Genomic DNA, 66,839 nt, shown 5'->3' with positions numbered 1-66,839 from the left:
AGTCTCCTGTGAATGAAAGTATATTCTTCAGCACAGTCCCTCTAGAGGGGGGGGGGGTATATCTTCGTCATTCGGACCAAGAAAAAAAGTTATGTTTCACGATGTCCCCAAATACCATACCACTAAAAAAGCCAGAGTTGACTGTTGTATTATGGTAACGTTTAATTGGTTTAAATGCGATAGTGTTCACGCGCCGAGAGTTTTATCTTGAACATTTCGACCGTGATGTGCGCCCTCAAGTATATCATGTACTGCATTTTTAGTAATCTTTTTATCTGGTTGGTTCTGATTGGTTCCAAATAAATACTACAGTTATATTGTTTTCTATTTAATAAATATTTATATTTAATAGTCAGTGAGTTTTTAATATATATATAAAAAAAACGAAACAACAAATTCTGGATAATCGTGTACACCTCGATTTCAAATGGATAGCCCTAATTTGTTGGTCACCAACAATTTGCTAACCACTCTAAGTTCTTATATGTGACCCATTCAAAAATAAGAAAATTGTTATTTTCATTACAAAACAATAATCTCTTCAACATGTATACAATGTGGATTAAAGCAGACTGTCACCTACGTGCAAGGTTATGGTTATATCGGATTGAGTCAGCATGTCATTGACCGAAATATCGTACCAGAGGCGGCGACACGAAATAGTTAATGAAGAGGGGGGGGGGGTCCGGGGCATGCCCCCTTAAAAAAATGAAATATAGACCCTCTGAAACGCTATTTCCTGCATTTTGAAGGAAAATTGTGCTGACACAAAGGGTTTCAGCTTGACACTTTTTTTCTGCCCTCCCTGTGCCGCCACTGCGTACTGATCTTTAGTTGCTATCTAACGGTCGCCTATATATTTACGCTGTTTCGTGTCTTTCCATTCCGCAGTTGCAAGAATACACTTTTAAAATATATACTTCGATTTGTCGCTTTTTTTAAGTGGCCATGTAAGCTTTAAAATGTGACCTTGAACCTGACACGCACCACAAAAGCGGCTTTATAAATATGCACAATAAAAATACAATTGTGAATTCCAGAGCACTTTTATATTCAGTCTTTCGGGAGAGCGCCCTCTATGTGTGGTGTCATGAAATGGTCTGTTTGTTTATGGATACTTTTCAAATCTGAGAACAAAGGCGGATTGAGCCAACACGTGTGCTCAGATGGTGCTCCCTTTTCTACTCGTATGGTAATATACTATAATTAAATATTGGCATCAGAAGCAACACCAACTTACGAAACATTAGCAGTAAGGTGTCAACGGCTTTCCCGTAAAGTAGCAGTGATGGAAATATTTATCAGACACACAACCAAACTTAGTATCCTATGTCTATTACATCTGCAAGAAGTCGGTTACAATCACTGTACTGTAAAATCATTTATTTTCACTAGAATTTCACTATTTTTATCTTTGAGCCTTTTCACTGGGTTTTAATTTCACGAATTTTGCAAACAATGAGTTATTGCTATTGTTATTTTACATGTCGCACATGGATTTAATTTAGCGATTTTTTCTCATCAGCGAAAATAATGAATTTCGAACCTAGTGATTAATTAATGCCTACATAGTACACAGCGTCACGGCCGTCATGCCCTGTAAAAAATGAAACAAAATATGAGGAATTAGATGACAATATACAAATCCACCCCCATGGAAACATACATGACATTGCCTAACTCCATTCAATGGTATTTAACAGTATGATCTTATCACCTGTCAAACTGCCAACTTTTATCTCCACAAAAGCTATGGGTGAATACATCTGGACACACTGAGACCGTGACCATGCTAACGAAGACGGTGCTATAAACGGTCGTTGTGTTTGTTTTACCGTAACAATACCACATGATTGCACATGAATATAATAAAACGGTATCAACTTTCCTTAAAAACATGGCATTTTCGTGTTCTGAAACTGACCCATTATTGTCTATATATCGCTACATGTATAATCCTTCGTACATTTCTTTAATTACTTATAGATGCCTCCCCCCCTTTAAGAAGGAAATAAACACGTTTTCCGATTGCGTGTTTTATTCTGTTCGTGAAACATGCGTTTAGTATAACAGATAGGCACGCCAATTGTTCAACTATATGAGGTCAGTGTAGATTGCTAACGCTTCACCGGATCCCTCATGTTTGCAGTACACAATCGAAGCACAATAACCGTATAGAATTCCTTTAATAAAAGAGCTTTCAAATCAATGGCCATTGTAATATTATTCACATTTTTAGCTTGAACACACCTCATTGCTTTGAACTACGTTATATAATGGGTGGTTCCAGTCCCACGCTCATTGGGCACTAACAGCAAAGTTGATTATCACAGGATTTCATCCCGCGTGTCTGAAGCCGTAACAGCTTGTATCGGAACTGAGTAGCGGAAAGAAAGGATAAACCAAGCAATCAGGGTTGGATAGCGTATTCATTGTTTAGCAACATGGATGAACGTACATGTCTTGTGCATAAGGCGAGGATCGCCGAGCAAGGCGAACGTTATGATGACATGTCGAAAGCGATGAAGGCAGCGACTGAAAAAAACGCTAATCTCACGGAAGAGGAGCGCAACTTACTGTCAGTGGCGTACAAAAATGTGGTCGGCGCAAGGCGATCTTCTTTTCGGGTGATTTCCAGTATATATTCGAAGAGCAGTCAGACGAGCAACGATAGGCACCTGAAACTGTGTTGTAAATATCGTGAAAAAATACAGAAGGAACTGAACGAATTGTGCAATACTGTGTTGGTAAGTACACCCTGTCACAACCAAATTACGCATCTTCCGTATGTACATGTATATATTACAGCTTGACACCTGATAGATTGTCTTGGTTTATTTCGCGCATGTATCTGTGATCGTTTCAGTTTACTCATTGATGTAATCGACCCATGTTACGACAATCGTCGTCGTTGTTGGCTGACTTGGAAACCAATTAACTGCATTCCACGTATCATCTGTAGCGATTTCAGGGTCAAATTTATTCACGGCGGCTGATCTGTGTCACGGTGAGTGGCAAGCGAACGCAATCATCAACTCAAAATACAATGTCGCCTGGGAGTTCCCATCCAACCATTCAATCACTGACCACTGTGGGCGCAGTACATAAATACCATGACATCTCCACGGACGAAACCGTTAGCGCTTGGTAGAACGTTATTAATGCAAACAATGAGACGCCCATTATGGTGGTCTTGTTGTAGATACTGTTCTACAGCCCACGTAAAAGCGGGAGGATCGTCACTTGCACACGCGCGGGAATTAAGTCCTAAACGACGATAACAACACACGCTAACAACGCAAAGACTCATGGGTAGACGCTTGTTTGTAAACAATAACACGCTATGGCCATCTGACGACTCCCCTGCATTAATAAATTAGTATATTTTCACAAGATATAGACCCAGTCGCCATGCAGCGAGAATTTACACGCATTCTATGTGTCGCATGGGACCCACATCGATCATGACGCATTACGACGGCTGGAGCGATTTACATACATAAACACTATATGAAAGATCATCGAGCTGATCAGGGTCTCAAATGGTCCGGCTAAGCGTCTGATTTCTCAATTAAATGATTCGACTAAACCCATTATTGAAATAATTTCAATCTGGTCCGTCTAGATTTCAAATACTTCAACACAATAATGAATTGTGATTTTAGTGATCAATAATTTTATTGACACAAAACATGGCTCGGAAGAAATGAAACGAGTTACAAAAAAACGTCCAAGGAAATGTAAAAACACCGAATTTCTCTTAAAGCGGGAGAGTCGTCACCTGCGCATGTGTCAGATGACCATAGCGGGTCACTGTTTACAAACAAGCGTCTTCCCATCAACCTGTGCGTTTTAATGTGTGCTGTTTTCATCGTTTGGGACTCAATTCCCGCGCGTGCGCAGGTGACTACCCGCCCACTTTAAGCATAATCGAAAGAATAAGCTTTACATTTAAATCGATAATTACCCAATAGTATCTGCGTACTCTTATGATGGGCCACAAGCCACACTGGCGATTGAGAATACGGGTGGTTGTTTTCACCTGTCATTTGAAATTTATAAAAAAAAGTTTATATAAAATAATTTTCATGCGTAAGTTAAAGCAGAAACCGATAATGCCACCGTATGGGGCGAAAAACTCTACGGCCACCGTTGCCACAAAACGAACAACTATATTCGATAATTTTAATAAAAAAATAGGTACATATAATATAATTACATAATTTACTGTTGAAATGAACATCAATATTGATGATTTCAGTAAACATTTCCTCGTCGCTAGAGGGCGGAAATTGTTGGATCGGTCAACTGTTCAAACATTTCTATCCTCGGGGGCGGAAATCCGGGCATTTTCTACCGCCTGGCAACCCTCGCGGTGAAAACAAAGACCAAAAACTCGCAGAAAACGGTACTTTGCGATGATTGTTGAGAGTCCCCTGAACAGTGTAACAAGATTAGCCCTACGTGTGTAACATATATGAATTTGGTTGTTCAGGATTACTTCAAAGTTGAGTTTGTGTTGTTTTTCTCGAGTTTTCACCGGCTCCACCGGCGTCCCACAGCAGCGCGCACAAAGCTCATAGAAATACGTGGTACAGTGGTGCGCGTCTTAGCAACGTAGAATGTCCGTGACGGAGCTCCGCCCCCGAGGATATCTAACTTTAAAATGCGGTGGTCGTTGCGCTGCGCGTGTTCGAATTTCTTGTAAATGAACAATGTATTTTACACGCATTGTATACGTCGCTGTGAGTCCCGTATCGAACAGAACGCGGCACGACGACCACCGCCCTTTAACCTTGCATTAATGTGTGTAATTTGATAGGATTTACTTGACAAATATCTTATACCAAGAGCCACGGCTTCCGATGATTCAACCGTGTTTTATTTGAAGATGAAAGGGGATTATTATCGATATCTAGCCGAAGTAGCTGATTCTGATGACAGACAAGGTACGTCACGTGGCAATGTATGACTCAAGCCTCAGAGATAACACCATGACATCATGGGTCTTTATTCTTCACAGTGTTGGAAATTTGCTCCGATACTTAAACCAATCTCTCGTCACAGTGCGGAAACATTAGCCAAACTGTCGCAACAGTACCGAGATATTGGCCAACCCCGCGCAGCAGTGAGGCAGCCCTGGGCAATCCTTCGCCACAGTGCGAAGACATTAGTTAATCTCTCGCCACAGAACAGAAACATTAGCCAATCTTTCACAACAGCGCGGAGACATTAGCCAACCACACGGCACTGTGGGGACATTAGCCAATCTATCGCCATAGTGCAGAGAATGTAACCATTCCATCATCACAGTGCAGAGACTTTCGCCAATAACTCTCCGCCGTGCGGAGCTTTTTAGACAGTCCATTATTGCAAAGCGGGAAATTCTCCATTACTTCACCGTCGTGAGGAATTATTTTAGTCATTCCCTCACAACAGTGCAAATTAGCCATATTTTCGTTACAACATAGAGAATATAGATAATTCCTCGTCGCAATGCGAATCCTTTAGTTATTCCCTTGCTGTATTGTGAAGACTTTGAACATTACTCAAGTATCACAGTTATGTACCCAACCCCCTCAGACCCATGAACCACAGGCCCTTACTCAAGAGCGTGCCATAACAGTCCCTCTTATTGTTTAAAATGGCAATCGTATTTTTTTGCGGTTGTGTGCGTAGTATGAAGCTGAACAAGCCACACCTGAACGTTATAGTCTCCGTTTGCCAACCCCGTTTGTATGCTCAATTACCATATAGGAACACACAACTGAGAGGGTACGATGTCAAGGAAATATACTATACTATAATGTTTAATACAAAATTGTCCCAGGCATGTTAAAACAATTACGTCGGACAAACGCACGCACATGCGCCATTACAAACGTCCCCGTTTCGTACTACGTCATAATATTTCCTTGCACAAGCTCGCCAGAAACACATTTATCTGCTACTAACTGTAACATTCTATTGTACACAGAGCACGTAACCAACGCAACAAAAGCTTATAACAAGGCATATGACATCAGTGCCACTAAAATGGTTCCATCTCACCCAATACGGCTTGGATTGGCGCTTAATTTCTCAGTATTTCATTACGAAATTCTGTGTGACCACGAGGCTGCATGTAAACTTGGGAAGGAAGTATGTTCAATTCATAAAGTGTGTTGAGAATTCGTAATATAATGTCATTCGATTAGGAAATATTCTGTTATTCATTCCGTCATAAATGACGTCATAATTTGTCTCAGCGCCCTCAGTGTTATATATTGGGCCATCGTTTTATATCATGACAATATAAGTGACTTACTTTGCTATTACATTGCCATGACTACGTGACTCTTATTTTGACATATACAAAACCAAAGTTATTTGCACCTAAACCACCGTTTTGTTTGTTCTTAGGCATTCGAAGAAGCAGTTAATGACAAGGACGCATCGGAAGATAGTATGTTAATTTTACAATTACTCAGGGATAACTTAACTGTAAGTTCTGTTCTTATTTTTTGACTGATTACATTACACCGACACGTGGCGGTCAGTAAATTGTAATCTAAACCAACTTTACTCGGGCATCACGATGACATGTTTCACAGGGGTAAAGTACCGCAGTCGCCACACCGCCTTCGCATGTGTAACGACGGTATTTGGAACAGCGGTCGCGATGGCTGAAGAGAAAGGGATACTATTTGGGACAAGTCTCGTGACTCTTTCGCCCACAACGAGATATCGGCGGCAATTTTCAAATGATTATAATGTCTATTAATATACACTGCATTTGTGTATGTATTAATAAAACATAAACGTTTTAAAACTTCAAATGAAAATAATTGAAAATCATATGATTAAAATTACAACGCAACTGTCAGTATGACTTTCGATCAATCGCTGCAGAATATGTTTTATCAATTAAAATGCGCCAAACTGTTTGGACGATATTTCTTCGATACATATGTAGAAGTGAGCGATTAATTCGAAGTAGTGTACTGAATAAATGTTATTGGATCATGTGACTCGGTTATGATTGAACCAATTGGTATGAGTGTGACAAGAGAGTAACTGTAACTGTAAGAGTAACTTCCGGCTTGGCTGTATTAAATACAATCGTTTTTATGTACATTTTATGTTATGCAAAATGTTTGGCATGATTCAGGATATTTAATGTCTAAATTGGTTTTGCAACTTTTTATCGAAGCGTTTGACAGCATGAAGCAATACCATTTTTCCCGAGTTGAATACCAAATAGTGGCAAGTTAGAAAGGAATACGGTTATCTAACTCGGGCAAGATAAAAACAAGCACCCAAATGTCTTCAATAAAATATGTTTGTAGTATGGGAACATGGAAAAATATTTTATGATAATTATATGTTATTATAGGTTATACATGTATTTATATCAATAATGTTGACAGCGTGATTTGGTTCGACCTTTTTAAAAATGTCACAATATATCGGTCGTGTCTAAGTGAAAGAACTATTACGGATAAATGATCTATTATACACGTGTTCATTCCAGCTTTATATTCTTATTTCAGTTATGGACATCCGATGCAGATGATTACGACATTGAAGAAGATTATTAGATCCAAATCGTATATAAAAACAGAATTGTTCAAATGACAATAACGACGGGGAAAAAATCGGTTCATTAATAATTCCATTTTATATTCACCACATTGTTCAATTTTATTCAGTATTTGAGGCTTATTGAAATGCTATTTTTACGATAGAAAAATATAATTACTATATATTAATCATGACACTATCATTAATCTTCTTGTGTAAAGTATAACATAAATGGTAGAAATTACCATGGAGAGCTCAATTTGCGTCCAACAATGAAGAAAACGTTATTCTTAAACGGTTATTTATTCAAACGCCCCATTTTCAACTTGGGGTATGTGTATGTTTAGCAAAATGGCTCATTTTGTGTGTGCAGGGGCGGATCTACGATTCTGGAATAGGGGGGGGGGGGCGATAAGTTGGCCGAAGGCTTAATTCGCGAGCGCCGAAGCCTTTGCGGGGATTAAAAATAGGGTGTGTTTTAATAAATGAGTTTATTTCAACTTTTCTTCCTATTTTCCAACCTGCTGACTGAACAGTGTCACCCCGCCCACATGTTGACGCCAACCACAGATGACACTAAATCGGCACGATCCTTCAGCAGTACATCCATTAGTCAAGCACAACCCTTAGTTGTGCAGGTGAGCAACCAGTAGAATTGACACTTTCAACTAAATTGGCAAGATCCTTCAGTAGTACACCCATTAGCAAAGCACAACCCCTAGTTGTACAGGTGAGCAACCAGTAGAATTGACACTTTCAACTAAATTGGCAAGATCCTTCATTAGTACATCCATTAGTCAAGCATATCACCTAGTTGTACAAGTGAGCAACCAGCGGAATGGGCACTTTCAACTAAATTGGCGCGATCCTTCAGTAGTACATCCATTAGTCAAGCACATTCCCTAGTTGTACAGGTGAACAACAAGTGGAATGGACACTTTCAACTAAATTGGTACGATCCTTCAATAGTACACCCATTAGTCAAGCACAACCCCTAGTTGTGCAGGTGAGCAACCAGTGGATTGGACACTTTCAACTAAATTGACACGATCCTTCAATAGTACACCCATTAGTCAAGCACAATCTCTAGTTGTGCAGGTGAGCAACCAGTGGAATGGACACTTTCAACTAAATTGACCCGATTCTTCAATAGTACACCCATTAGTCAAGCACAATCTCTAGTTGTACAGGTGAGCAACCAGTGGAATGGACATTTTAAACTAAATTGACACTATCCTTCAGCAGTACATCCATTAGTCAAGCACAACCCCTTGTTGTGCAAGTGAGCAACCAGTGGAATGGACACTTTCAACTAAATTGACACTATCCGTCAATAGTACACCCATTAGTCTAGCACAATCTCTCGTTGTGCAGGTGAGCAACCAGTAGAATTGACACTTTCAACTAAATTGGCAAGATCCTTCAGTAGTACACCCATTAGCAAAGCACAACCCCTAGTTGTGCAGGTGAGCAACCAGTAGAATTGACACTTTCAACTAAATTGGCAAGATCCTTCAGTAGCACATACATAATTAGTCAAGCACAACCTATAGTTGTGCCGGTGAGCAACCAGTGGAATAGACACTTTCAACTAAATTGACACAAATCATTCAATAGTACACCCATTAGTCAAGCACAATCTCTAGTTGTGCAGGTGAGCAAGCAGTGGAATGAACACTTTCAACTAAATTGGCACGATCCTTCAGTGGTACATCCATTAGTCATGCATATCCCCTAGTTGTTTATTTATTTATTTATTTATTTATTTTATTTAACACTTTATTTAACACTTTATTTAAAGGGGAACTAAATAGAGCCTATTTTGGTGTTTGTATTTATCAAGTTATGTATATAGATTATAAATTTGAAAAACAAAATTTAAAAAAATGATTATCTTCAGAGTTATGATGATTTAAATATGAGAAACCATAAACCTGCGAATGACTTCCGTTTGCGCCATCTTGTCATACAAAACGCCCTCATGAGGTATAAACAGGTAAGGTAACAAAGCATGATGACGAAATAGTATCTGATTAAATATAAGCAACTTAGGGAGCCATAGCTGGCTGGACTGGTGAATTGACTTCTAGTCTAGGTTGTTTCGACTTTTACGTTAACGTTATTTACAAGCTACCAACATACAAACATTATGGATGTGCGATTGATCGAGACAGGCATTTTGTTTTGTTTTTTGTCTAACTGTCTAATAAATGCTATTTCCAGTACTGCACTGTGCGGCGTGCAAATTATTCAAAGTATGGATGCTGGAGTATGCAATCTTGAGTTCGTAGTGTGGTGGTGGAAACATTTTTGTCCATGTATTCACGGGGTTGCACTGGCAAATCATGGGACAAGTGTCACAGGAACACCAAGCAGATTGTTCACAGACTTCCGTGTAATTTGAAATAAAACTTTCATCCGAACAAGGGGCATCGTCGACGATATACTCTCATCACTCACACTGGACTGATCTGAATCGTCACAGTATACCGTACTTCCCTGATCATAAGCCCGGAGGCATGAACACGTAAAGGAAAAGTAAGGGATGAGCTTGTACTCGAGAACCAACTCAGAAAAAATGATTTTGTTTTGGGGTTAAACACTGTAGCCATCTTGCAAACAACGAAAAATTAACCAAAAAAATATTCGTTCACCACGCCGGGCTCGGGAAAATAATACTTATTTTTGAAAAAAAATGCGTCATTGATTTGAACGATACTTACAATGAAGGAACAAACATGTTCATAAAAAACACACACATTTTATTACAATACGATTTACATACCGTCTGAATTTACGGTGAAATAATGGGTAGGGTCTGTGAGGAAACAGTGGACGAAGGCATTTATCATTATCTTCGTTTTGGTATGTTTTCGATCGTACGCAAACTCTCGACGCAAAACAATTTTCCACCATGAGGTTTTTCAGCACGATTTGACCTGGAACAACTTCCTTTGACATAACAGGTCATGTCTTTCATTAACCAATCAAAATGATGTGTCGTAATGATGAAATTTTCCGATTATTGACGATGATTTTTTAGCGCAATGCGGAAGTGAATTACCACAATGTTAAAATGCGATCTGTAGCACTGATTGCAACGAAAAATCGATGATTTTTTCCCCTAAAAACTGGCGATTCGCAATTTCCGAAATATAAACGACGGTTAATAGTAACCGTGGGTAAACTGAGTGTGGAGGAAGAATTTAAACACCTTTCTCGGTCGCCAACATGTCTCATCGTTCAAACCCTAGGCTTTTCATGATAGTCTCAAAGTAAACCATGCCCAATAACCAGGTACACGACTTAACGATCACATTTTTTACTTTTCGAAGGCTACTACTCAAAGAAATATGGATTACTCCAGAATTGCAACATCGATGTTCATCCTGAGTAAATGACAGAATAGAAACGATGCGAATCACGTTGTGTACGTTCGCCATGCACTCTGAACATGAAATTAATGCGAGTTTTCTCATAAAACTAAAAGCATGAACCAAACTAACATGCCAATCACGATTATTATGAAATGAAACACACCTTTTACACGCATATTTTAAAGAATATCGTCGACGCCCAGTAAAAACACTCTGGGCTTATAATCGTGAATGCCCTCAACTCGATAAATACCAAGTAAAAACATAGGGATGGGCTTCATACTCGGGAGGGGCTTACGATCGGGGAAGTACGGTACTTTAACGCAATTGGGCTTTCACTCTCAGAATACTGTGGTTCAAACGCATATTGCTCTATCCCAAGTTTTAAAAAGCACATTGTGCATATAAAAGTTGAGTTTATACTAATAGTACACAATGCTTGGCAGCATGAACGGCTATGTACAATGGCGTATACGAATGCGATCAGATACTAAAACGTCATAGCTTTGAAAAGTACCCGGATTATAAATATGTTCGTTCGTTAATTATTCTCCTCCATGAATGGCCTCCATGGCAAGCACTTTTAATGCCTATCCAAGCTACAGTTATAATTAAAACAAAATTAAACCACTGCAATATTATTTCGAATACAGTTTAGAATATACACAACTATAAATTAAGGCCGCATTTAGGTTCGCTTTAAAGAGGGTAGGCCAATATACAATAAAGTAATTTTCATTGGGCCCTCTGTAGGGACAAAAAACACAATATACATATTATAGGCTTGAGCCATTTACAACAAATTTTTCACTCAGATAAATTTTGTAGGTTTTCTTAAAAATGCCTAAAGAGGCTGAATTTCTGATATGGAATGGCAAGTTATTCCATAGGGTTACCCCTCTATACTGAAACGTCCTCTGACCCATGGATGTTTTCCATTTAGTAATGCGTAAATTATTTTTAAGAGAGGAACGTGTACTATACTTGTGGGTTTGGGAGATAGGACTGAACATTTCACTTATATATAAAGGCGCCAAGCCAAGTTGTACAGGTGAGCAACAAGTGGAATGGACACTTTGAACTAAATTGCTACAATTCTTCAGTAGTACATCCATTAGTGAAGTATATTCCCTAGTTGTTGGGGTGAGCAACCAGTGGAATGGACACTTTCAACTAAATTGGCACGATCCTTTGGTAGTACATTAATCAAGCATATCCCGTAGTTGTACAGGTGAGCAACCAGTGGATTGGACTCTTTGAACTAAGTTTGTATAATACTTCAGTAGTACACCCATTAGTCAAGCACAACCCCTAGTTGTGCAGGTGAGCAACCAGTAGAATGGACACTTTCAACTAAATTGGCAAGATCCTTCAGTAGTACACCCATTAGTCAAGCACAATCTCTAGTTGTGCAGGTGAGCAACCAGTAGAATTGACACTTTCAACTAAATTGGCACGATCCTTCAGTAGTACACCCATTAGTCAAGCACAATCTCTAGTTGTACAGGTGAGCAATCAGTGAAATGAGCACTTTCAACTAAATTGGCACGATCCTTCTGTAGTACACCCATTAGTCAAGCACAATCTCTAGTTGTGCAGGTGAGCAACCAGTAGAATGGACACTTTCAACTAAATTGGCACGATCCTTCAGTAGCGCATACATAATTAGTCAAGCACAACCTATAGTTGTGCCGGTGAGCAACCAGTGGAATAGACACTTTCAACTAAATTGACACAAATCCTTCAATAGTACACCCATTAGTCAAGCACAATCTCTAGTTGTGCAGGTGAGCAACCAGTAGAATGGACACTTTCAACTAAATTAGCACGATCCTTCAGTAGTACACCCATTAGTCAAGCACAATCTCTAGTTGTGCAGGTGAGCAACCAGTAGAATGGACACTTTCAACTAAATTGGCACGATCCTTCAGTAGTACACCCATTAGTCAAGCACAATCTCTAGTTGTGCAGGTGAGCAATCAGTGAAATGAGCACTTTCAACTAAATTGGCACGATCCTTCTGTAGTACACCCATTAGTCAAGCACAATCTCTAGTTGTGCAGGTGAGCAACCAGTAGAATGGACACTTTCAACTAAATTGGCACGATCCTTCAGTAGTACACCCATTAGTCAAGCACAATCTCTAGTTGTGCAGGTGAGCAACCAGTAGAATGGACACTTTCAACTAAATTGGCACGATCCTTCAGTAGTACACCCATTAGTCAAGCACAATCTCTAGTTGTGCAGGTGAGCAACCAGTAGAATGGACACTTTCAACTAAATTGGCACGATCCTTCAATAGTACACCCATTAGTCAAGCACAATCTCTAGTTGTGCAGGTGAGCAAGCAGTGGAATGAACACTTTCAACTAAATTGGCACGATCCTTCAGTGGTACATCCATTAGTCATGCATATCCCCTAGTTGTTTATTTATTTATTTATTTATTTATTTATTTTATTTAACACTTTATTTAACACTTTATTTAAAGGGGAACTAAATAGAGCCTATTTTGGTGTTTGTATTTATCAAGTTATGTATATAGATTATAAATTTGAAAAACAAAATTTAAAAAAATGATTATCTTCAGAGTTATGATGATTTAAATATGAGAAACCATAAACCTGCGAATGACTTCCGTTTGCGCCATCTTGTCATACAAAACGCCCTCATGAGGTATAAACAGGTAAGGTAACAAAGCATGATGACGAAATAGTATCTGATTAAATATAAGCAACTTAGGGAGCCATAGCTGGCTGGACTGGTGAATTGACTTCTAGTCTATGTTGTTTCGACTTTTACGTTAACGTTATTTACAAGCTACCAACATACAAACATTATGGATGTGCGATTGATCGAGACAGGCATTTTGTTTTGTTTTTTGTCTAACTGTCTAATAAATGCTATTTCCAGTACTGCACTGTGCGGCGTGCAAATTATTCAAAGTATGGATGCTGGAGTATGCAATCTTGAGTTCGTAGTGTGGTGGTGGAAACATTTTTGTCCATGTATTCACGGGGTTGCACTGGCAAATCATGGGACAAGTGTCACAGGAACACCAAGCAGATTGTTCACAGACTTCCGTGTAATTTGAAATAAAACTTTCATCCGAACAAGGGGCATCGTCGACGATATACTCTCATCACTCACACTGGACTGATCTGAATCGTCACAGTATACCGTACTTCCCTGATCATAAGCCCGGAGGCATGAACACGTAAAGGAAAAGTAAGGGATGAGCTTGTACTCGAGAACCAACTCAGAAAAAATGATTTTGTTTTGGGGTTAAACACTGTAGCCATCTTGCAAACAACGAAAAATTAACCAAAAAAATATTCGTTCACCACGCCGGGCTCGGGAAAATAATACTTATTTTTGAAAAAAAATGCGTCATTGATTTGAACGATACTTACAATGAAGGAACAAACATGTTCATAAAAAACACACACATTTTATTACAATACGATTTACATACCGTCTGAATTTACGGTGAAATAATGGGTAGGGTCTGTGAGGAAACAGTGGACGAAGGCATTTATCATTATCTTCGTTTTGGTATGTTTTCGATCGTACGCAAACTCTCGACGCAAAACAATTTTCCACCATGAGGTTTTTCAGCACGATTTGACCTGGAACAACTTCCTTTGACATAACAGGTCATGTCTTTCATTAACCAATCAAAATGATGTGTCGTAATGATGAAATTTTCCGATTATTGACGATGATTTTTTAGCGCAATGCGGAAGTGAATTACCACAATGTTAAAATGCGATCTGTAGCACTGATTGCAACGAAAAATCGATGATTTTTTCCCCTAAAAACTGGCGATTCGCAATTTCCGAAATATAAACGACGGTTAATAGTAACCGTGGGTAAACTGAGTGTGGAGGAAGAATTTAAACACCTTTCTCGGTCGCCAACATGTCTCATCGTTCAAACCCTAGGCTTTTCATGATAGTCTCAAAGTAAACCTTGCCCAATAACCAGGTACACGACTTAACGATCACATTTTTTACTTTTTGAAGGCTACTACTCAAAGAAATATGGATTACTCCAGAATTGCAACATCGATGTTCATCCTGAGTAAATGACAGAATAGAAACGATGCGAATCACGTTGTGTACGTTCGCCATGCACTCTGAACATGAAATTAATGCGAGTTTTCTCATAAAACTAAAAGCATGAACCAAACTAACATGCCAATCACGATTATTATGAAATGAAACACACCTTTTACACGCATATTTTAAAGAATATCGTCGACGCCCAGTAAAAACACTCTGGGCTTATAATCGTGAATGCCCTCAACTCGATAAATACCAAGTAAAAACATAGGGATGGGCTTCATACTCAGGAGGGGCTTACGATCGGGGAAGTACGGTACTTTAACGCAATTGGGCTTTCACTCTCAGAATACTGTGGTTCAAACGCATATTGCTCTAACCCAAGTTTTAAAAAGCACATTGTGCATATAAAAGTTGAGTTTATACTAATAGTACACAATGCTTGGCAGCATGAACGGCTATGTACAATGGCGTATACGAATGCGATCAAATACTAAAACGTCATAGCTTTGAAAAGTACCCGGATTATAAATATGTTCGTTCGTTAATTATTCTCCTCCATGAATGGCCTCCATGGCAAGCACTTTTAATGCCTATCCAAGCTACAGTTATAATTAAAACAAAATTAAACCACTGCAATATTATTTCGAATACAGTTTAGAATATACACAACTATAAATTAAGGCCGCATTTAGGTTCGCTTTAAAGAGGGTAGGCCAATATACAATAAAGTAATTTTCATTGGGCCCTCTGTAGGGACAAAAAACACAATATACATATTATAGGCTTGAGCCATTTACAACAAATTTTTCACTCAGATAAATTTTGTAGGTTTTCTTAAAAATGCCTAAAGAGGCTGAATTTCTGATATGGAATGGCAAGTTATTCCATAGGGTTACCCCTCTATACTGAAACGTCCTCTGACCCATGGATGTTTTCCATTTAGTAATGCGTAAATTATTTTTAAGAGAGGAACGTGTACTATACTTGTGGGTTTGGGAGATAGGACTGAACATTTCACTTATATATAAAGGCGCCAAGCCAAGTTGTACAGGTGAGCAACAAGTGGAATGGACACTTTGAACTAAATTGCTACAATTCTTCAGTAGTACATCCATTAGTGAAGTATATTCCCTAGTTGTTGGGGTGAGCAACCAGTGGAATGGACACTTTCAACTAAATTGGCACGATCCTTTGGTAGTACATTAATCAAGCATATCCCGTAGTTGTACAGGTGAGCAACCAGTGGATTGGACTCTTTGAACTAAGTTTGTATAATACTTCAGTAGTACACCCATTAGTCAAGCACAACCCCTAGTTGTGCAGGTGAGCAACCAGTAGAATGGACACTTTCAACTAAATTGGCAAGATCCTTCAGTAGTACACCCATTAGTCAAGCACAATCTCTAGTTGTGCAGGTGAGCAACCAGTAGAATTGACACTTTCAACTAAATTGGCACGATCCTTCAGTAGTACACCCATTAGTCAAGCACAATCTCTAGTTGTACAGGTGAGCAATCAGTGAAATGAGCACTTTCAACTAAATTGGCACGATCCTTCTGTAGTACACCCATTAGTCAAGCACAATCTCTAGTTGTGCAGGTGAGCAACCAGTAGAATGGACACTTTCAACTAAATTGGCACGATCCTTCAGTAGCGCATACATAATTAGTCAAGCACAACCTATAGTTGTGCCGGTGAGCAACCAGTGGAATAGACACTTTCAACTAAATTGACACAAATCCTTCAATAGTACACCCATTAGTCAAGCACAATCTCTAGTTGTGCAGGTGAGCAACCAGTAGAATGGACACTTTCAACTAAATTGGCACGATCCTTCAGTAGTACACCCATTAGTCAAGCACAATCTCTAGTTGTGCAGGTGAGCAACCAGTAGAATGGACACTTTCAACTAAATTGGCACGATCCTTCAGTAGTGCACCCATTAGTCAAGCACAATCTCTAGTTGTGCAGGTGAGCAATCAGTGAAATGAGCACTTTCAACTAAATTGGCACGATCCTTCTGTAGTACACCCATTAGTCAAGCACAATCTCTAGTTGTGCAGGTGAGCAACCAGTAGAATGGACACTTTCAACTAAATTGGCACGATCCTTCAGTAGTACACCCATTAGTCAAGCACAATCTCTAGTTGTGCAGGTGAGCAACCAGTAGAATGGACACTTTCAACTAAATTGGCACGATCCTTCAGTAGTACACCCATTAGTCAAGCACAATCTCTAGTTGTGCAGGTGAGCAACCAGTAGAATGGACACTTTCAACTAAATTGGCACGATCCTTCAGTAGTACACCCATTAGTCAAGCACAATCTCCAGTTGTGCAGGTGAGCAACCAGTAGAATGGACACTTTCAACTAAATTGGCACGATCCTTCAGTAGTACACCCATTAGTCAAGCACAATCTCTAGTTGTGCAGGTGAGCAACCAGTAGAATTGACACTTTCAACTAAATTGGCACGATCCTTCAGTAGTACACCCATTAGTCAAGCACAATCTCTAGTTGTACAGGTGAGCAATCAGTGAAATGAGCACTTTCAACTAAATTGGCACGATCCTTCTGTAATACAACCATTAGTCAAGCACATCCCCTAGTTGTACAGGTGAACAACAAGTGGAATAGACACTTTCAACTAAATTGGTACGATCCTTCAGTAGTACATCCATTAGTCAAGCATATCACGTAGTTGTGCAGGTGAACAACAAGTGGAATGGACACTTTCAACTAAATTGGCACGATCCTTCAATGGTACACCCATTAGTCAAGCATAACCCCTAGTTGCACAGGTGAGCAACAAATGGAATGGACACTTTCAACTAAATTGACACAATCCTTCAGTAGTACATCCATTAGTCAAGCACAACCCCTAGTTGTACAGGTGAGCAACCAGTGGAATCGACACTTTCAACTAAATCGGCATGACCCCTCGGCAACATATATTTTAGTCATACATACCCCCTAGTTGTGTGGATGAACGTCCCTGGATTATAGGGATTATTCATCCCACGCCTTCAGCGAACCAGTCCATTGTGTTAAAACCTATCGTTGATGCAACATTGCAGACTTTCTCATATACTAATTTATAGTTAATGCTTCATAATGTTTCTCCTCAAGAATTTGAACTTGTACAATTTGGAAGAAAAAATGAAGAATCGAGACGCGCTGGTGACTAATGCTCGATGGGCCGAGCAGGCAGAGCGTTATGATGATATGACGCTGTTTATGAAGTTCGTAGCGGAGTGTGATGGTAGTATGACAGAAGATGAACGCAATTTGTTCTCCGTTGCTTTTAAAAACGTGGTTGGAGCGAAACGTTCGTCTTGGAGGTCAATCTCAAGCTTGGAAACTAAAACAGGTAGAGCACGCAATGATATGCCACAAACAAAACCGACTCGTGAAAGACGAATTGCACTTTGTCGAGAATATCGCGAGAAAATAGAGATAGAATTGGGCGAAACATGCGACCAAGTTCTTGTAAGTATAAAGTGCATTTTATGGATTTATTGTTAATGCAGTTTTTAATACTACTCGGCCTCAATGAGCGTTCATATTACTGCGCATGGCACTGATTAACACTACTATACTGGTTTCTTATTTGACGTTATATTAACGTAACAACAATTTAATTAATTAATTAATTAACTGACTGACTGACTGACTGACTGACTACTTAATTGGAAAAGTCCAAAACAAAATGTATAATACATGGATGGCGCAGCATGGAATAAACTCGCGAGCGTCGAGTGAATTCAGCTACCAGTTAATCCGCCGTAAATTTACTGTACCAACCACCATTTTGAGCCACTCTAATAATAGAACACCATTTTGTTTACACGAAATCGAATCGCGTTTTTTACTAAATTATATCGTTGATACAAATGTACTATTATACAGATATTCATTCAGTACTATGACCATCGGCCTCTTGGTACAAAAGAAAAACATCTATTATTACAACGAGAAAGGACCTTTAATTGAAAATCACAATAAAAAGTAAAAACTACATATTGTGTACTTGTTAAAAAATAAACTAAAAATGCATAGAAAATAAACCTTGACACGTTTAATTGAATTAATTGATTGTCACCATGCTCATTATTAAGTTAAATTTCTATCTCAAAGGTGAACAGAAATATAACTCTAGAATGTACAACTCCCTAAGAAATATGTACTTTGGGCAAAATAACGAGAAGTGAAATTTTTCCTGTGCTAAATTTGGAGGGCAACACGCTCTATTTGCCCTAGCAATCCCCTCAATTTGTTCCCATTTCGATTGCCAGACTGTGAAATGAAGACCTGAAATAAGTTATATTTCGAAGTATGATAATGAATATGACATAGTGAGTTATTTGTTGGAGGAGGTATTCTGTGCGGATCCAGTAAAACATCCATCATATTATTGATATTTTGATTCACAGAGATGCTGGTGCAACGCTATTTCTATGTATTAACAGTTTTACTGACCTCCAAATATTTATGAAACAAATTTGCATATAATTATATATATATAGGTTTATTCGCCATGACCTTTCACTCAAAATATCCTCTTAATAGTACGCCCAACAAGAGTTTAATTTGAAACAGTCACATGGCTATGAAAAGTGGTGAAATTAAATAATTTGCAATGCATTGTTAAGTTGTTCGACTAATCAGCGCTTGGTTAATATAAACAGATTATTTGTCTGTGTCAGAGTGTATCGTTTTTTGCATTTTGTTATCTTTGGATGTTATTCATAGCATGGGATGCAGTTGTTCATCTACCTCCCATGTTCATATAGATCAGAAAGTCACGTGGTCATGGGATGTATCAACTTGTCAATGAATGCTAGTTGAATTCTTGAGTATTGGTTAGGATAGTTACACGGCGCGTCCATTGTTGCTATATTCCCTATATTCACTGCTATGGAGGTTTAGGATTTAGCATACGGACTTTGTGTGCAGCAATGCCTAACTTTACAGTACAAGTTTTTATTCAGCATACTCAAATTTTAACCAAAATATGGCAATATACACATCATATTTGTGCAATGTTGTTGTGACGAGTATACGCCCATTATGGAGAAATAATATATCGCCATTAGTCTTAAAGCGGGAGGATCGTCACTTGCGCACGCGCGGGAATTGAGTCCCAAGCGATGATAACACTCGCTAAAAACGCGAAGGCCTGTTTGTAAACATTGACATGCTATGGCCATCTGACGCATGCGCATGTGACGACTCTCCCCGCTTTAACTAAAAAGTGACAATTTGTAAGACCTAAAACAATAGCCGAGTTTCGGGTTATAGCGCCATCAGTCGGTTTTCGTGCGAGAATGGGTGACAGATTTGATTTGTTCACTGAACATTTACGTGGCGAAATCACCCCTTCCCCTACGCAGACGAAATTTATCGTGCTAGTTTCTATGGTAACTACGAAACTGGTCTATTTTTGTCACAGCCTGAGGGTCGTCACGGTGTTACTTCTTTGCGTGCGCAATGTTGAGTTATACAGGTACCCGTATGCAAGGATTATACCCCTGTTATGGCAGCGACGGATTTAGAAGAGGGGTCATGTATCGGAGCAAATATAAACAGTAAATGCGTAACACTTGAAAGAAAGCAGTTTGTTTAATATTGATACTGCTTGATAATGATGACCCATTGGAATTACGATTGATTTCCTTTGTAGCACACATAACAGTTTTCATTGGATGGAGTGGAAATAACACATGTGCTAGTACGTATGTGCAGTGATTATTATTGTACGTACCAAAATAGCCAGTATACTAGTACATACATACTAAAGAGATTTCTGTTGTTTTATTGAACAAAGACCCAGCTGAATGCCGAAAGCACGTTTTCAGTTAATGATACCATAGTTAAAAAAAATAGTTAAAAATATGCCTCAGATGGGGGTTGAACCCATGATCTTCGGTTTACGAGACCGACGCCTTACCACTTGGCCACTGAGGCGACATGTTGCACAAAGACAGAACAAAAGAAATTATCTTTATTCATAGACTATCGTTTGATTGACAGTACTTTATAAATCTGAAATAATTGAAACTGAGCCTCAGATAGGGGTTGAACCCATGATCTTCGGTTTACAAGACCGACGCCTTACCACTTGGCCACTGAGGCGACACGCACTATGTTGGAAAAGGCAACGTTATTCATGGACTGCAACCAAACCATAAAACATAAAAATGTGTTCACCCAAAAATGTCAAATTTGTTTTAAAAGCCGTCTTTCTCAATGTTCATAAAAACCATAGAGTATGAAACAACCATAGTGAAGATTACATGCTGTCGTCTAAGTTGCATCTTTAAAGATTATTTCACAGACGCTTCCAATCAGATGTGCGTATTCTTCGAGCAATCGGTCAGTCTTCAACATTGCATATACTAATATACAGAATTTGACGTGTCGACAACAAGCTGCTCTACGATTGGTGTGACGTCTGGGTGTTAGGTAGTCAATAATCTTGTAATTACTTCGTACTTACTCCAACATTGAATCACGAAATTTGTGGACAACCTTTATGAGTCTAAAATATTTGAATCTGAGCCTCAGATAGGGGTCGAACCTATGATCGTCGGTTTACGTGACCGACACCTTATCACTTACTTAATGGGTTATGACAACACACATAACACTGATAACACTAATGCCTCGGTAGCGCCTAACGAATGGTTATCCTATTTTAATAAATTACTAAATCCATCCTCTGAATATAACATAAATAAAAGTGATTTAGACGATGAAATAAACTCTGAAATATATCGATTGGAACACCATTTGGATAATAACACTGAACTCGACAGACCAATTCTAAAAAGCGAAATTATAAAAGCGATCAAACAGTTAAAACAACAACAAGGCGTCAGCGGAAGATGGGATCTCGAATGAAATAATAAAAAATGGCCAACCTTATCTGTTAAACGCAGTACATAAACTGTTTAATATAATATATAACAAAACATATTTCCAGAATCTTGGAGTTCTGGTTTAATAGTTCCAATTTTTAAATCCGGTGCGAAATCAAACCCTGCAAACTATAGGGGCATAGCAATATCTAGCTGTCTCGGGAAACTTTTCTCAAGTATACTCAACGAAAGAATAACAGGATTTCTGGACAAAAACAACATTCTTTCTAATAACCAGTTTGGATTTGAAAAAGGCTGCCGCACAACCGATAACCTTGTCATTCTTAAAACAATAATCACAAAGTACCTGTACCATAGCGATCACAGCAAAACAACAAAGGAGTGTAACAATAAATCGCAAACTAAGAAACCAAACAAATTATATGCATGTTTTGTCGATCTAAGGAAAGCGTTCGACAGTGTCTGGCATGAAGCCATGTTTCTAAAGGTACTAAAGTCTGGTATTACAGGCAAAATATATAGACTAATACAAGACATGTTCTTAGTGAAGTGAATTACAAAGTCAAAGTTGGGGGGGGGCTGACAACATCTTTTACATCAAAAGTAGGAGTAAAACAAGGTTGTAACCTGAGTCCTACACTATTCAACCTGTTTATTAATGACATTCCAAGAATCTTTGACTCACCGACATGTTACCCTCCCACTTTAAAAGATAGTAAAATTAGCAGTCTTCTATTTGCCGATGATATAGTGATTTTATCAGAAAATAAGACCGGCTTACAAAATTGTTTAGATAACTTATCCACCTACACAAAACAATAGAAACTATTAGTCAACACAGAAAAAACTAAAATTATGGTTTTCAACAAATCGAACAGACTATTAGAAGATAACATATTTTTCAATGAAAGCAAACAAATTGACATTGTTAAAAAAATCAATTATCTTGGTATCACTTGGTATTACCAAATGGGTAATTCAAAGATGCCATAAAAAACTTAAACGTAAAGGTCAAAATGCCATGTTCTCGTTAATAGGGAAACTAGGACAAAATCCTAATATAAATATAAAAACATTGATGTTCCTATTCCATAGATTCGTAAGACCTATTCTGACATATGGCAGTGATAAATGGGGCCATGAAAGTTCTTATAAATCGGAAGTTGAAGATATCCATTTACATTTCTGCAGATTTATTCTCGGTATCAAGAGAAACACTCCCATAATGGCAATGAACAGAGAGTTGGGAGAATATCCGCTACATTTATTTATACAAAAACAAATGATCAAATACTACAACCGCGCAATAAACTCGCCTAACGTACTAATTAAAGAAGCAGCAATACTAAACAAGCGAATGAACAGGAAATGGTATATCGCAATATCGACGCAATTAAACAACATCAATGAAAGTGACACAATTAATTTGGACAGAATAACAACAACTGCTGAAAACAAAAATTTACAAATACAATTGGAAAAACAATTTAAACAGTACTGGAAAGAAGAATTGAATAATGATTGAGAGGGTAATAAATTGAGAACATACAGAAAATTTAAAAATAAATTTGAATTAGAAAACTATTTGATATCACTGAAAAATGTTGAACTAAGACAAACATTATGTAAATTTCGACTAAGCAACCACAATTTAAAAATAGAAACAGGACGACATTCCAAACTAAAAACACCTGTAAAAGAAAGAGCATGTGAACTTTGCACAAAAAACCAAACAGAAAACGAACAACATTTCACCATGACTTGTCCATTTTACAATGACCAAAGAAAATTAATATTTGAGAAATGTAAGAAACAAATTAATAATTTTGATGATTTTACAATTAATGAACAATTTGCACTGACAATGAGTTATAATTTTACCTCATTTCATATCACACTCGGACAATTCATTAAAACTGCCCTCGACTTAAGACAGCAACACCTCCAAGATTTTTTAACCCTTAATGCATTAACGCATTATTAAGGTTATTTCTTTTTAACAATGGTTTCTTTATTATTGCTGTTAGTGGGATATATTATTATTCATGTTTTTTATTTCTCTTTATTTCGATTATTATTATTATTTAATCATTACTTTAGTGTTAATGTTTTGTATTATTAGTCTAGTTTTGTTTAGTGTAAACTGAATGTAACCATTTTAATTCCTCCTGGGGAATTTTATGTGTTTAATAAAGTATAAGTATTTACTACTGTGGGGGTCGTCACATGCGCATGCGCGGGAATTGAGTCCCAGGCGACGATAACGACACACGCTAAAACGCAAAGGCTTATGGGTAGACGCTTGTTTGTAAACAATGACACGCTATGGCCACCTGACGCATGCGTAGGTGACGACGTCCCCGCTTCAACTAAAAAGTGACAATCGATTTTTACCTCATTACCTCATTTCATATCACACTCGGACAATTCATTAAAACTGCCCTCGACTTAAGACAGCAACACCTCCAAGATTTTTTAACCCTTAATGCATTAACGCATTATTAAGGTTATTTCTTTTTAACAATGGTTTCTTTATTATTGCTGTTAGTGGGATATATTATTATTCATGTTTTTTATTTCTCTTTATTTCGATTATTATTATTATTTAATCATTACTTTAGTGTTAATGTTTTGTATTATTAGTCTAGTTTTGTTTAGTGTAAACTGAATGTAACCATTTTAATTCCTCCTGGGGAATTTTATGTGTTTAATAAAGTATAAGTATTTACTACTGTGGGGGTCGTCACATGCGCATGCGCGGGAATTGAGTCCCAGGCGACGATAACGACACACGCTAAAACGCAAAGGCTTATGGGTAGACGCTTGTTTGTAAACAATGACACGCTATGGCCACCTGACGCATGCGTAGGTGACGACGTCCCCGCTTCAACTAAAAAGTGACAATCGATTTATTAGACCACAAACAGCCGAGTTTCCAGTTATAGTGCCATCATTCTGTTTCCATGCGAGAATGGAGGGGAATTTCATGTATTACTGGTTTCTCTGTTTCCCGTTGGTTTGGTGAGCTATCGAACATTTACACGGCGAAATACACCTCCTACCCTACGCAGACGAAATTGATCGCGATAGTTTCTATAGTAACTACGGAACTCGTCATTTTTTGACGCAGTCTGAGGGTCGTCACGGTGTTAGTTCTCTGTGTGCGCAATGTTGAGTTATACAGGTACCCGTATGCAAGGATTATGGCAGTGACGGTGACGGACATGTATAATTAGGGACATGTATAGGAGAAAATATAAACAGTAAATGCGTAACACTTGAAAGAAAGCAGTTTGTTTAATATTGATACTGCTTGATATTGATGACCCATTGGAATTATGATTTGTAGCACACATAACAGTTTTCATTGGATTGAGTGGAAATAACACACGTGCTAGTACGCATGTGCAGTGATTATTATTGTACGTACCAAAATAGCCAGTATACTAGTACATACATACATACTAAAGATATTTCTGTTGTTTTATTGAACAAAGACCCAGGTGAATGCGTATTCAAGCACGTTTTCAGTTCATGATACCATAGTTGAAAAAACAGGTAAAAATATGCCTCAGATGGGGGTTGAACCCATGATCTTCGGTTTACGAGACCGACGCCTTACCACTTGGCCACTGAGGCGAATACTGTATATAATAACAGAAAGTGACGTCATTCATAGGCTATACTTTGAATGATCTACGAATAATTATTGGTCTTCGTGATGAACCATAGAGTATGTAACAACCATAGTGAAGATTACATGCTATCGTCAATGTTGCATCCTTAAACATTGTTTCTTATGCGCTTCCAATCAGACGTGCGTATTCTCCGAGTAATCAGTGCTTCAACATTGCAGTTGGGTCGAAGCATTTACACAAGGCACAATTTGACACGTAATCTGCGCATGCGCGGGAATTGATTCCCACGCGATGGTACTGTCAACGACCAAGTAGCACTGTCATTGGCCTGACTTTTTAGGGTTGGTTGGCCAATCATCTTGCAAATAGCTTTGCACTGACTCCAACATTGAGTCACGAGATTTGTGGACAACTTTAGGAATCTAAAATATTTGAATCTGAGCCTCAGATGGGGGGTCGAACCCATGATCTTCGGTTTACGATCGGGACCGACGCTTTACCACTTGACAACTGAGGCAACGAGAAGAAAATTATACAGTCTGATCACTTCGCCGGAAAGGGCGTTACAAACGGTGCACGGTTACACTCGCAGATTCCAATGTTGGTTGCAGCACAGTCCCTCTATCTATATAGATGGGAGGATCGTGGTTGCAGATGTGATCAGATCCATTTGCTGTTTGGTCAACAAATTGTCCAAACATCGTGAGCGTGGAGTGATATGTTGCTGATGAACGGAGAAGTGCGTAATGTCTAAAGGGACATAATCTGCAACTTTCGACGATTACTACTCCAATCTCACATTTAAAATAATTTTAATACGTTTTGGTGAAGTGCGTAATGTCTAAAGGGACATAATCTGCAACTTTCGACGATTACTACTCCAATCTCACATTTAAAATAATTTTAATACGTTTTGGTAAGACAATATAGTTCTACAAATTAATAATAATGTTTATTTCGCGGTAACCCGGCTTTCCGAGTCGCGGTAGCCTGGATTTCGCCATTTACACACTCCCATGATACATTATTTTATTGGAAAAACAAACAATAAAAACAAACAATAGACTGCATGCAAGCCTATAATGTTCAATGTATGATATTGTATGTTGGTGACCAATGCTTTATAATTTATGATAGAATTCGTTCGATGAAAAACACTTCATTATTATTATTATTATTTTTTTTTTTGACGAATGAATAATAATAATAATGGTGGACTTATAGGCCGTCGCACATGTTTACGGTTTGCGCTCGTTCATGAGCACAATGACTGGTAAGCAGGAATCAGTCGTTCGCACCGAAGATTAAAGAACGGCGTTGTTCGCGCATGCGCGGGAATTGAGTCCCAAGCGATGATGGCAACACACGCTAAAAACGCAAAGACTCACGGATATACGCGTGTTTGTAAACAACGACACGCTATGACCTTTTGCCGCATGCGCAGGTGACGATTCCTCCGCTTTTAAATATACATGTATGTGTTCCTGTTAATAAAACAGCCTGTAGGAAACGTTGTTACAACAGCTCGTCAGCTAGTTACTGATCACTGAGCAACACATAGCGACGTCTCAGTGCGACGGCCTATATTAGGCATAAGAATCAGGCCCCCTTTTTCAAACTTAATGGTCAATATGAAAATGAATGATGATCACCAACATGTTACACTTTTCTATCTAATGAATTCTGATCTGTGCCGGTTTTACTCAAAAATGATTTTTTTTTATTTTTCATTAAAAAAAATAAAAATGTACGTAACAGAAAAAATACAATATTTGTGTTAATATCTCTCAATTCTGCATAACACAGTTCACTGTAATCAATCCGGGACCAAGTGGCGAGATTTGTGGAACACATTCATAAATTAAAAATCAGTTCTGTCTCGGTTTACGAGACCGACGCCTTACCACTTGGCCACTGAGGCGACATACTTAAGCTGATGGAAAAGAAAGCCTGATGTCATTCATAGGATATCGTTAGACTTTGAAAGATCTACGAATATTTATTGGTGTCTATGAAAAACCATAGAGTATGTAACAACCATAGTGAAGATTGCATGCTATCGTCTGTGTTGCATCCTTAAATATTGTTTCTTAGGCGCTTCCAATAAGACGTGCGTACTCTCCGAGGAATCAGTGCTTCAACGACGTCAAAAGATCGATGTCGGATAAAAAACTTATTTGTTTTAATTTGGAGATGGGGGGGGGGACCTAAACAAGTTTGGGCGGGGGACTAAAGGAATTAAGTTTTTTATCATACATTTTTATCCTACATTGAACTTTTGATGTTACACAAGGCAGAATTTGACACGTCACCTGCGCATGCGCTGAAATTGATTCCCACGCGATGATAACAACGCACATTAGAAACGCGAAGGCTCATAGATATACGCTTGTTTGTAAACAACGACACGCTACGACCGTTTGCCGCATGCGCAGGTAACGACTCCCACGCTTTTAAATATACATGTATGTGTTCCTGTTAATAAAAACAATTTGTAGGTAACGTAGAGGTGCGTATTCTCCGAATAATCAACATTGCAGTTGGGTCGAAGCATTTATGCAAAGCCGAATTTAACGTGTCGAAAAAACAGTCAACAAACAAGCGGTACTCTGATTGGTCTAACTGTCAGGTGTTAGGGTTGGTTAGCCAATCATCTTGTAAATAGCTTCGCACTGACTCCAACATTTGTGAATCTAAAACAGTTGTATCTATGCCTCAGATGGGGGTTGAAACCCAATGATCTTCGGTTTACGAGATCGATGCCTTACCACTTGGCCACTGAGGCGACATGTTGCACAAATACAAAACAAAAAAAATGCCCTCATTCATAAACTATCGTTAGATTAACTGTACTTTATGAATCTAAAACAGTTGTATCTATGCCTCAGATGGGGGTTGAACCCATGATCTTCGGTTTACGAGACCGACGCCTTACCACTTGGCCACTGAGGCGACATGTCGAACAAATACAGAACAAAAGAAATTATCTTTATTCATAGACTATCGTTAGATTGACTGTACTTTATGAATCTAAAATAACTGAAACTAAGCCTCAGATAGGGGTTGAACCCATGATCTTCGGTTTACGAGACCGACGCCTTACCACTTGGCCACTGAGGCGACATGTTGCACAAAGACAGAACAAAAGAAAATATTTTCATTCATAGAATATCGTTAGATTGACTGTACTTTATAAATCTAAAATAATTGAAACTGAGCCTCAGATAGGGGTTGAACCCATGATCTTCGGTTTACGAGACCGACGCCTTACCACTTGGCCACTGAGGCGCCATGTTGCACAAAGACAGAACAAAAGAAAATATTTTTATTCATAGAATATCGTTAGACTGACAGTACTTTATAAATCTAAAATAATTGAAACTGAGCCTTAGAAGGGGGTTGTACCATAATATTCAGTTTACGAGACCTACGCCTTACCACTTGGCCACTGAGGCGACATGTCGAACAAATACAGAACAAAAGAAATTATCTTCATTCATAGAATATCGTTAGATTGACTGTACTTTATAAATCTAAAATAATTGAAACTGAGCCTCAGATGGGGGTTGAACCCATGATCTTCGGTTTACGAGACCAACGCCTTACCACTTGGCCACTGAGGCGACATGTTGCACAAATACAAAACAAAAAAAATGCCCTCATTCATAAACTATCGTTAGATTAACTGTACTTTATGAATCTAAAACAGTTGTATCTATTCCTCAGATGGGGGTTGAAGCCATGATCTTCGGTTTACGAGACCGACGCCCTACCACTTGGCCACTGAGGCGACATGTCGAACAAATACAGAACAAAAGAAATTATCTTTATTCATAGACTATCGTTAGATTGACTGTACTTTATGAATCTAAAATAATTGAAACTGAGCCTCAGATGGGGGTTGAACCCATGATCTTCGGTTTACGAGACCGACGCCTTACCACCTGGTCACTGAGGTGACATGTTGCACAAAGACAGAACAAAAGAAAATATTTTCATTCATAGAATATCGTTAGATTGACTGTACTTTATAAATCTAAAATAATTGAAACTGAGCCTCAGATGGGGGTTGAACCAATGATCTTCAGTTTACGAGACCGACGCCGTACCACTTGGCCACTGAGGCAACATGTTGCACAAAGACAGAACAAAAGAAAATATTTTCATTCATAGAATATCGTTAGACTGACTGTACTTTATAAATCTAAAATAATTGAAACTGAGCCTTAGATGGGGGTTGAACCCATGATCTTCGGTTTACGAGACCGACGCCTTACCACTTGGCCACTGAGGCGACATGTTGCACAAAGACAGAACAAAAGAAAATATTTTCATTCATAGAATATCGTTAGACTGACAGTACTTTATAAATCTAAAATAATTGAAACTGAGCCTTAGATGGGGGTTGAACCCATGATCTTCGGTTTACGAGACCGACGCCTTACCACTTGGCCACTGAGGCGACATGTTGCACAAAGACCGAACAAAAGAAAATATTTTCATTCATAGAATATCTTTAGATTGACTGTACTTTATAAATCTAAAATAATTGAAACTGAGCCTTAGATGGGGGTTGTACCCATAATCTTCGGTTTACGAGACCGACGCCTTACCACTTGGCCACTGAGGCGACATGTCGAACAAATACAGAACAAAAGAAATTATCTTCATTCATAGAATAATGTTAGATTGACTGTACTTTATAAATCTAAAATAATTGAAACTGAGCCTCAGATGGGGGTTGAACCAATGATCTTCGGTTTACGAGACCGACGCCTTACCACTTGGCCACTGAGGCGACATGTTGCACAAATACAAAACAAAAAAAATGCCCTCATTCATAAACTATCGTTAGATTAACTGTACTTTATGAATCTAAAACAGTTGTATCTATTCCTCAGATGGGGGTTGAAGCCATGATCTTCGGTTTACGAGACCGACGCCCTACCACTTGGCCACTGAGGCGACATGTCGAACAAATACAGAACAAAAGAAATTATCTTTATTCATAGACTATCGTTAGATTGACTGTACTTTATGAATCTAAAATAATTGAAACTGAGCCTCAGATGGGGGTTGAACCCATGATCTTCGGTTTACGAGACCGACGCCTTACCACCTGGTCACTGAGGTGACATGTTGCACAAAGACAGAACAAAAGAAAATATTTTCATTCATAGAATATCGTTAGATTGACTGTACTTTATAAATCTAAAATAATTGAAACTGAGCCTCAGATGGGGGTTGAACCAATGATCTTCAGTTTACGAGACCGACGCCGTACCACTTGGCCACTGAGGCAACATGTTGCACAAAGACAGAACAAAAGAAAATATTTTCATTCATAGAATATCGTTAGACTGACTGTACTTTATAAATCTAAAATAATTGAAACTGAGCCTTAGATGGGGGTTGAACCCATGATCTTCGGTTTACGAGACCGACACCTTACCACTTGGCCACTGAGGCGACATGTTGCACAAAGACAGAACAAAAGAAAATATTTTCATTCATAGAATATCGTTAGACTGACAGTACTTTATAAATCTAAAATAATTGAAACTGAGCCTTAGATGGGGGTTGAACCCATGATCTTCGGTTTACGAGACCGACGCCTTACCACTTGGCCACTGAGGCGACATGTTGCACAAAGACCGAACAAAAGAAAATATTTTCATTCATAGAATATCTTTAGATTGACTGTACTTTATAAATCTAAAATAATTGAAACTGAGCCTTAGATGGGGGTTGTACCCATAATCTTCGGTTTACGAGACCGACGCCTTACCACTTGGCCACTGAGGCGACATGTCGAACAAATACAGAACAAAAGAAATTATCTTCATTCATAGAATAATGTTAGATTGACCGTACTTTATAAATCTAAAATAATTGAAACTGAGCCTCAGATGGGGGTTGAACCAATGATCTTCGGTTTACGAGACCGACGCCTTACCACTTGGCCACTGAGGCGACATGTTGCACAAATACAAAACAAAAAAAATGCCCTCATTCATAAACTATCGTTAGATTAACTGTATTTTATGAATCTAAAACAGTTGTATCTATTCCTCAGATGGGGGTTGAATCCATGATCTTCGGTTTACGAGACCGACGCCTTACCACTTGGCCACTGAGGCGACATGTCGAACAAATACAGAACAAAAGAAATTATCTTTATTCATAGACTATCGTTAGACTGACAGTACTTTATAAATCTAAAATAATTGAAACTGAGCCTTAGATGGGGGTTGAACCCATGATCTTCGGTTTACGAGACTGACGCCTTACCACTTGGCCACTGAGGCGACATGTTGCACAAAGACCGAACAAAAGAAAATATTTTCATTCATAGAATATCGTTAGACTGACAGTACTTTATAAATCTAAAATAATTGAAACTGAGACTTAGATGTGGGTTGAACCCATGATCTTCGGTTTACGAGACCGACGACTTACCACTTGGCCACTGAGGCGACATGTCGAACAAATACAGAACAAAAGAAATTATCTTCATTCATAGAATATCGTTAGATTGACTGTACTTTATAAATCTAAAATAATTGAAACTGAGCCTCAGATGGGGGTTGAACCAATGATCTTCCGTTTACGAGACCGACGCCTTACCACTTGGCCACTGAGGCAACATGTTGCACAAATACAAAACAAAAAAAATGCCCTCATTCATAAACTATCGTTAGATTAACTGTATTTTATGAATCTAAAACAGTTGTATCTATTCCTCAGATGGGGGTTGAATCCATGATCTTGAGTTTACGAGACCGACGCCTTACCACTTGGCCACTGAGGCGACATGTCGAACAAATACAGAACAAAAGAAATTATCTTTATTCATAGACTATCGTTAGATTGACTGTACTTTATGAATCTAAAATAATTGAAACTGAGCCTCAGATGGGGGTTGAACCCATGATCTTCGGTTTACGAGACCGACGCCTTACCACTTGGCCACTGAGGCGACATGTTGCACAAAGACAGAACCAAAGAAAATATTTTCATTCATAGAATATCGTTAGACTGACTGTACTTTATAAATCTAAAATAATTGAAACTGAGCCTTAGATGGGGGTTGAACCCATGATCTTCGGTTTACGAGACCGACGCCTTACCACTTGGCCACTGAGGCGACATGTTGCACAAAGACAGAACAAAAGAAAATATTTTTATTCATAGAATATCGTTAGACTGACAGTACTTTATGAATCTAAAATAATTGAAACTGAGCCTTAGAGGGGGGTTGTACCATAATAATCGGTTTACGAGACCGACGCCTTACCACTTGGCCACTGAGGCGACATGTCGAACAAATACAGAACAAAAGAAATTATCTTCATTCATAGAATATCGTTAGATTGACTGTACATTATAAATCTAAAATAATTGAAACTGAGCCTCAGATGGGGGTTGAACCCATGATCTTCGGTTTACGAGACCGACACCTTACCACTTGGCCACTGAGGCGACATGTTGCACAAATACAAAACAAAAAAAATGCCCTCATTCATAAACTATCGTTAGATTAACTGTACTTTATGAATCTAAAACAGTTGTATCTATTCCTCAGATGGGGGTTGAATCCATGATCTTCGGTTTACGAGACCGACGCCTTACCACTTGGCCACTGAGGCGACATGTCGAACAAATACAGAATAAAAGAAATGCCCTCATTCATAAACTATCGTTAGATTAACTGTACTTTATGAATCTAAAACAGTTGTATCTCTTCCTCAGATGGGGGTTGAATCCATGATCTTCGGTTTACGAGACCGACGCCTTACCACTTGGCCACTGAGGCGACATGTCGAACAAATACAGAACAAAAGAAATTATCTTTATTCATAGACTATCGTTAGATTGACTGTACTTTATGAATCTAAAATAATTGAAACTGAGCCTCAGATGGGGGTTGAACCCATGATCTTCAGTTTACGAGACCGACGCCTTACCACTTGGCTACTGAGGCGACATGTCGAACAAATACAGAACAAAAGAAATTATCTTTATTCATAGACTATCGTTAGATTGACTGTACTTTATGAATCTAAAATAACTGAAACTGAGCTTCAGATGGGGGTAGAACCCATGATCTTCGGTTTACGAGACCGACGGCTTACCACTTGGCCACTGAGGCGACATGTTGCACAAAGACAGAACAAAAGAAAATATTTTCATTCATAGAATATCGTTAGACTGACTGTACTTTATAAATCTAAAATAATTGAAACTGAACCTTAGATAGGGGTTGAACCCATGATTTTCGGTTTACGAGACCGACGCCTTACACTTGGCCACTGAGGCGACATGTTGCACAAAGACAGAACAAAAGAAAATATTTTTATTCATAGAATATCGTTAGACTGACAGTACTTTATGATTCTAAAATAATTGAAACTGAGCCTTAGAGAGGGGTTGTACCATAATATTCGGTTTACGAGACAGACGCCTTACCACTTGGCCACTGAGGCGACATGTCAAACAAATACAGAACAAAAGAAATTATCTTCATTCATAGAATATCGTTAGATTGACTGTACTTTATGAATCTAAAATAATTGAAACTGAGCCTCAGATGGGGGTTGAACCCATGATCTTCGGTTTACGAGACCGACGCCTTACCACTTGGCCACTGAGGCGACATGTTGCACAAATACAAAACAAAAAAAATGCCCTCATTCATAAACTATCGTTAGATTAACTGTACTTTATGAATCTAAAACAGTTGTATCTATTCCTCAGATGGGGGTTGAATCCATGATCTTCGGTTTTCGAGACCGACGCCTTACCACTTGGCCACTGAGGCGACATGTCGAACAAATACAGAACAAAAGAAATTATCTTTATTCATAGACTATCGTTAGATTGACTGTACTTTATGAATCTAAAATAACTGAAACTAAGCCTCAGATAGGGGTTGAACCCATGATCTTCGGTTTACGAGACCGACGCCTTACCACTTGGCCACTGAGGCGACATGTTGCACAAAGACAGAACAAAAGAAAATATTTTCATTCATAGAATATCGTTAGATTGACTGTACTTTATAAATCTAAAATAATTGAATTTGAGCCTCAGATGGGGGTTGAACCCATGATCTTTGGTTTACGAGACCGACGCCGTACCACTTGGCCACTGAGGCAACATGTTGCACAAAGACAGAACAAAAGAAAATATTTTCATTCATAGAATATCGTTAGACTGACTGTACTTTATAAATCTAAAGTAATTGAAACTGAGCCTTAGATTGGGGTTGAACCCATGATCTTCGGTTTACGATACCGACACCTTACCACTTGGCCACTGAGGCAACATGTTGCACAAAGACAGAACAAAAGAAAATATTTTCATTCATAGAATATCGTTAGACTGACAGTACTTTATAAATCTAAAATAATTGAAACTGAGCCTTAGATGGGGGTTGAACCCATGATCTTCGGTTTACGAGACCGACGCCTTACCACTTGGCCACTGAGGCGACATGTTGCGCAAAGACAGAACAAAAGAAAATATTTTCATTCATAGAATATCTTTAGATTGACTGTACTTTATAAATCTAAAATAATTGAAACTGAGCCTTAGATGGGGGTTGTACCCATAATCTTCGGTTTACGAGACCGACACCTTACCACTTGGCCACTGAGGCGACATGTCGAACAAATACAGAACAAAAGAAATTATCTTCATTCATAGAATAATGTTAGATTGACTGTACTTTATAAATCTAAAATAATTGAAACTGAGCCTCAGATGGGGGTTGAACCAATGATCTTCGGTTTACGAGACCGACGCCTTACCACTTGGCCACTGAGGCGACATGTTGCACAAATACAAAACAAAAGAAATTATCTTTATTCATAGACTATCGTTAGATTGACTGTACTTTATGAATCTAAAATAATTGAAACTGAGCCTCAGATGGGGGTTGAACCCATGATCTTCGGTTTACGAGACCGACGCCTTACCACTTGGCCACTGAGGCGACATGTTGCACAAAGACAGAACCAAAGAAAATATTTTCATTCATAGAATATCGTTAGACTGACTGTACTTTATAAATCTAAAATAATTGAAACTGAGCCTTAGATGGGGGTTGAACCCATGATCTTCGGTTTACGAGACCGACGCCTTACCACTTGGCCACTGAGGCGACATGTTGCACAAATACAAAACAAAAAAAATGCCCTCATTCATAAACTATCGTTAGATTAACTGTATTTTATGAATCTAAAACAGTTGTATCTATTCCTCAGATGGGGGTTGAATCCATGATCTTCGGTTTACGAGACCGACGCCTTACCACTTGGCCACTGAGGCGACATGTCGAACAAATACAGAACAAAAGAAATTATCTTTATTCATAGACTATCGTTAGACTGACAGTACTTTATAAATCTAAAATAATTGAAACTGAGCCTTAGATGGGGGTTGAACCCATGATCTTCAGTTTACGAGACCGACGCCTTACCACTTGGCCACTGAGGCGACATGTTGCACAAAGACCGAACAAAAGAAAATATTTTCATTCATAGAATATCGTTAGACTGACAGTACTTTATAAATCTAAAATAATTGAAACTGAGCCTTAGATGTGGGTTGAACCCATGATCTTCGGTTTACGAGACCGACGCCTTACCACTTGGCCACTGAGGCGACATGTCGAACAAATACAGAACAAAAGAAATTATCTTTATTCATAGACTATCGTTAGATTGACTGTACTTTATGAATCTAAAATAATTGAAACTGAGCCTCAGATGGGGGTTGAACCCATGATCTTCGGTTTACGAGACCGACGCCTTACCACTTGGCCACTGAGGCGACAGGTTGCACAAAGACAGAACAAAAGAAAATATTTTCATTCATAGAATATCGTTAGACTGACTGTACTTTATAAATCTAAAATAATTGAAACTGAGCCTTAGATGGGGGTTGAACCCATGATCTTCGGTTTACGAGACCGACGCCTTACCACTTGGCCACTGAGGCGACATGTTGCACAAAGACAGAACAAAAGAAAATATTTTCATTCATAGAATATCGTTAGACTGACAGTACTTTATAAATCTAAAATAATTGAAACTGAGCATTAGATGTGGGTTGAACCCATGATCTTCGGTTTACGAGACCGACGCCTTACCACTTGGCCACTGAGGCGACATGTTGCACGAAGACAGAACAAAAGAAAATATTTTCATTCATAGAATATCGTTAGATTGACTGTACTTTATAAATCTAAAATAATTGAAACTGAGCATTAGATGTGGGTTGAACCCATGATCTTCGGTTTACGAGACCGACGTCTTACCACTTGGCCACTGAGGCGACATGTTGCACAAAGACAGAACAAAAGAAAATATTTTCATTCATAGAATATCGTTAGATTGACTGTACTTTATAAATCTAAAATAATTGAAACTGAGCCTTAGATGGGGGTTGTACCCATAATCTTCGGTTTACGAGACCGACGCCTTACCACTTGGCCACTGAGGCGACATGTCGAACAAATACAGAACAAAAGAAATTATCTTCATTCATAGAATATCGTTACATTGACTGTACTTTATAAATCTAAAATAATTGAAACTGAGCCTCAGATGGGGGTTGAACCAATGATCTTCGGTTTACGAGACCGACGCCTTACCACTTGGCCACTGAGGCGACATGTTGCACAAATACAAAACAAAAAAAAATGCCCTCATTCATAAACTATCGTTAGATTAACTGTATTTTATGAATCTAAAACAGTTGTATCTATTCCTCAGATAGGGGTTGAATCCATGATCTTCGGTTTACGAGACCGACGCCTTACCACTTGGCCACTGAGGCGACATGTCGAACAAATACAGAACAAAAGAAATTATCTTTATTCATAGACTATCGTTAGATTGACTGTACTTTATGAATCTAAAATAATTGAAACTGAGCCTCAGATAGGGGTTGAACCCATGATCTTCGGTTTACGAGACCGACGCCTTACCACTTGGCCACTGAGGCGACATGTTGCACAAAGACAGAACAAAAGAAAATATTTTCATTCATAGAATATCGTTAGACTGACTGTACTTTATAAATCTAAAATAATTGAAACTGAGCCTTAGATGGGGGTTGAACCCATGATCTTCGGTTTACGAGACCGACGCCGTACCACTTGGCCACTGAGGCGACATGTTGCACAAATACAAAACAAAAAAATGCCCTCATTCATAAACTATCGTTAGATTAACTGTATTTTATGAATCTAAAACAGTTGTATCTATTCCTCAGATGGGGGTTGAATCCATGATCTTCGGTTTACGAGACCGACGCCTTACCACTTGGCCACTGAGGCGACATGTCGAACAAATACAGAACAAAAGAAATTATCTTTATTCATAGAATATCGTTAGATTGACTGTACTTTATAAATCTAAAATAATTGAAACTGAGCCTTAGATAGGGGTTGAACCCATGATCTTCGTTTTACGAGACCGACGCCTTACCACTTGGCCACTGAGGCGACATGTTGCACAAAGACAGAACAAAAGAAAATATTTTCATTCATAGAATATCGTTAGATTGACTGTACTTTATAAATCTAAAATAATTGAAACTGAGCCTCAGATGGGGGTTGAACCCATGATCTTCGGTTTACGAGACCGACGCCGTACCACTTGGCCACTGAGGCGACATGTTGCACAAAGACAGAACAAAAGAAAATATTTTCATTCATAGAATATCGTTAGATTGACTGTACTTTATAAATCTAAAATAATTGAAACTGAGCCTCAGATGGGGGTTGAACCCATGATCTTCGGTTTACGAGACCGACGCCTTACCACTTGGCCACTGAGGCGACATGTTGCGCAAAGACAGAACAAAAGAAAATATTTTCATTCATAGAATATCTTTAGATTGACTGTACTTTATAAATCTAAAATAATTGAAACTGAGCCTTAGATGGGGGTTGTACCCATAATCTTCGGTTTACGAGACCGACACCTTACCACTTGGCCACTGAGGCGACATGTCGAACAAATACAGAACAAAAGAAATTATCTTCATTCATAGAATAATGTTAGATTGACTGTACTTTATAAATCTAAAATAATTGAAACTGAGCCTCAGATGGGGGTTGAACCAATGATCTTCGGTTTACGAGACCGACGCCTTACCACTTGGCCACTGAGGCGACATGTTGCACAAATACAAAACAAAAGAAATTATCTTTATTCATAGACTATCGTTAGATTGACTGTACTTTATGAATCTAAAATAATTGAAACTGAGCCTCAGATGGGGGTTGAACCCATGATCTTCGGTTTACGAGACCGACGCCTTACCACTTGGCCACTGAGGCGACATGTTGCACAAAGACAGAACCAAAGAAAATATTTTCATTCATAGAATATCGTTAGACTGACTGTACTTTATAAATCTAAAATAATTGAAACTGAGCCTTAGATGGGGGTTGAACCCATGATCTTCGGTTTACGAGACCGACGCCTTACCACTTGGCCACTGAGGCGACATGTTGCACAAATACAAAACAAAAAAAATGCCCTCATTCATAAACTATCGTTAGATTAACTGTATTTTATGAATCTAAAACAGTTGTATCTATTCCTCAGATGGGGGTTGAATCCATGATCTTCGGTTTACGAGACCGACGCCTTACCACTTGGCCACTGAGGCGACATGTCGAACAAATACAGAACAAAAGAAATTATCTTTATTCATAGACTATCGTTAGACTGACAGTACTTTATAAATCTAAAATAATTGAAACTGAGCCTCAGATGGGGGTTGAACCAATGATCTTCGGTTTACGAGACCGACGCCTTACCACTTGGCCACTGAGGCGACATGTTGCACAAATACAAAACAAAAAAAAATGCCCTCATTCATAAACTATCGTTAGATTAACTGTATTTTATGAATCTAAAACAGTTGTATCTATTCCTCAGATAGGGGTTGAATCCATGATCTTCGGTTTACGAGACCGACGCCTTACCACTTGGCCACTGAGGCGACATGTCGAACAAATACAGAACAAAAGAAATTATCTTTATTCATAGACTATCGTTAGATTGACTGTACTTTATGAATCTAAAATAATTGAAACTGAGCCTCAGATAGGGGTTGAACCCATGATCTTCGGTTTACGAGACCGACGCCTTACCACTTGGCCACTGAGGCGACATGTTGCACAAAGACAGAACAAAAGAAAATATTTTCATTCATAGAATATCGTTAGACTGACTGTACTTTATAAATCTAAAATAATTGAAACTGAGCCTTAGATGGGGGTTGAACCCATGATCTTCGGTTTACGAGACCGACGCCGTACCACTTGGCCACTGAGGCGACATGTTGCACAAATACAAAACAAAAAAATGCCCTCATTCATAAACTATCGTTAGATTAACTGTATTTTATGAATCTAAAACAGTTGTATCTATTCCTCAGATGGGGGTTGAATCCATGATCTTCGGTTTACGAGACCGACGCCTTACCACTTGGCCACTGAGGCGACATGTCGAACAAATACAGAACAAAAGAAATTATCTTTATTCATAGAATATCGTTAGATTGACTGTACTTTATAAATCTAAAATAATTGAAACTGAGCCTTAGATAGGGGTTGAACCCATGATCTTCGTTTTACGAGACCGACGCCTTACCACTTGGCCACTGAGGCGACATGTTGCACAAAGACAGAACAAAAGAAAATATTTTCATTCATAGAATATCGTTAGATTGACTGTACTTTATAAATCTAAAATAATTGAAACTGAGCCTCAGATGGGGGTTGAACCCATGATCTTCGGTTTACGAGACCGACGCCGTACCACTTGGCCACTGAGGCGACATGTTGCACAAAGACAGAACAAAAGAAAATATTTTCATTCATAGAATATCGTTAGATTGACTGTACTTTATAAATCTAAAATAATTGAAACTGAGCCTCAGATGGGGGTTGAACCCATGATCTTCGGTTTACGAGACCGACGCCTTACCACTTGGCCACTGAGGCGACATGTTGCGCAAAGACAGAACAAAAGAAAATATTTTCATTCATAGAATATCTTTAGATTGACTGTACTTTATAAATCTAAAATAATTGAAACTGAGCCTTAGATGGGGGTTGTACCCATAATCTTCGGTTTACGAGACCGACACCTTACCACTTGGCCACTGAGGCGACATGTCGAACAAATACAGAACAAAAGAAATTATCTTCATTCATAGAATAATGTTAGATTGACTGTACTTTATAAATCTAAAATAATTGAAACTGAGCCTCAGATGGGGGTTGAACCAATGATCTTCGGTTTACGAGACCGACGCCTTACCACTTGGCCACTGAGGCGACATGTTGCACAAATACAAAACAAAAGAAATTATCTTTATTCATAGACTATCGTTAGATTGACTGTACTTTATGAATCTAAAATAATTGAAACTGAGCCTCAGATGGGGGTTGAACCCATGATCTTCGGTTTACGAGACCGACGCCTTACCACTTGGCCACTGAGGCGACATGTTGCACAAAGACAGAACCAAAGAAAATATTTTCATTCATAGAATATCGTTAGACTGACTGTACTTTATAAATCTAAAATAATTGAAACTGAGCCTTAGATGGGGGTTGAACCCATGATCTTCGGTTTACGAGACCGACGCCTTACCACTTGGCCACTGAGGCGACATGTTGCACAAATACAAAACAAAAAAAATGCCCTCATTCATAAACTATCGTTAGATTAACTGTATTTTATGAATCTAAAACAGTTGTATCTATTCCTCAGATGGGGGTTGAATCCATGATCTTCGGTTTACGAGACCGACGCCTTACCACTTGGCCACTGAGGCGACATGTCGAACAAATACAGAACAAAAGAAATTATCTTTATTCATAGACTATCGTTAGACTGACAGTACTTTATAAATCTAAAATAATTGAAACTGAGCCTTAGATGGGGGTTGAACCCATGATCTTCGGTTTACGAGACCGACGCCTTACCACTTGGCCACTGAGGCGACATGTTGCACAAAGACCGAACAAAAGAAAATATTTTCATTCATAGAATATCGTTAGACTGACAGTACTTTATAAATCTAAAATAATTGAAACTGAGCCTTAGATGTGGGTTGAACCCATGATCTTCGGTTTACGAGACCGACGCCTTACCACTTGGCCACTGAGGCGACATGTCGAACAAATACAGAACAAAAGAAATTATCTTTATTCATAGACTATCGTTAGATTGACTGTACTTTATGAATCTAAAATAATTGAAACTGAGCCTCAGATGGGGGTTGAACCCATGATCTTCGGTTTACGAGACCGACGCCTTACCACTTGGCCACTGAGGCGACAGGTTGCACAAAGACAGAACAAAAGAAAATATTTTCATTCATAGAATATCGTTAGACTGACTGTACTTTATAAATCTAAAATAATTGAAACTGAGCCTTAGATGGGGGTTGAACCCATGATCTTCGGTTTACGAGACCGACGCCTTACCACTTGGCCACTGAGGCGACATGTTGCACAAAGACAGAACAAAAGAAAATATTTTCATTCATAGAATATCGTTAGACTGACAGTACTTTATAAATCTAAAATAATTGAAACTGAGCATTAGATGTGGGTTGAACCCATGATCTTCGGTTTACGAGACCGACGCCTTACCACTTGGCCACTGAGGCGACATGTTGCATGAAGACAGAACAAAAGAAAATATTTTCATTCATAGAATATCGTTAGATTGACTGTACTTTATAAATCTAAAATAATTGAAACTGAGCATTAGATGTGGGTTGAACCCATGATCTTCGGTTTACGAGACCGACGTCTTACCACTTGGCCACTGAGGCGACATGTTGCACAAAGACAGAACAAAAGAAAATATTTTCATTCATAGAATATCGTTAGATTGACTGTACTTTATAAATCTAAAATAATTGAAACTGAGCCTTAGATGGGGGTTGTACCCATAATCTTCGGTTTACGAGACCGACGCCTTACCACTTGGCCACTGAGGCGACATGTCGAACAAATACAGAACAAAAGAAATTATCTTCATTCATAGAATATCGTTAGATTGACTGTACTTTATAAATCTAAAATAATTGAAACTGAGCCTCAGATGGGGGTTGAACCAATGATCTTCGGTTTACGAGACCGACGCCTTACCACTTGGCCACTGAGGCGACATGTTGCACAAATACAAAACAAAAAAAAATGCCCTCATTCATAAACTATCGTTAGATTAACTGTATTTTATGAATCTAAAACAGTTGTATCTATTCCTCAGATAGGGGTTGAATCCATGATCTTCGGTTTACGAGACCGACGCCTTACCACTTGGCCACTGAGGCGACATGTCGAACAAATACAGAACAAAAGAAATTATCTTTATTCATAGACTATCGTTAGATTGACTGTACTTTATGAATCTAAAATAATTGAAACTGAGCCTCAGATAGGGGTTGAACCCATGATCTTCGGTTTACGAGACCGACGCCTTACCACTTGGCCACTGAGGCGACATGTTGCACAAAGACAGAACAAAAGAAAATATTTTCATTCATAGAATATCGTTAGACTGACAGTACTTTATAAATCTAAAATAATTGAAACTGAGCCTTAGATGGGGGTTGAACCCATGATCTTCGGTTTACGAGACCGACGCCGTACCACTTGGCCACTGAGGCGACATGTTGCACAAATACAAAACAAAAAAATGCCCTCATTCATAAACTATCGTTAGATTAACTGTATTTTATGAATCTAAAACAGTTGTATCTATTCCTCAGATGGGGGTTGAATCCATGATCTTCGGTTTACGAGACCGACGCCTTACCACTTGGCCACTGAGGCGACATGTCGAACAAATACAGAACAAAAGAAATTATCTTTATTCATAGAATATCGTTAGATTGACTGTACTTTATAAATCTAAAATAATTGAAACTGAGCCTTAGATAGGGGTTGAACCCATGATCTTCGTTTTACGAGACCGACGCCTTACCACTTGGCCACTGAGGCGACATGTTGCACAAAGACAGAACAAAAGAAAATATTTTCATTCATAGAATATCGTTAGATTGACTGTACTTTATAAATCTAAAGTAATTGAAACTGAGCCTCAGATGGGGGTTGAACCCATGATCTTCGGTTTACGAGACCGACGCCGTACCACTTGGCCACTGAGGCGACATGTTGCACAAAGACAGAACAAAAGAAAATATTTTCATTCATAGAATGTCGTTAGACTGACTGTACTTTATAAATCTAAAATAATTGAAACTGAGCCTTAGATGGGGGTTGAACCCATGATCTTCGGTTTACGAGACCGACGCCTTTAGCTAATCTGTAATTTTGCTAAATCAAGATGTAGCTAATTTAACAGAAAGTATATTCTCACAGGGAGATAGTTGACATTTTAGCTAAATTAAGATTGCGTTAATTCATACCAAGAGTCAAATCCGTTAAAATTGCATGCAGCTATTTCAACGTGTTCTACAGTATCGAACTATAGCTCATGATTGAACACAGCAATATCTGGAGAAGTGATAGAATAGAATAGAATAGAATAGAATAGAATAGAATAGAATAGAATAGAATAGAATAGAATAGAATAGAATAGAATAGAAGTGACACCGTGTAGAACATTTTACACTTCTTTTTGCACAAGAACAGCTATATGACTATGACGAACATGTTCTCATTGTGGGAGTCGTCACCTTGGCAAGCGGCAGATGCCCGTAATGTTGGTTATTTACAAACAAGTGTCTACCCGTGACACTTTGCGTTTTTATCGTGTGTGTGCAGCTGTCGACCCCACCATATATATACATGGAAGGTGGTAGGGGTATATTTTAAGTGTCAATTTGATATTTATTCGTTATACTACTAGTATATACTAATATATCACGATTGAAAGTGATACATGTATACATTATTATTATTATTATACGTCACGATCATGTCAGCCAATCAGACATACTAGTACTAGTATTCGTTTGTCTATCTCCATCCATGTACCTTCTCCCCGAATTTATCTGATTTACGCCACTGACTTGTCAAAGGAACGCAAAATGAAATAATTAGCTTGCCATGTTTGCTTTTATCATATGATATCTTACTAGAGTAAATACAAAGAATTTGTAGTGACTTCGCGTGATTTTTAGTCGCGCTTGTTGGGAGTCCCGCCAGCGCGCTCCGAGACGTTCGAGATGTGGTTGCGCAGTTCGTATCTCTAACCCGGGGGGGGGGGCAATACATAAAACTTGCCTAATGTGGACGTGCCCCTGAAATGGGTCTCGTTTTTTTTTGGATTTTAGGTATAATCATCGGTCTTATTTCTGGTCAAGATAGGTATAACTATCAGTAATATTTTTCCGATTTGGTATACTTATGGGTCCGTATATGAGCGAATATCTCCACCTCAGATCCATATATACATCAACCCGGAGAATTAAACAAGGCAATGAACATTTAAACGGAGATTTAACACGGAATAGAAGAGGGCGCACATTCCTCAGTGAATTGGCTTACATGTGCTTCTATTGGAGATGCTCTTCTAATAGAGCAAATACGGTAACTGTTTTATTTGGAATAAACAGTAATGACAGAAATGGTACTTTGGTATAAATATGGGTATATATTTTGCCACTATCCAGGTATAAAAATTGCCACACCTTTGAGCACTCTGGGGTACCTCTCTACCCAGCTATGTATCAACTGCCCCACGTATCGCTAAGGAACTAAGAGTCGTGGACTTTGCCATGGAACGGCACCGCTGTGTTTGATTTGTTACGTATTTTGCCAGTAGTATATCTACATATTTATACCACAGTCCCTCTATATAACACTAACAAATATTTATATAATAATATTTTCACGGTATTACTATTTATTTTAATATTTCTTTTTATAATAATAATAATAATAATAATAATAATAATAATAATAATAATAATAATAATAATAATAATAATAATAATAATAATGATATTATTATTATTATTGTTATTCATTATGTATTTTATTGTTCCTTATATCCTTATTGTATTCTAATCTATATCCCAGAGGGGATACGATATCAATAAAGGTTGTTATTATTAATATGGAAATACTGTGATATTATTACGTATAGTCACGGTTACTGGAAGAATTTTCCTAGTAATCGTGGTATAGTGTATTTGTTGAAAGAGAACGGTATTGACATAAGGCTATACTCAAGCAGTGTACAGCTCCGTGTGCATCTCTTTTCAGTGTTCTATTGCGAACTGGGTTAAGCTGTTAAAATTACGTTTATAGTTATACACCACGAAGGTAAAACAAGGCGTCCATGATACAACTCAATAAAATTCAATCAATGTTCCTGAACTCTCTACTTGTATATTAGTGTTCATACATGCATTCAGCTCTACGAGCGTGACATAGAAGACTGCCATGATTGAGGGCCATAATATCTGTTTTAAGATTAATTCTGTATAATAGTACAAATGTTCACCCAAGCAGCCACAGTTTTAGTTTTAGCGACCCGAAGTGCTCATAGACCACTTTACCGGAAGTAGCGAGACTGGAGTGCAAAAATACTCCTGCTTTGTCGTGGCTTAAAATACAAACATAAGGTCAATATAAGGGAATTTTATTTTTGTGACGTTGATTGGTACACCCAGAAGCACAATATCACGCATGCAAGTTTAACGTTACACCCCAAAACGACATGCGCACGCACGAGAAACGCCGTATCTTCGACCTCCGGGAAACTCGCTAAAAACTGTAAATATATTTGTAGAGGGGGTAAAGACCAGCCGCTAGCGTTGCGTAGGTTTTCCGCAACATACACACAGGGCAGAATTACTTGTTGTATGTATATTGTATGTGTAACGGGGGAATACAAATACAATGTGGGCACATTGTAGTCGTGTATACTGCTACACTCAATGTGTATTTCTGCAAAGCTTCAGAAATTGTCGTTTCTGTAGCTAATAATATCGAAATATCAACTCTATTTATGGCAAAACATCTACAACACCAGCAACCAGCACTATTTCGGTGTTGCCCGGTATTATGATTTCATGTGAGGGTATTATATACAGAAAAATACATCAGGAGGACCGTGTTGCCTCAGTGGCCAAGTGGTAAGGCGTCGGTCTCGTAAACCGAAGATCGTGGGTTCGACCCCCATCTGAGGCTGTTGACACTAATTCTTTTATCAACTAATATCATTATTTTTTCTTTTTAATTATTGTTATGACGGGTCTTAGGGTGGCAATATGCCATGCGTTGTGACGTCAGACGGAATCTGACTCCTTTCTTGTGTGTGGCGGCGCTATAACTTGTCCATAGTTCAGTCCCTGTGGTTCAGTGGATGAAATGAGGACGCCATTGATACACCCGAGCAGACGAGCGTCCGCTTGTCGCCACGTTGCACATCTTATTACCTTATTACTAATATTCTAAACATTGACAGGAAAAATAAAAGCATGCCGACAATATTTGAATCGTTGTGTCACATAGATAATAATTACCCGATCACCTGACCTGTCACGTGCATGTCTCACCTATACTCACCGTACGCCTTGTCATAATGTCTTATCCACAGACACTAATTGCGAAACATCTCGACAGAACAGAAGATCCGTGCGTTAAAGTATTCTATTTAAAAATGAAAGGCGACTATCATCGATATTTAGCCGAAGTGCGATCAGACTCGGACCGGAAATGCAGTAAGTATGTTCTCAATATGACCGCTGGTGGCGCTAATACAACAGCCGACATGCATAAAATGTGTCTTGGGAATGTTGAGACAAATGCTAGTAAGAACGAAAACGGTTGCAAACTAAAATCGATATTAATACCTATTTTAGTCAAAAAATGTACGTCCATTTTATACGAATTTATTTTATAAAAATTTATATACAGGACATCAAAATTTGTGTATGATATGAACTAAATGATATGAAATAGATAATAGTGTATAATACGTAAATGTTGTTGCTAAATGGAATTAATTTTGATAAATCGATCGGTGGCATTCTTACTCGACTATAAAATAAGTACATCTCATATTATCTATACTACCAGAGGTACATTACTTGGGGGGGGGGGGGTACAGTCACTTCGCCCGAACTCCTTCGCCTGATTACCAGTTCGCCCAATTACCGGTTCGCCCAATTACCGGTTCGCCCGTTTTCCTTTTCGCCCGATTTACCGATGTTACACAGTAGGCCTACTGGGGGTTTCGATTCGAAATGTACATCTGGTAAAATGCATAAAATCTACCATATGATCGCATTTTAGTCAGGGTTTTCACTTGGGGTTTGCAACGCGCATAGTACTGTATGGTGACATCATGTCAAGATTCCATTCAAGTCTCATCTCGTAGATAGTCTGGTAGAGACTGATGATACGACCTTCTGACATGAAATAGGCGGTTTGTAATAATCAATAATCTGTATAATCAATAATATGTATTACCAGATTCATGGTGAAAACATGTAATACATCGAAAATTTACAGAAAATATAGTTATCGTAATCCGTCATATCGTGAGCAGCTATTTTGATCCACCTGGACATCCCAGTATCCTAGTTACCTCGGGCATGCGCATTCGCGTTTTTCTGAGTTGGAACGCTTATGCGAGAGCGAGATTGAAACGGGATCTTGGTATCATGTCACCATAGTTGCAAACTCCAAGTAATGTACCTCTGATACTACTCACTTACTCTATTTAATTCTATACCACAGAGGATGCCATAGAAGCGGAGCAGGCGTACCAACAAGCATTGGAAATATCGACTGACTCTCTCTGTCCAACGCATCCTGTACGCCTGGGATTGGCGTTAAACTACTCTGTATTTCATTATGAAATCAGCAATGCTCAACATAAGGCGTGCTCCCTAGCACAAGAGGTAAAGTGAACATCATATGCTGGTAGACGGTCTACAGACCCTCTAGCCTTATGTTTTATTTTAATTATTCAAATACCGCAATGTGTTCAATAAAAGATGGCCCGAGCACAGTCCCTCCACAAATTTCTGGAGGGACTGTGTGAGGCGATGTTATAGGCCGCTACGCCGTTACTTGACACTATATTTCGACCACCTTTAACTAATTTTCGTCGTTATTCTGTATCTTTTTTTTATCAGAGGGGAATTTTCATCCGAATCGGTTGCTTGAAATGCCTTCGGCATGTGCAAACGCGTTATTGGATAAAACTCCATTTTTGTTTGCGATTCACCTTTCTGACAATTCAATCCGCTGTACGTTAATTGTGTTCTCGTCCTCTTTGGCGTGTCACGTGTTATACCGAGATGACGTCACATGGGAAACAACTCACACTAGTTGGTCACGTGAACTGATCAACTGACGGCGCAGGTTCATTCATTGTCGGCACTTCTTATTTCTGCTGGTGGTTGAAATTATGTCGAACTCATGTTGCCCCGTTTATCTGTTTGTTCCATTGAATGATTGTTTGTCAAATACTGATGATATCGGGGTTAATTACAGGCGTTCGACAAGGCGGTATCTGAGTTAGGACCATTAACCGAAGATTCGCAAAAAGACAGCGTTCTGATTCTCCAGTTACTCAAAGACAATCTCACTGTAAGTAATTGTCATGGTAATCAAAATTGGAGATTAGAAAACAAGTGTCCACCATACTTCGTAAAAAAATATACATGTATTTCGCATTTTTTAAATTTTTTTTATTCATTTCTTTTGATAGCAAGTCTAAGATTCATGGAAAGATGTATTGTCGGAATGTAATACTTTCTGCACTCTTACTTATGTATCGTGTGTATGTGTGGGGGCATTTGAACCCATGACGTTTGAAGTGATGATATATTACTATCGGTAGTACGTAGAATATAGCATGGTCAGTAATTATACCAGTAAAGCAGACTTTTATATTTATTTTTCTAGTTATGGGCCTCGGACCCAGAAGAGGTATTGTTGGACGATTTCGAAGAGAGCGACTGAAGAACACATAGTTTGGGTCTCAGAACAGAAGAAAATCACATTGTCTTAGCTCTAATATACATAAAATAACAAAAATACTAGAATGTAGTTGGTTCTCGGGTATATAAATATAATTTATTCTCTCAATATACTGAACAACATTTGTATCTATAGCCCCCGATAATTTGACTGGTAATATAGATACCATTATCTAAGCCAGGGGACGCCGGCCAAAATAAATCATATCATTATATATTAGTTTGTACTAGTTGTAATCTTCAGATAATACAAAATTGAGCAAATAATATTTGTTTTTCATCACATAGACGGGGTGTGCGTTCACGCGTGTGCATGTAAAGGGCATACTAGGATCATCACTGAAGCTACAACAAATGTTGATTCGTGGATCATGCAATATTGCAAGTTGAGTACCATCAATAACCTGCAACTTGTTGCAAGGAATAGAACACGTGTCCATTTCAATCAACAAGCTGCAACATGTTGACGGCAGCCTGTCAATATGAACATGGTATGATACAGTGGGGGGCGGGGCGGTCGCCCCCTTTAAAATGCGGGGGGGGGGTCGTCCCCTCTAAAATCAAACTGAAACCATTTGTGTCAGCAAAATTTGCCACTCAAAATGCAGGAAATAGTGTTTCAGAGGGTATAGATTTCATTTTTTTAAGGGGAGCATGCCCCTGGACCCCCTAGTAATGGTCGCGGCATCGGATCGAGGGATGATGAGCAGATTTTGCCCCTCCATGCAAAATGTCGTGCCGCCGCCTCTGTGATACACAGATCAACTACACACTCTAGGAAAAAAATATTAGATATATAGTATTTCGTATTCACTAGAAATTCGGTATGGATCGAGAATCATTTTATTCAGCGAATTACATTGAACATTGATGGCAGACCGTGGCAATGTTGTATTTTCTGTCAATGGTGGAATGAGTCATTGCATGAATTTTACCAAACATTTATTTCGAACAAATAATCTTGCTTGATTTTGGTAGGAGCTACAAGTTTAAAGAAGTCTGACACCAACTATGTAAAGATCACCACAGCCTCATAAAGTATTACCAAATATGGCATGGATCTTACCAAACATGGTACGAAACACCGTTATTTTTTAATTGTTTTACCAAATATGGTAGCAGCTATATTGTTTAAGAAAGTCGTACCAAATATGGCATGGATCTTACCAAACATGGTACGAAACACCGTTATTTTTAAAAAGTTTTACCAAATATGGTAGCAGCTATGACCAAATATGGTAAAATTGTAATAAAAGTTGTAATAAAACAGAGTCTGCAGTGCGAAAAGCAGATAAGACTGTTTTGATTATAAAGGAGAATAACAATCATTATATAGGACGTTTTGAATTAAAACAGTTTTTCTGAAAACATGAAATTATCATGATGCCATGAATAATTCATTTTACTGGCATAAAATTCAAAAATAATCAAAACAGCATAATTTGACTGAAATTATTATTTTCATTCCAAATTACTACATAACATTATCATTGTTATTTATTAATTAGTTCGCTTGTTATTGGGACCACTGAGAAATAATATTATCTCCGTTATTATTGGGTCGCTCAGGGATATTATCTCTGTCATAAGTTGGGAAAACTCAGAGACAAATGGCAACTTCCCTCGTTCTTGGGAACACTCGGAAATAATATTATCTTTTCTATTCTTGGCCCACTCGGAGATAATATTATCTCCTTCATTCTTGGGACAGCTCGGGGATAATAATAACTCATAATAATAACGTTCTGTTATAAGTGTAGCACATACAATGTTTGTTCAGCGTTTGTCGGGGGCATCAAGGGGGATTTTCAACTAACGGTTTCTGACACCTCCATATTTTAAAGCGGGAGGGTCGTCACCTGTGCACACGCGGGAATTGAGTCCAAAGCGACAATAACAACACACGCTAAAAACGCTCATGGCTCATGGGTAGACGCTTGTTTGTAAACAATAACTCGCTATGGCCATCTGACGCATGCGCAGGTGACGACTCCCCCGCTTTAAAAGAGCATATCCGACTTACCTCGATCAGGTTGACACTTGAGCAGTAGATAGTATGACAGGTGAATCACGTACAACAATTTATTTCACATTTGGCTTGAAGCGACCCGCATTCCTTTCTTATCTACCAACCGTACCCGTCAGTGATAACAGATTGCTGTTCATGCACGTAAAACGAAACTAGAACTGGATGTAAGAGTTCCGTAAGACACCCCAACCCACCAGCACGCCCAATATTAGGGGGCGCGCTCCTATTGATGTACAGTGGCGGATCCAGGGGGCAGGGGCCATGCCCCCCCAAAGATAATTCACATCATCTGGATTACGCATAGCTTCTCTGCGATTTACGCTTCGTAAATTTTAAGCGAAGCTTGGACCCCCCATACATTTTGCTGGACCCGCCCCTGTTGACGTGGGCTGGGTTTGCCAATTGATTTGTCTTTTTTATGCGCGCGCCGGGAGGGGGGTAGTAGTAGCGCGCCTCTCCCTAAATCCGCGCGTGTTTAATACATTTTTTCAATATATAGTATACGATCCAATATTGGGTTCGACGCTTGGGTAAAGAGGGATTTATGGACGCGGGAATTTGATTGCTAAAGAACAAGACTGTTTATTAATATACATTTTTATGTAAATCGTCTGCGTTTAGACACTAAAAATTAAAACTACGCGATTTTGAATAACTTATATCCCCGTGGCAGCTGTGGTCATAAACATGCTGAGTGAACTTACAACGATCTGGTCTACAGAGTGACGTCATCGACATCATGAATATTTAACGAGATCACTCTTGCGTCTCAGACACCCGATCTAAAGTGGTCGTGCCTATATACCACTGTCTCGAAACTCCCTGTAATCGAATGCTTTTTAATAATTGACGCGGTTTCATACATTTACAAATTTGTGTCGTGACTCGTACACGTGCTCGACCAGCTGGGAATTTCGGCAAAGAGGAAGTTTGGGCGAATATATTTGACCACTCCCAAAGTTTCCACCCGGAAGCTTTCGAGTATTCGACGGGAAACACTGCAGAGGTGACCACTGGTTCTTGTTACTTTTACTCACTATCCAACACTACGATGGTTGAAGATCGCGCTTCTCTGGTATTGCGGGCTAGGATAGCTGAGCAGGCTGAACGTTACGATGACATGGCAGCGTCGATGAAAACCCTGACGGAATCGGACGTCGATCTGCTCGAGAACGAACGCAACTTGCTTTCGATTGCTTACAAAAATATGATCGGTACGAGACGCAACGCTTGGCGAGTAATTTCCACCATCGAAGAGGCGGAAACGAAGGACACTAACCGGGAATTGTGTTCAAAATATCGGGAGAAAATAGAAAATGAACTGCGGAAAATATGCGGCGAGGTTCAGGTAGGTCAAACAATGGCAAGCATAGCTGTGAAGAGGTCATTTGTTTCCTATGCAAATGACAACCACAATAGTTGACACGAGGCCCTGTCCAATTAATAATGTTTATGAATTATTATTATGTCTGGAATTTAACGTTGGTTTATTAAAATTGAAATGCTATTTTAGAGACACCAGTATTGCAAATAATTAAAGTTTGGACGACCCAAAAGAAACCAGATACTCATACATCCGCCAGGGGATGTCTTGTATAAGGATATGGATACTCATGGGAGCTCATTAAATACTGAATACTTATCATATGATCACGCAACGGCACACTAATATTTTTCTTGCATTCATGATTATATCTTATCAGTGTCATTGCTTTGTCTTATCCGCGGCACTGTCTCACCGATGCGATACGTACAAATACACGTGCATAACAATTGGGTTTAACCGTGCCTGCCGTTGCGATTAATTTGTAGTGATATCAGTCAACTCTTTCTCAATATTCGAAATTAAAAAAAGTGACCAATCAAAAAAAATATATTCTGAAAGTATATTTAATTTATTTTACAATACGATAAATAAAAAAAAATAATTTCGATAGGATTGTTAGTCGGACAGGGCCTGACCATAGTGTCTCGTACAGACAGTAGGTGTACACCTGTATAGACATGTCGGTGTACATCCAACCATGGAGCTAAAAAAAGATCTTTTTTTAGCTCCATGATCCAACAGACAATTATCAACGAATAGTATAATAAACAAAAATCCCTATTTATTGTTGTAGCGTAGCTGTAATTGTTATGATAATATCCAATGTCAGACTCACGTAGGTTCCGCCAAACACGGTGAGAAGTATTCGCTCTAAAGCACCATGATGCAATAGTATGTTTAGTTGGAGCATGGGGGTATCCATGGTTGGAGCCAAAAGACAAACTTTCATTAAAAATGCCCGCCACGCGCCACATTCTTTGTCTCATATTCGATCCGCTAATCACGTTCACTCTCATTTGTTACGTCAAGTTTTATTGGATAAACTTAGCGATAGGAAATTATCGTATTGTTCATAGCTTGTTAGTTGTGGCATGGAAGGTAGTACCTTTCATGGTTGTGGTAACGTTTGTCAATAGTACACTACACCGCGGGCATGTCTTGACGCGTACGTGTCGTTGTGGCTCCCACTACAATAGTACTGCATTCAGCGAAAGTTCTCCCCCAGGGTCTACGAACTCACGACTTGAATGTACAAGGAATAATGGAGTATTGTTGCCGTTTGTTGTCATGAAATAAAGCACACCACAATGCTAATTAGATGCAATCATAAGCAAATTAGCTATGGAAGCACAGAAAATACTAATGTGGGGGCAATACGTGATCTCGCGTGCTTGTCTGTGTGTCGCCAAGACGACTTTCATTTTATTGTTTTGACCGGTACACTTTCTACAAATAATAATTAATAATACATTGATAATTAATCACACATTGATAATAATATATAGCAAATTATTAATAGTTATTCACTAATTAATAATAATTAATCACAAATTTTAACTTGAATTCTGAATGCTAAGTAAGCAAAGTCGAACTCGGGGAATAATCTTTCAAGAACCTTCCTAAAATAAATATACTTATTACATTTATTTCACAGAGTTGAATAAGTTATATGTAGACGTTTAATCATATTATAATCGCAGACTCCAAAAAAGCTAGTAGGTGATTGGGCTGGGCTCAGTGACATATTCCATGAACGTACCCCCTCCCCCGCGCATTTAACTCTTACATAATAGCTAGCAACCCTAAAACAATCCCAGTACTGTTGTGGCCTGTTCTATAGAGCTGTATGTTCATAGATGATACCACCCACTAATTTTTAGTGATTATGTGTTTCTGACTTCCTTTTCAAAACTAGTTCAACCATCAGTGACCGTGAATTGTTTGCTTTCACCGTGCCAGGAACCGCGTGCAGGTGACTTCGACAGAGGGCGCAAGTCAAATATCACTATCGCGTATTAACGTGGAAGCTGATAATCATACAAAGTGCTATAAATATTGATGTTATGCGTTGATTTCAGGGTTTACTTGACAAGTACCTGATCCCTAAAGCCGACTGCACTGAGGGCAAAGTATTTTATCTTAAAACAAAAGGCGATTATTACAGATATTTGGCAGAGGTTTCTAGATCCGACGAAAGAAAACGTGAGTAGAATCAGCAATTAAATCACTATTTCCTTTGATCTTTCCTGGCCGCAACTCCAGTACAATGACCAGTGGTAGGTATGTGCAATGTCACATATATTCTAACCTAGCTACAGTGGTGGGAAATTATGTCCTACACATATCCTCGGGGGCGAAGCTACGTCACAGACGTTCCACGTTGCTAAGACACGCACCACTGTACCATTTATTTCTTTGGGCTCTGCGCGCGCTGCTGTGAAACACCGGTCGAACAGCCGGCGAAAATAGCAAAATTCGAGAAAACAACACAAACTCAACTTTGAGGTAATCCTGAACAACCGAATTTAAGCTTGTTACACTGTCCAGGGGAGTCTCAATAACCATTCTAAAGTACTGTTTTCTGAGAGTTTTCGACCTTTGTTTTCACCGTGATGGTTGCCAGGCGGTGAAAAAGCCGGGATGTCGGCCCGAGAATAACACAATGTACGCCGCGCCCTCTAGTGATGGAACGCTCATATATAGGAATCCTGTTTTGCTCTGGTAATTTTCAGGAAGTAAAGCTCTTAATTTTGTGAATTGTTCTGTTATCGCCGAGAGAGTCGCTGCATTTTTAGAAGTTTACGTTATTATTGTTTTTTTTTCTCTGAGCAGAAATTGTAGAAGATGCAAGCAAGGCTTACCAGGATGCTTTTGAAGCGGGTAAAACACTGCCTCCTACCAACCACATTCAACTTGGGCTCGTACTCAATCTCTCAGTGTTTCATTACGAAATTTTAAACGAACGTGATAAAGCTCGTGAACTCGCCAAACAGGTGAGTTATTGTGTGTGATCTTGTCGGTGCGTTTTTAAGCCCCGCTGTCGACTTTGTCGAGCGGAGCAATCATATGAGTTATTGTTCGTCGGCGTCTGTCGTCCGTGTCAACTTTTTTTCTTTTTCGGCTTCTTCCTGGAAACTACAAGCCTGAATGCTTTGATACTTGGTGTATATGTACCTTGGGTAGATCTCTCTTAGATTTGTTCATTTCATGATGATATCTTTAATTCTCTACTTTTGATGAATATTTTTGTAATTTTTGGTAAAAAGTGATATTTTTCAAATTTATGTTGAAAACAGCAAGTCCGATTGCTTTGATACGATACATATTGTTCATTTTCTAATGATATCTTCAGAAATGTGCATTGCTAACAGCGGAGCTATCTCAGCCGACAGGCTGCTTGTTTTTTTTAAATAAGAATCAAAGTCCATCGACTAATTGATTACACAACTCCCAATGTCAATTTATCGCGAAATGTACCTCGAACAGATGTAGTCGAGTTTGTATAAGTAGTCGTCGGTAGAGGGCGCAAGACAAGACGATGCCAGACTCCCAGTACTGACATGTTCTATCAAGAAGTGTTACCAAAAAGTCGTCACCTGCACATAGCGTGTCATTGTTTATAAACAAACTTCTACACATGAGCCTTGTTATCGTCGCTTGGGACTCAATTTCCGCGCGTGCGCAGGTGACGACCCTCCCGCTCACAATGTTGATAGTACGTTTGTTATTCATGATTAAATGGCGGTGGTCGTCGCGTAGTGTCGTGTTCGATATATGTCTTATTGTCAGTTAATGTCTTGTATATTTCTTCCAGGCCTTCCAGGATGCTCTGGCCGATGTACAGCAATTAGACGATGGCGATGAGGCTCTCAATAAAGATAATATGTTAATTATTCAGCTACTACGTGATAACTTGAGTGTAAGTTAATGCAAAGTACACATTACACGTCTGTTGTGTGATTGAACGGTTCTACTCAATGAAATCCCTTTCAAAATGGCGTCAGGATTTGTTTGAATGGTTCTACTCAATACTGTAAAACCATTTATTTTCACTACTGTTAAAATACTTTATTTTAGCTGGAATGAATTTTTCCGGAAAAGGCTTTTTGGGTGTTTTTTATGGAGTTCATTTTCACAGATTATTGAAGAGTTGAATGTAAAACATAAGAAAAATAATATATTTCCTGGATTTTATTTTCACTAAATCATCCTTCCAGCGAAAATAGCAAAATCAAATCCAGAGCGAAAATAAAGTATGTTACACTATTTTGATGAGCTGAGCAATTTCACCGAGTTCACGAACTCAGCAGAGAATCGACGAGTTCCATTGTTATTTTACATTTTCAAGTGGATTTAATTTAGCTAACTCGGCGCAAATGACGAAATTAATAAACAGTGAATAAATAATGCGTTTACAGTTCGTGAGCGAGACGTCATGTTTGGAGAGCAACATTGCCAATACATATTTACCTCATCGGTGCTTTAAATATAGTTTGACCCATAAAAGGCGAGTTATGTTTTAGACTGGAAATAAGCAAAATTTATAGTATCGTTTTACATTTTCTAGTCATATTTTTATTAACATTCATTATTAATGTTCATTGCAGCTCTGGGAATCTGAAGAGGGGAACGAGGAGACATAATAAACACGTACACCACGAGGCTCAATTATTCTAGTATTTGTTATTTTCGGGGGTAGGCTATGGCGTGGGACAACCAGCTTTATTTATTTCTTATTAAATGCACTGCAACATATCGGAGATCACGTGATATTCAAGTACTAATCACATGATAGAACTTAGTTTTGCTTTATTAATAAAATAATAAAAAGCGTTATATATACACACACGTGTTCTGGCATTCAAAAACAATTTATAATGTCTGATAATTAATTAATCAATCAATCAATCAATCAATCATCTGACCTTTGACCTATAAATATACCTTAGACGCAAAAATGGCTGCCGAGATCTCATTGGGAATTAATTTCCCATATTAGAGCCATGCTGACGACTTTGCATGAGTGTTTTTGTGCGTGATTATAGCATGTATGTGCTCCAAAATTCGCAAAGTAAAATTTCCGACGAGTTGTATATTCAGTACATATTCGCAATCAGACTTGTAGATTATTAAAGCGGGGGAGTCGTCATCCACGCATGCGTCAAGTGGCCATAGCGTGTCATTGTTTACAAACAAACGTCTACCCATGAGCCTTTCCGCTCTTAACGTGTGTTGTTATCATCGCTTGGGACTTAATTCCCACGCGTGCGCAGTTGACGACCCTCCTGCTTTAAGAGGCGACGATTGTTTGTGTTCAATGTCACCCGATTTCCGAAGTCCGAGCATTTGTGTAACAGAATCTGGTCAGTATAAACCCGGGGTAAGGAGATGATTGATTCTGAAAAAAAAAGAATCTCCACACTTAATGGAGAAAGGTAAAACAAAATGTACAGCAACATGAACAACTTTCCCGAAAGTAACGAGGCTGGGTTGGAGAAATACGCCTGCTTTGTCATTGCGGAAAATACAAATATGCCAGTTTGTTGATATTCGATAGAGGGGAATTTTATTTTTGTGACGTCGATCGGCAAAACCTAGAAGAAAAATATTACGAGTATATTCTCACGTTACATCTCACATCCGACATGCGCGCGCATGCGAAACAGCATATCTTCGAATTCTGGGGGGGGGGGGTATTATCATTGTAAAAAGCTGGCACAAAACTAGGTACAGGAGAAAAAATAGTTGCGCAGTAATACTGTCAACCACCACCCGAGTTTATAAAAGTCAACTATTAATTATATTGTGAAACCTATCATTGGGATTACTGTTCGTAATGCTACTCATAATTGTCAATTTCGTACCAAATTTGTTTAGTAAATGGAGATGTTTACCCAAATCGGGTCAATGTCATAATGTATTAAGCGAAAAACAGCCCCAACATGCGACATACTGCAACAATGTAACGGTCCAAAAAAATTAAATGTTATAATAAGTTATAATAAGGGAAATACAAATAACGAAGAGATTAAGTGATAACATCAAACTAAAAATTGCAAGTATTACTTAATTGTATAAACTTACAGAATATATATTATTAGCTCGTCGATATGCGATATCTTTTAATACAAACTTATCGCAAATAAGAGAAACACAAACGTATCATCTCAACATACCGCCGCCTACAAGTGAGAACGTGATAACGTTAGCGAACTTCAAATTGCAATAATCAAATACAAATAGTTCATAATTCAATAAAGCTTTCAGAATATGTAATGTTAATCCGCCAGTTCTCAACAAAACGCCAACTCTTTCTTCGCGTGAATATATGTTAATACATATGTGTTGCGAATAAGAGATTGGCAATGCCAAACTGAGCAAGTAATGAACTAGAAATTGCAATAATCAAATGCATGTATTACTACATTATAGAAAGCTCCCAGAATATGTATTGTTAATTTGTCGGGACGTACTAAAGCGTCACCTTTTCGCGGTTTTATCTGGTAACAAATAGGCGTCGCAATTAAAAAAACTCGCTGCACAACAAAGTTTAGTGGGAACAATAACGTAGAACTTCAATCACGCCGCCTACGAATGAGAATGGGACAACTATTTTAGTGTTCGGACAGTTTTGTCACTTCGACAGAGATTTCTGTTTGGTTCGAAAAGTAACATGTGCGAGATCATGCTGATTGGCCGAACGCCCTTTTAAAAACGGCAGCCGTTTACAGTTTTCCATCAGATACCGTCATACTATCAATCGACATGGATCCAAATAACAACTGCCATATCATGTTTGACTCCCGTATATCAAGCTACTATGCGTATTTATCCAGCCCTCTTTTGACAAGGAGACCACCGCAGTCATGGACACGAGCATTCTCGTCTTGGGCACGATCCATCGTACAGTTATTACCTGTCGAAGAGGTCATCTCAATTCTTGGAGAAGGCAATTATCCTGTAGATTATGCTACTTGGGTGATTTTAATAATTATCCAGAAACGGCAAAATCGTCGTCAGCAATAGTGCTACGACACTAATGCAAAACGGCCCTACTCAGGGCCAGCACATACTCCAAAAAGAGAACTACCGTACATTGTCCATCCCATCACTGAGATTATTGCACGTAATGCTATGAACAACTGCCATATCATATTACTTTTCAAATCAGAACGATTTCAACCAATTCAGATCAATGTCATAATGCATAAAACAGAATAATAAGCGCCAACATTCGACGCACATCACATTGGAATAATTCAGTTAAGTAAAAGAACATGTAGAAGCAGATTATGTAATAGCAGCTAATTTCAAATGATTAATTACAAGTATTACATAATTATTTAAAGCTTTCAGAATATGTAATGTTAATCTCCGGTTCTCAACAAAACGCCAACTTTTTGTCACGTAAATATATGTTAATACATATGTGTTGCGAATAAGAGTTTGGCAATACGAAACTGAGCAAGTAATGAACTAGAAATTGCAATAATCAAATGCATGTATTACTACATTATGCAAAGCTCTCAGAATATGTATTGTTAATTTGCCGGGACGTACTAAAGCGTCACCTTTTCGCGGTTGTATCTGGTAACAAATAGGCGTCGCAATTAAAAGACTCGCTTCACAACAAAGTTTAGTGGAAACAATAACGTAGAACTACAATCACGCCGCCTATAAGTGAAAATATGACAACTATTTTCGTGTTTGGACGACTTTGTCACTTCGACGGGAATTTCTGATTGGTTCGAAAAGTGAAATGTGCGAGATCAAGCTGATTGGCCGAACGCCTTTTTAAAAACGACAGCCGTTTACATTTTTCCATCAGATAACGTCTCACTATCAATCGACATGGATCCAAATAACAACTGCCATATCATGTTTGACTCCCGTATAGCATGCTACTAAGCGTATTTATCCAGCCCTCTTTCGACAAGGAGACCACCGCAGCCATGGACACGATCATTCTCGTCTTGGGCACGATACATCGTACAGTTATTACCTGTCGAAGAGGTCATCTCAATTCTTGGAGAAGGCAATTATCCTGTAGATTATGCTCCTTGGGTGATTTTAAAAATTATCCAGAAACGGCAAAATCGTCGTCAGCAATAGTGCTACGACACTCATACAAAACGGCCCTTCTCAGGGCCAGCACATACTCCAAAAAGAGAACTACCGTACATTGTCAATCCCATCACTGAGATTATTGCACGTAATGCTATGAACAACTGTCATATCATATTAATTTGCAAATCAGAACGATTTCAACCAATTCGGGTCAATGTCATAATGCATAAAACAGAATAAAGAGCGCCAACATTCGACGCACATCACATTGGAATAATTCAGTTAAGTAAAAGAACATGTAGAAGCAGATTATGTAATAGCAGCTAATTTCAAATGATTAATTACAAGTATTACATAATTATTTAAAGCTTTCAGAATATGTAATGTTAATCTCTGGTTCTCAACAAAACGCCAACTTTTTGTCGCGTAAATATATGTTAATACATATGTGTTGCGAATAAGAGTTTGGCAATGCGAAACTGAGCAAGTAATGAACTAGAAATTGCAATAATCAAATGCATGTATTACTACATTATGCAAAGCTCTCAGAATATGTATTGTTAATTTGCCGGGACGTACTATAGCGTCACCTTTTCGCGGTTGTATCTGGTAACAAATAGGCGTCGCAATTAAAAAACTCGCTTCACAACAAAGTTTAGTGGAAACAATAACGTGGAACTTCAATCTCGCCGCCTACAAGTGAAAATGTGACAACCATTTTCAGTTTGGACGACTTTGTCACTTCGACGGGGATTTCTTATTGGTTCGAAAAGTGACATGTGCGAGATCAAGCTGATTGGCCGAACGCCTTTTTAAAAACGACAGCCGTTTACATTTTTCCATCAGATAACGTCTCACTATCAATCGACATGGATCCAAATAACAACTGCCATATCATGTTTGACTCCTTGCTACTATGCGTATTTATCCAGCCCTCTTTCGACAAGGAGACCACCGCAGACATGGACACGAGCATTCTCGTCTTGGGCACGATCCATCGTACAGTTATTACCTGTCGAAGAGGTCATCTCAATTCTTGGAGAAGGCAATTATCCTGTAGATTATGCTCCTTGGGTGATTTTAAAAATTATCCAGAAACGGCAAAATCGTCGTCAGCAATAGTGCTACGACACTCATACAAAACGGCCCTTCTCAGGGCCAGCACATACTCCAAAAAGAGAACTACCGTACATTGTCAATCCCATCACTGAGATTATTGCACGTAATGCGATGTACAACTGTCATATCATATTAATTTGCAAATCAGAACGATTTCAACCGATTCGGGTCAATGTCATAATGCATAAAACAGAATAAAGAGCGCCAACATTCGACGCACATCACATTGGAATAATTCAGTTAAGTAAAAGAACATGTAGAAGCAGATTATGTAATAGCAGCTATTTTCAAATGATTAATTACAAGTATTACATAATTATTTAAAGCTTTCAGAATATGTAATGTTAATCTCCGGTTCTCAACAAAACGCCAACTTTTTGTCGCGTAAATATATGTTAATACATATGTGTTGCGAATAAGAGTTTGGCAATGCGAAAATGAGCAAGTAATGAACTAGAAATTGCAATAATCAAATGCATGTATTACTGCATTATGCAAAGCTCTCAGAATATGTATTGTTAATTTGCCGGGACGTACTAAAGCGTCACCTTTTCGCGGTTGTATCTGGTAACAAATAGGCGTCGCAATTAAAAAACTCGCTTCACAACAAAGTTTAGTGGAAACAATAACGTAGAACTTCAATCACGCCGCCTACAAGTTAAAATGTGACAACCATTTTCGTGTTTGGACGAGTTTGTCACTTCGACGGGGATTTCTGATTGGTTCAAAAAGTGACATGTGCGAGATCAAGCTGATTGGCCGAACGCCTTTTAAAAACGACAGAATTTACTGTTTTCCATCAGATACCACCATACTATCAATCGACATGGATCCAAATAACAACTGCCATATCATGTTTGACTCCCGTATATCAAGCTACTATGCGTATTTATCCAGCCCTCTTTTACCAAGGAGAACACCGCAGCCATAGACATGAGCATTCTCGTCTTGGGCACGATCCATCGTACAGTTATTACCTGTCGAAGAGGTCATCTCAATTCTTGGAGAAGGCAATTATCCTGTAGATTATGCTCCTTGGGTGATTATAAAAATTATTCAGAAAAGGCAAAATCGTCGTCAGCAATAGTGCTACGACACTCATACAAAACGGCCCTTCTCAGGGCCAGCACATACTCCAAAAAGAGAACTACCGTACATTGTCAATCCCATCACTGAGATTATTGCACTTAATGCTATGTACAACTGTCATATCATATTAATTTGCAAATCAGAACGATTTCAACCAATTCGGGTCAATGTCATAATGCATAAAACAAAATAAAGAGCGCCAACATTCGACGCACATCACATTGGAATAATTCAGTTAAGTAAAAGAACATGTAGAAGCAGATTATGTAATAGCAGCTAATTTCAAATGATTAATTACAAGTATTACATAATTATTTAAAGCTTTCAGAATATGTATTGTTAATTTGCCGGGACGTACTAAAGCGTCACCTTTTCGCGGGTGTATCTGGTAACAAATAGGCGTCGCAATTAAAAAACTCGCTTCACAACAAAGTTGAGTGGAAACAATAACGTAGAACTTCAATCTCGCCGCCTACAAGTGAAAATGTGACAACCATTTTCAGTTTGGACGTCTTTGTCACTTCGACGGGGATTTCTTATTGGTTCGAAAAGTGACATGTGCGAGATCAAGCTGATTGGCCGAGCGCCTTTTTAAAAACGACAGCCGTTTACATTTTTCCATCAGATAACGTCTCACTATCAATGGACATGGATCCAAATAACAACTGCCATATCATGTTTGACTCCTGTATAGCATGCTACTATGCGTATTTATCCAGCTCTCTTTCGACAAGGAGACTACCGGAGCCATGGACACGAGCATTCTCGTCTTGGGCACGATCCATCGTACAGTTATTACCTGTCGAAGAGGTCATCTCAATTCTTGGAGAAGGCAATTATCCTGTAGATTATGCTCCTTGGGTGATTTTAAAAATTATCCAGAAACGGCAAAATCGTCGTCAGCAATAGTGCTACGACACTCATACAAAACGGCCCTTCTCAGGGCCAGCACATACTCCAAAAAGAGAACTACCGTACATTGTCAATCCCATCACGGACATTATTGCACGTAATGATATGTACAACTGTCATATCATATTAACTTGCAAATCAGAACGATTTCAACCAATTCGGGTCAATGTCATAATGCATAAAACAGAATAAAGAGCGCCAACGTTCGACGCACATCACATTGGAATAATTTAGTTAAGTAAAACAACATGTAGAAGCAGATTATGTAATAGCAGCTAATTTCAAATGATTAATTACAAGTATTACATAATTATTTTAAGCTTTCAGAATATGTAATGTTAATCTCCGGTTCTCAACAAAACGCCATCTTTTTGTCGAGTAAATATATGTTAATACATATGTGTTGCGAATAAGAGTTTGGCAATGCGAAAATGAGCAAGTAATGAACTAGAAATTGCAATAATCAAATGCATGTATTACTGCATTATGCAAAGCTCTCAGAATATGCATTGTTAATTTGCCGGGACGTACTAAAGCGTCACCTTTTCGCGGTTGTATCTGGTAACAAATAGGCGTCGCAATTAAAAAACTCGCTTCACAACAAAGTTTAGTGGAAACAATAACGTAGAACTTCAATCACGCCGCCTACAAGTTAAAATGTGACAACCATTTTCGTGTTTGGACGAGTTTGTCACTTCGACGGGGATTTCTGATTGGTTCAAAAAGTGACATGTGCGAGATCAAGCTGATTGGCCGAACGCCTTTTTAAAAACGACAGCCGTTTACATTTTTCCATCAGATAACGTCTCACTATCAATCGACATGGATCCAAATAACAATTGCCATATCATGTTTGACTCCCGTATAGCATGCTACTATGCGTATTTATCCAGCCCTCTTTTGACAAGGAGACCACCGCAGCCATGGACATGAGCATTCTCGTCTTGGGCACGATCCATCGTACAGTTATTACCTGTCGAAGAGGTCATCTCAATTCTTGGAGAAGGCAATTATCCTGTAGATTATGCTCCTTGGGTGATTTTAAAAATTACCCAGAAAAGGCAAAATCGTCGTCAGCAATAGTGCTACGACACTAATGCAAAACGGCCCTTCTCAGGGCCAGCACATACTCAAAAAAAGAAAACTACCTTACATTGTCCATCCCATCACTGAGATTATTACACGTAATGCTATGTACAACTGTCATATCATACTAATTTGCAAATCAGAACGATTTCAACCAATTTGGGTCAATGTCATAATGCATAAAACAGAATAAAGAGCGCCAATATTCGACGCACATCACATTGGAATAATTAAGTAAAAGAACATGTAAAAGCAGATTATGTAACAGCAGCTAATTTCAAATGATTAATTACAAGTATTACATAATTATTTAAAGCTTTCAGAATATGTAATGTTAATCTCCGGTTCTCTACAAAACGCCATCTTTTTGTCGAGTAAATATATGCTAATATATATGTGTTGTGAATAAGAGTTTGGCAATGCGAAACTGAGCAAGTAATGAACTAGAAATTGCAATAATCAAATGCATGTATTACTACATTATGCAAAGCTCTCAGAATATGTATTGTTAATTTGCCGGGACGTACTAAAGCGTCACCTTTCCGCGGTTGTATCTGGTAACAAATAGGCGTCGCAATTAAAAAACTCGCTTCACAATAAAGTTTAGTGGAAACAATAACGTAGAACTTCAATCACGCCGCCTACAAGTGAAAATGTGACAACTATTTTCGTGTTTGGACGACTTTGTCACTTCGACGGGGATTTCTGATTGGTTCAAAAAGTGACATGTGCGAGATCAAGCTGATTGGCCGACCCCCTTTTATAAACGACAGAATTTACTGTTTTCCATCAGATACAGCCATACCATCAATCGACATGGATCCAAATAACAACTGCCATATCATGTTTGACTCCCGTATAGCATGCTACTATGCGTATTTATCCAGCCCTCTTTTGACAAGGAGACCACCGCAGCCATGGACACGAGCATTTTCGTCTTGGGCACGATCCATCGTACAGTTATTACCTGTCGAAGAGGTCATCTCAATTCTTAGAGAAGGCAATTATCCTGTAGATTATGCTCCTTGGGTGATTTTAAAAATTATCCAGAAAAGGCAAAATCGTCGTCAGCAATAGTGCTACGACACTCATACAAAACGGCCCTTCTCAGGGCCAGCACATACTCCAAAAGGAGAACTACCGTACATTGTCCATCCCATCAGTCAGATTATTGCACGTAATGCTATGAACAACTGCCATATCATATTAGTTTGCAAATCAGAACGATTTCAACCAATTCAGGTCAATGTCATAATGCATAAAACAGAATAAAGAGCGCCAACATTCGACGCACATCACATTGGAATAATTCAGTTAAGTAAAAGAACATGTAAAAGCAGATTATGTAATAGCAGCTAATTTCAACTGATTAATTACAAGTATTACATAATTATTTAAAGCTTTCAGAATATGTAATGTTAATCTCCGGTTCTCTACAAAATGCCATCTTTTTGTCTAGTAAATATATGCTAATACATATGTGTTGTGAATAAGAGTTTGGCAATGCGAAACTGAGCAAGTAATGAACTAGAAATTGCAATAATCAAATGCATGTATTACTACATTATGCAAAGCTCTCAGAATATGTATTGTTAATTTGCCGGGACGTACTAAAGCGTCACCTTTTCGCGGTTGTATCTGGTAACAAATAGGCGTCGCAATTAAAAAA

At 38.6% G+C, this 66,839-nt stretch overlaps 3 protein-coding genes and 74 non-coding genes across 77 annotated transcripts; 4 read left to right on the top strand and 73 right to left on the bottom strand.

The window, feature by feature from the left end:
• Positions 1-2,444: 2,444 nt before the first annotated feature.
• LOC100373246 (14-3-3-like protein) lies at positions 2,445-7,757 on the top strand. The gene is made up of 5 exons (XM_002730520.4): positions 2,445-2,747; positions 4,823-4,949; positions 5,978-6,141; positions 6,403-6,483; positions 7,533-7,757. The coding sequence occupies exons 1-5, from the start codon at positions 2,445-2,447 to the stop codon at positions 7,578-7,580; spliced, it is 723 nt and encodes a 240-aa protein (XP_002730566.2). The 3' UTR covers positions 7,581-7,757.
• Positions 7,758-18,019: 10,262 nt separating this feature from the next.
• Positions 18,020-49,808, top strand: LOC100373997 (14-3-3 protein zeta/delta-like). The gene is made up of 5 exons (XM_002730525.4): positions 18,020-18,493; positions 47,147-47,270; positions 48,292-48,455; positions 49,054-49,149; positions 49,468-49,808. The coding sequence occupies exons 1-5, from the start codon at positions 18,119-18,121 to the stop codon at positions 49,522-49,524; spliced, it is 816 nt and encodes a 271-aa protein (XP_002730571.1). The 5' UTR covers positions 18,020-18,118; the 3' UTR covers positions 49,525-49,808.
• Positions 20,900-20,971, bottom strand: TRNAT-CGU (transfer RNA threonine (anticodon CGU)). Its single transcript has one exon. It is a non-coding gene; the product is annotated as a tRNA-Thr (tRNA).
• TRNAT-UGU (transfer RNA threonine (anticodon UGU)) lies at positions 21,068-21,139 on the bottom strand. The gene has a single exon. It is a non-coding gene; the product is annotated as a tRNA-Thr (tRNA).
• Positions 25,453-25,524, bottom strand: TRNAT-CGU (transfer RNA threonine (anticodon CGU)). Its single transcript has one exon. It is a non-coding gene; the product is annotated as a tRNA-Thr (tRNA).
• TRNAT-CGU (transfer RNA threonine (anticodon CGU)) lies at positions 28,235-28,308 on the bottom strand. The gene has a single exon. It is a non-coding gene; the product is annotated as a tRNA-Thr (tRNA).
• Positions 28,404-28,475, bottom strand: TRNAT-CGU (transfer RNA threonine (anticodon CGU)). Its single transcript has one exon. It is a non-coding gene; the product is annotated as a tRNA-Thr (tRNA).
• TRNAT-CGU (transfer RNA threonine (anticodon CGU)) lies at positions 28,572-28,643 on the bottom strand. The gene has a single exon. It is a non-coding gene; the product is annotated as a tRNA-Thr (tRNA).
• On the bottom strand, positions 28,740-28,811 carry TRNAT-CGU (transfer RNA threonine (anticodon CGU)). The gene has a single exon. It is a non-coding gene; the product is annotated as a tRNA-Thr (tRNA).
• On the bottom strand, positions 29,075-29,146 carry TRNAT-CGU (transfer RNA threonine (anticodon CGU)). The gene has a single exon. It is a non-coding gene; the product is annotated as a tRNA-Thr (tRNA).
• TRNAT-CGU (transfer RNA threonine (anticodon CGU)) lies at positions 29,242-29,313 on the bottom strand. Its single transcript has one exon. It is a non-coding gene; the product is annotated as a tRNA-Thr (tRNA).
• TRNAT-CGU (transfer RNA threonine (anticodon CGU)) lies at positions 29,578-29,649 on the bottom strand. Its single transcript has one exon. It is a non-coding gene; the product is annotated as a tRNA-Thr (tRNA).
• TRNAT-CGU (transfer RNA threonine (anticodon CGU)) lies at positions 29,746-29,817 on the bottom strand. The gene has a single exon. It is a non-coding gene; the product is annotated as a tRNA-Thr (tRNA).
• On the bottom strand, positions 29,914-29,985 carry TRNAT-CGU (transfer RNA threonine (anticodon CGU)). Its single transcript has one exon. It is a non-coding gene; the product is annotated as a tRNA-Thr (tRNA).
• On the bottom strand, positions 30,082-30,153 carry TRNAT-CGU (transfer RNA threonine (anticodon CGU)). The gene has a single exon. It is a non-coding gene; the product is annotated as a tRNA-Thr (tRNA).
• Positions 30,250-30,321, bottom strand: TRNAT-CGU (transfer RNA threonine (anticodon CGU)). Its single transcript has one exon. It is a non-coding gene; the product is annotated as a tRNA-Thr (tRNA).
• Positions 30,417-30,488, bottom strand: TRNAT-CGU (transfer RNA threonine (anticodon CGU)). Its single transcript has one exon. It is a non-coding gene; the product is annotated as a tRNA-Thr (tRNA).
• TRNAT-CGU (transfer RNA threonine (anticodon CGU)) lies at positions 30,753-30,824 on the bottom strand. Its single transcript has one exon. It is a non-coding gene; the product is annotated as a tRNA-Thr (tRNA).
• On the bottom strand, positions 30,921-30,992 carry TRNAT-CGU (transfer RNA threonine (anticodon CGU)). The gene has a single exon. It is a non-coding gene; the product is annotated as a tRNA-Thr (tRNA).
• Positions 31,089-31,160, bottom strand: TRNAT-CGU (transfer RNA threonine (anticodon CGU)). Its single transcript has one exon. It is a non-coding gene; the product is annotated as a tRNA-Thr (tRNA).
• TRNAT-CGU (transfer RNA threonine (anticodon CGU)) lies at positions 31,257-31,328 on the bottom strand. The gene has a single exon. It is a non-coding gene; the product is annotated as a tRNA-Thr (tRNA).
• TRNAT-CGU (transfer RNA threonine (anticodon CGU)) lies at positions 31,425-31,496 on the bottom strand. The gene has a single exon. It is a non-coding gene; the product is annotated as a tRNA-Thr (tRNA).
• TRNAT-CGU (transfer RNA threonine (anticodon CGU)) lies at positions 31,592-31,663 on the bottom strand. The gene has a single exon. It is a non-coding gene; the product is annotated as a tRNA-Thr (tRNA).
• Positions 31,760-31,831, bottom strand: TRNAT-CGU (transfer RNA threonine (anticodon CGU)). Its single transcript has one exon. It is a non-coding gene; the product is annotated as a tRNA-Thr (tRNA).
• On the bottom strand, positions 32,096-32,167 carry TRNAT-CGU (transfer RNA threonine (anticodon CGU)). Its single transcript has one exon. It is a non-coding gene; the product is annotated as a tRNA-Thr (tRNA).
• On the bottom strand, positions 32,431-32,502 carry TRNAT-CGU (transfer RNA threonine (anticodon CGU)). Its single transcript has one exon. It is a non-coding gene; the product is annotated as a tRNA-Thr (tRNA).
• Positions 32,599-32,670, bottom strand: TRNAT-CGU (transfer RNA threonine (anticodon CGU)). Its single transcript has one exon. It is a non-coding gene; the product is annotated as a tRNA-Thr (tRNA).
• TRNAT-CGU (transfer RNA threonine (anticodon CGU)) lies at positions 32,934-33,005 on the bottom strand. Its single transcript has one exon. It is a non-coding gene; the product is annotated as a tRNA-Thr (tRNA).
• On the bottom strand, positions 33,101-33,172 carry TRNAT-CGU (transfer RNA threonine (anticodon CGU)). Its single transcript has one exon. It is a non-coding gene; the product is annotated as a tRNA-Thr (tRNA).
• On the bottom strand, positions 33,268-33,339 carry TRNAT-CGU (transfer RNA threonine (anticodon CGU)). The gene has a single exon. It is a non-coding gene; the product is annotated as a tRNA-Thr (tRNA).
• Positions 33,436-33,507, bottom strand: TRNAT-CGU (transfer RNA threonine (anticodon CGU)). Its single transcript has one exon. It is a non-coding gene; the product is annotated as a tRNA-Thr (tRNA).
• TRNAT-CGU (transfer RNA threonine (anticodon CGU)) lies at positions 34,106-34,177 on the bottom strand. Its single transcript has one exon. It is a non-coding gene; the product is annotated as a tRNA-Thr (tRNA).
• TRNAS-CGA (transfer RNA serine (anticodon CGA)) lies at positions 34,273-34,344 on the bottom strand. Its single transcript has one exon. It is a non-coding gene; the product is annotated as a tRNA-Ser (tRNA).
• Positions 34,441-34,512, bottom strand: TRNAT-CGU (transfer RNA threonine (anticodon CGU)). Its single transcript has one exon. It is a non-coding gene; the product is annotated as a tRNA-Thr (tRNA).
• Positions 34,609-34,680, bottom strand: TRNAT-CGU (transfer RNA threonine (anticodon CGU)). The gene has a single exon. It is a non-coding gene; the product is annotated as a tRNA-Thr (tRNA).
• TRNAT-CGU (transfer RNA threonine (anticodon CGU)) lies at positions 34,945-35,016 on the bottom strand. The gene has a single exon. It is a non-coding gene; the product is annotated as a tRNA-Thr (tRNA).
• TRNAT-CGU (transfer RNA threonine (anticodon CGU)) lies at positions 35,281-35,352 on the bottom strand. Its single transcript has one exon. It is a non-coding gene; the product is annotated as a tRNA-Thr (tRNA).
• Positions 35,449-35,520, bottom strand: TRNAT-CGU (transfer RNA threonine (anticodon CGU)). The gene has a single exon. It is a non-coding gene; the product is annotated as a tRNA-Thr (tRNA).
• TRNAT-CGU (transfer RNA threonine (anticodon CGU)) lies at positions 35,617-35,688 on the bottom strand. The gene has a single exon. It is a non-coding gene; the product is annotated as a tRNA-Thr (tRNA).
• Positions 35,784-35,855, bottom strand: TRNAT-CGU (transfer RNA threonine (anticodon CGU)). Its single transcript has one exon. It is a non-coding gene; the product is annotated as a tRNA-Thr (tRNA).
• On the bottom strand, positions 35,952-36,023 carry TRNAT-CGU (transfer RNA threonine (anticodon CGU)). The gene has a single exon. It is a non-coding gene; the product is annotated as a tRNA-Thr (tRNA).
• TRNAT-CGU (transfer RNA threonine (anticodon CGU)) lies at positions 36,120-36,191 on the bottom strand. Its single transcript has one exon. It is a non-coding gene; the product is annotated as a tRNA-Thr (tRNA).
• TRNAT-CGU (transfer RNA threonine (anticodon CGU)) lies at positions 36,288-36,359 on the bottom strand. Its single transcript has one exon. It is a non-coding gene; the product is annotated as a tRNA-Thr (tRNA).
• TRNAT-CGU (transfer RNA threonine (anticodon CGU)) lies at positions 36,456-36,527 on the bottom strand. The gene has a single exon. It is a non-coding gene; the product is annotated as a tRNA-Thr (tRNA).
• On the bottom strand, positions 36,960-37,031 carry TRNAT-CGU (transfer RNA threonine (anticodon CGU)). Its single transcript has one exon. It is a non-coding gene; the product is annotated as a tRNA-Thr (tRNA).
• On the bottom strand, positions 37,128-37,199 carry TRNAT-CGU (transfer RNA threonine (anticodon CGU)). The gene has a single exon. It is a non-coding gene; the product is annotated as a tRNA-Thr (tRNA).
• Positions 37,464-37,535, bottom strand: TRNAT-CGU (transfer RNA threonine (anticodon CGU)). Its single transcript has one exon. It is a non-coding gene; the product is annotated as a tRNA-Thr (tRNA).
• TRNAT-CGU (transfer RNA threonine (anticodon CGU)) lies at positions 37,632-37,703 on the bottom strand. The gene has a single exon. It is a non-coding gene; the product is annotated as a tRNA-Thr (tRNA).
• TRNAT-CGU (transfer RNA threonine (anticodon CGU)) lies at positions 37,798-37,869 on the bottom strand. Its single transcript has one exon. It is a non-coding gene; the product is annotated as a tRNA-Thr (tRNA).
• On the bottom strand, positions 38,134-38,205 carry TRNAT-CGU (transfer RNA threonine (anticodon CGU)). The gene has a single exon. It is a non-coding gene; the product is annotated as a tRNA-Thr (tRNA).
• TRNAT-CGU (transfer RNA threonine (anticodon CGU)) lies at positions 38,302-38,373 on the bottom strand. The gene has a single exon. It is a non-coding gene; the product is annotated as a tRNA-Thr (tRNA).
• On the bottom strand, positions 38,638-38,709 carry TRNAT-CGU (transfer RNA threonine (anticodon CGU)). The gene has a single exon. It is a non-coding gene; the product is annotated as a tRNA-Thr (tRNA).
• TRNAT-CGU (transfer RNA threonine (anticodon CGU)) lies at positions 38,806-38,877 on the bottom strand. The gene has a single exon. It is a non-coding gene; the product is annotated as a tRNA-Thr (tRNA).
• On the bottom strand, positions 38,974-39,045 carry TRNAT-CGU (transfer RNA threonine (anticodon CGU)). The gene has a single exon. It is a non-coding gene; the product is annotated as a tRNA-Thr (tRNA).
• On the bottom strand, positions 39,141-39,212 carry TRNAT-CGU (transfer RNA threonine (anticodon CGU)). The gene has a single exon. It is a non-coding gene; the product is annotated as a tRNA-Thr (tRNA).
• Positions 39,309-39,380, bottom strand: TRNAT-CGU (transfer RNA threonine (anticodon CGU)). The gene has a single exon. It is a non-coding gene; the product is annotated as a tRNA-Thr (tRNA).
• On the bottom strand, positions 39,645-39,716 carry TRNAT-CGU (transfer RNA threonine (anticodon CGU)). Its single transcript has one exon. It is a non-coding gene; the product is annotated as a tRNA-Thr (tRNA).
• On the bottom strand, positions 39,813-39,884 carry TRNAT-CGU (transfer RNA threonine (anticodon CGU)). The gene has a single exon. It is a non-coding gene; the product is annotated as a tRNA-Thr (tRNA).
• Positions 39,979-40,050, bottom strand: TRNAT-CGU (transfer RNA threonine (anticodon CGU)). The gene has a single exon. It is a non-coding gene; the product is annotated as a tRNA-Thr (tRNA).
• Positions 40,315-40,386, bottom strand: TRNAT-CGU (transfer RNA threonine (anticodon CGU)). The gene has a single exon. It is a non-coding gene; the product is annotated as a tRNA-Thr (tRNA).
• Positions 40,483-40,554, bottom strand: TRNAT-CGU (transfer RNA threonine (anticodon CGU)). The gene has a single exon. It is a non-coding gene; the product is annotated as a tRNA-Thr (tRNA).
• On the bottom strand, positions 40,819-40,890 carry TRNAT-CGU (transfer RNA threonine (anticodon CGU)). Its single transcript has one exon. It is a non-coding gene; the product is annotated as a tRNA-Thr (tRNA).
• Positions 40,987-41,058, bottom strand: TRNAT-CGU (transfer RNA threonine (anticodon CGU)). The gene has a single exon. It is a non-coding gene; the product is annotated as a tRNA-Thr (tRNA).
• TRNAT-CGU (transfer RNA threonine (anticodon CGU)) lies at positions 41,155-41,226 on the bottom strand. The gene has a single exon. It is a non-coding gene; the product is annotated as a tRNA-Thr (tRNA).
• Positions 41,322-41,393, bottom strand: TRNAT-CGU (transfer RNA threonine (anticodon CGU)). The gene has a single exon. It is a non-coding gene; the product is annotated as a tRNA-Thr (tRNA).
• TRNAT-CGU (transfer RNA threonine (anticodon CGU)) lies at positions 41,490-41,561 on the bottom strand. Its single transcript has one exon. It is a non-coding gene; the product is annotated as a tRNA-Thr (tRNA).
• Positions 41,658-41,729, bottom strand: TRNAT-CGU (transfer RNA threonine (anticodon CGU)). The gene has a single exon. It is a non-coding gene; the product is annotated as a tRNA-Thr (tRNA).
• On the bottom strand, positions 41,826-41,897 carry TRNAT-CGU (transfer RNA threonine (anticodon CGU)). The gene has a single exon. It is a non-coding gene; the product is annotated as a tRNA-Thr (tRNA).
• TRNAT-CGU (transfer RNA threonine (anticodon CGU)) lies at positions 41,994-42,065 on the bottom strand. Its single transcript has one exon. It is a non-coding gene; the product is annotated as a tRNA-Thr (tRNA).
• On the bottom strand, positions 42,498-42,569 carry TRNAT-CGU (transfer RNA threonine (anticodon CGU)). The gene has a single exon. It is a non-coding gene; the product is annotated as a tRNA-Thr (tRNA).
• On the bottom strand, positions 42,666-42,737 carry TRNAT-CGU (transfer RNA threonine (anticodon CGU)). Its single transcript has one exon. It is a non-coding gene; the product is annotated as a tRNA-Thr (tRNA).
• TRNAT-CGU (transfer RNA threonine (anticodon CGU)) lies at positions 43,002-43,073 on the bottom strand. The gene has a single exon. It is a non-coding gene; the product is annotated as a tRNA-Thr (tRNA).
• TRNAT-CGU (transfer RNA threonine (anticodon CGU)) lies at positions 43,170-43,241 on the bottom strand. The gene has a single exon. It is a non-coding gene; the product is annotated as a tRNA-Thr (tRNA).
• On the bottom strand, positions 43,336-43,407 carry TRNAT-CGU (transfer RNA threonine (anticodon CGU)). The gene has a single exon. It is a non-coding gene; the product is annotated as a tRNA-Thr (tRNA).
• TRNAT-CGU (transfer RNA threonine (anticodon CGU)) lies at positions 43,672-43,743 on the bottom strand. The gene has a single exon. It is a non-coding gene; the product is annotated as a tRNA-Thr (tRNA).
• TRNAT-CGU (transfer RNA threonine (anticodon CGU)) lies at positions 46,666-46,737 on the top strand. The gene has a single exon. It is a non-coding gene; the product is annotated as a tRNA-Thr (tRNA).
• Positions 49,809-52,329: 2,521 nt separating the features above from the next.
• LOC100373396 (14-3-3 protein zeta-like) lies at positions 52,330-57,739 on the top strand. Its single transcript, XM_002730521.3, has 5 exons — positions 52,330-52,918; positions 54,976-55,099; positions 55,730-55,890; positions 56,712-56,816; positions 57,505-57,739. Exons 1-5 carry the CDS (start codon positions 52,622-52,624, stop codon positions 57,538-57,540), a joined length of 723 nt encoding a protein of 240 aa, XP_002730567.1. The 5' UTR covers positions 52,330-52,621; the 3' UTR covers positions 57,541-57,739.
• The last annotated feature ends 9,100 nt before the right edge of the window (positions 57,740-66,839 follow it).

This window comes from Saccoglossus kowalevskii, chromosome 14 (genome assembly GCF_978046115.1).
Source record: "Saccoglossus kowalevskii chromosome 14, keSacKowa6.1, whole genome shotgun sequence".
NCBI classification, from domain to species: Eukaryota; Metazoa; Hemichordata; class Enteropneusta; family Harrimaniidae; genus Saccoglossus; species Saccoglossus kowalevskii.
This window is presented reverse-complemented; position numbering and strand designations above follow the sequence as displayed.

Excerpts from the sequence above, each read along its gene's own strand:
- LOC100373246 (XM_002730520.4), top strand. The coding sequence starts at position 2,445 with ATGGATGAACGTACATGTCTTGTGCATAAGGCGAGGATCGCCGAGCAA. Across the intron at positions 4,950-5,977 it reads TGATTCTGATGACAGACAAG|AGCACGTAACCAACGCAACA; the intron begins GTACGTCACGTG and ends TATTGTACACAG. Across the intron at positions 6,142-6,402 it reads CATGTAAACTTGGGAAGGAA|GCATTCGAAGAAGCAGTTAA; the intron begins GTATGTTCAATT and ends GTTTGTTCTTAG.
- LOC100373997 (XM_002730525.4), top strand. The coding sequence starts at position 18,119 with ATGTTTCTCCTCAAGAATTTGAACTTGTACAATTTGGAAGAAAAAATG. Across the intron at positions 18,494-47,146 it reads AAACATGCGACCAAGTTCTT|ACACTAATTGCGAAACATCT; the intron begins GTAAGTATAAAG and ends TCTTATCCACAG. Across the intron at positions 48,456-49,053 it reads CGTGCTCCCTAGCACAAGAG|GCGTTCGACAAGGCGGTATC; the intron begins GTAAAGTGAACA and ends GGTTAATTACAG.
- LOC100373396 (XM_002730521.3), top strand. The coding sequence starts at position 52,622 with ATGGTTGAAGATCGCGCTTCTCTGGTATTGCGGGCTAGGATAGCTGAG. Across the intron at positions 55,100-55,729 it reads TAGATCCGACGAAAGAAAAC|AAATTGTAGAAGATGCAAGC; the intron begins GTGAGTAGAATC and ends TTCTCTGAGCAG. Across the intron at positions 56,817-57,504 it reads TACTACGTGATAACTTGAGT|CTCTGGGAATCTGAAGAGGG; the intron begins GTAAGTTAATGC and ends TGTTCATTGCAG.